The sequence below is a fragment of the Gossypium arboreum genome, chromosome 12 (assembly GCF_025698485.1).
Source record: "Gossypium arboreum isolate Shixiya-1 chromosome 12, ASM2569848v2, whole genome shotgun sequence".
NCBI classification, from domain to species: domain Eukaryota; kingdom Viridiplantae; phylum Streptophyta; class Magnoliopsida; order Malvales; family Malvaceae; genus Gossypium; species Gossypium arboreum.
Genome location: NC_069081.1, coordinates 89,530,026 through 89,602,114, shown reverse-complemented (window position 1 = coordinate 89,602,114; position 72,089 = coordinate 89,530,026). Strand labels below are relative to the sequence as shown.

Here is a 72,089-nt window from a genome sequence, read left to right as displayed (position 1 = left end):
ATCCTAAAAAGAAATAAAAGAAAAGTTAAAATGGCCTTATTACAACCCAAAAATAAATAATAGTTAAAGGAAATTAAATGGAAACCAACACTTTATTTAAAGCCCAAGACGATCACCGTGGCCACTCTGAATCCCTCCAGCCCAAGTCCCCACATCAAGGCTCACTGCAAGGTTAAGGAAAGGGGTGAGTTTGGAAACTCAGAGTGCAACAAGCCCTTTTAGAGCCCAAAACAATAATCACTGTTGGGTCTAAGCCCAAATCCAATCTCAAACATATCTTGGGCCATAGCCCTTTTCATATTTCATATTTCATAACACTGGGCAAGCCTTTTCAAGTTTCATATTCTTGGGCGAAACCTTTATCAGAAAGCGGTATGGCCCATAGGCCCATTTTATAACACATGTAATGTCAAATGAAAGAATGCAACCCATTTGGGAGACTACTCAACCCACCATCCGCTACTCTCCACCGTACCAACCAACACACCATGTGGGATTAACTCGACCCACCCCGCCATAACTCTCCTTTGGCGGCTTAGTTGCTTTATCATATAACCGAGGCCTAGCCTCTTTTAATAATTGGGGCAAAAGCCCTTTTTATAATCGGGCATAAGCCCTTTAATAATCAGGCGTAAGCCCTTTTGATAATGGGGCATAAGCCCTTTTGATAACTAGGGCATAAGCCCTTTAATAAGCAGGGCATAAGCCCTTTTGCACTTCCTCCATCCATATAAAACCCAACCCAATGCATTTATGAACATCTCATGTGCATATCATACATATCATGTGCATATCATACATGTCATGTACATATCATACATATCATGTTTATCAAAATCCCATGCATTAAGTTCATATATAAACCCTAGGGGTATAATGGTCACTTTTACCTAAGGGCAAAACGGTCATTTTCATGTTATAGGGGTAATCTCGTAATTTTACCAAAAATTAGGGTTTCCATGTCCATTAATGGTTACAAACAATTCATAGGTGCAAACAGTGATCTGGCCCATTTTAGCGAAATCGAGTTATTGGGCCAAAACCCTAATGGGCCCTACTTAGCCGATTCATCATCTAGGCCCATTTAGCCTTTATCCATAACAGATATAGGTTTAACATGCAATTTAATGATTTCCCATTTTCTACGAAATTTACCCAAATGGGCCCGAAAGCCTATTGGGCCCTATTTTAGCCTCTCGAGGCCCAACTTACCGTGAATGCCAAAAACACGTCCTTACCGTTTCCATTGTTCCCGATCATCATCTCATCGATTCTAACTAACTAGTGAGCGTTCGCTTGCTCACAAGTCCTCGAAATGCCTGAATTTACGCATTTGACTTTTCGCATTTATCACTTTAAGCTATGAAAAAGGGTTCGTTACACACCTGATTTGCGATATTCCTTGACGAGATCTCCTATGCGATTTCTCCTATAATCAACCACTTATAGATTAGACCATGTTATTATTAAACCAAATCGAAAACTACCTATTATCATCACTTACACATTCGGCCACCATCCACAATGACCCTTGGGTTCATACCTTTGCCGAAGTTGATGACTAGATTTAGTCACTCCGATGATCCAAGCTTTTCACACACTCCTCGATCGGTAGCCTTTAATCCTCACTAGTACCAACAAACCAAATAACACCAAAAACCCTTTTAGCCTTAGTCGACAGAGGGGTTTTCAGCTTTTCTTAAACCACAATATACAAATGGAAAGAAGGTTCGAATACTTACCAAGAGATCTACTCATTGAAGAACGTTCCAAATACCTTCCTACCCCATATCCGTTGTGAATCCAACTTAAACGTGCGTAGAAAATAGATCTAAATATTAATTCCCGAATCACTAAAATATGAACCTTTCGGCTTTTCAAAGAAATATTAATCTAAGCTATTTAGAGGTTAGTACACACTGTTATGGGTTGAAGTTGAAACGTTTCCAAAATCAATCGCCTCGATAACCACCACCATCACTCAAACTTAACTAATCCAATATCAATATATGTAAATCCTAAGCACATCGGTCATACGGAACATAAGGGCATATTAGTCATTTTACCATACAGGGGTATTTTGGTAGTTTTACAAATTGAGGGTATTGCGGTAATTTCACAAACCAAGGGTAGTTTAGTAATTTTGTAAATCGAGGGTAAAACAAGAATTACGTAAATCAAGGGTAAAATAGTAATTCTATAAATCGAGGGTAAAATGGTAATTCTATAAATCGAGGGTAAAAGCGGTAATTTCGTAAATCGAGGGTAAAAGCGATAATTATGTAAATCGGGGTAAAATGGTAATTATGTAAATTGGGGTAAAAGCAGTAATTCGTAAATCGAGGTAAAATAGTAATTACGTAACCGAGGGTAAAGCAGTAATTACAGAAATCAAGGGTAAAACGGTAATTTTACAAATCGAGGTAAAACAAGAATTCTATAACCCGAGGGTAAAGCAGTAATTCGTAAATCGGAGTACTTTGGTAATTTTATAAGTCGAGGGCATTTCAAGAATTGGTAAACTAAAGTATTCTAAACATGGATAACAATACGAATGGGCCTAAAGCCTATTCTCTACCAAATGTGCCCACACGCTCGTGGCCCTTTTAGCCCAAACCTAGCCACAGATATGCGATTCACCTAGCCTAGTCCAATATTTACTACACAATCAAACAACTTATCCAATTGGGCCCATTGGGCCCACATGGCCCCTTTTCGCCCATCGCGGCCAAGTAGCCATCCAACAACAAGAGTAGTGATAAATACACACGATAGGAGACTGGAGTTAATCCACGCTCCGAGCACTCTTAGCCGACGCCCAACCCAAACGAGCACGCCATACAAATGAAAGGGATCGACCAAGAAAGGTACATTTACTCTCTTCATGGTTCCTCTATTTAAAGCCGACTTCACAACCACTCTTATATTAGCTTCCGATGTGGGATCCTCCAACATTAGAGTTTAAATTCAACACCAACTCTTGCCCCTGTTAGCAAAATAAATGCTCCTTGCTTGCCATGGGATTCGAACCTATGCCTCCCCTTAAATGCTCCACACGCTACTTGCCACTAAGCCACAAGGCTTTTTGTGTCATATTTTATCCCCAATTAATTATAAGGTCTAAAGGCCAAAGTTCAGGTTCCCTTTAAAAAAAACAAAATAAATTGCAAGAGCCAAGGCTTGAATCCAGGCTCCCATACAACCTTAATGACACCACAACCACTAGACTACAAGCTTCCTTGTGTCATTTATTTAACACAATAATTTAAAAACCCTCATCCAAGCATCTAGGTTTTTTTTCACTTAATACCAAAATTTTTGCTAAAGCCCAAGTTTGAACGCAAGATTTCTCCAACACTTCTCAAAGCCATTAACCACTAATAGCAAACATTTAATTGTTTCATTTCATTGCACAATTAAATACCTATATACAACCTCCTTACGGACCCCCACTCAAGGCCCAATACTTCTAGGCCCAAATTCGGGGTGTTACAGTATTTTATTGGGCAAAGGCCCAAACCGAATCTGTATGGGCTCAGGCCCAGCTTATGTTTGACTGTAATCTGATGTGTTTTGTATGCATGTTTTCTGTGGGGATTACACACTGAGTTTGCAAAAACTCACACTTTTCTGTTTAATCTGTATAGGTAATCCCCAAACTTGACGGATCTGCGCAGTGAAGGACTTGACGGTGACCACACGTAAATTTTAGGCTATTCTCGTAAATTTTCAAATTTTATTACTTATTTGGGGTTTGATGTAAATTTTGGGACTTTGGACTATTCTGGATTTTTACTTTGGATTATTAACTACTTTACAGTTTTAGAACGGCTAAACAGTAAAAACTTGATTTCGCTAAAACAAAGGTTTCTTTCAACATGAACAGTTTCCCAAAAATAGACATTTCCAAAAGTTTCCGCTAAAAAGATATGATTTTAGATATAACGAAGAATATGAGTTTTACATTGAATTAAGATAAAGCTAATTAACTGGAACGATTTTAACTCGACAAACTCATTTACGACTTCGATTCCATGTGATATCGCTAGGTTCGTCCATAACGTTTAGGCTGGGTTTGGGGTGTTACAGATCCCACCTCTCGAAATCCCTTTTAACATAAGGGGTGTTTTCCGCAGTGAGAGGTGCAAGTTGTTCTTCCCTTAGTGCAATATCTATGTTCATACAACCAAACACTATAATTGCCTTTTCCATTCATTGAAATTAGTCCCATTAAGCATGGGTATAGAATTTATTAGCAGATATTGTGGCTGTAGAAGATGAATTAACTGAATATAGAACAAAAAATAAATATAAATAAGCTCACATCAATATTCATAAGTAAACAATAAATTTAGGATAATGACTAATCCCATCTCAAGATACAAAACACAACAATAATATCAAGTCTTTGGATAGTAATATTAACAGTCAGTGGTACTCTTGTTGTAGCAATCAAACATTGACAATAAATTATGTCAAACAATGAATTAATCTTTGGACTAACATATTGCTCACATAAAGTACCTTATAATTGTCATACATTTATCACCATAGATGTCGTTGAAATTCTGCCAAATATTAACTTACTTTTGGGTCAATTAATAAACGCATGGATCACAAAAACATATAATCATCTTGATAATTTAAATAAACTAATCTACGCAAAATAGGTCACTTTGGCGGCATTTTGTTTCAATTAATTAAAATCCAAAGCAAAAATTTGAATTTATTTGTTTCAAAGTATTTCTCTTAATTTCATCTTTCAATCAAATTAAAAGATAATAGTATATATATATTTATCCCAAAACAATATCCCAAAACAACATACAATGGTGTTAGCAAATATAATAATAGTTGAATAAATCATAAATCATAAACAACCTCACATAAGACTTCAAATTTAAAACAAAATAATTTGAATAAAGGTAAACATCATCTCAAGATATCGGACACTCCATTAATATTTTATCTTAGGACAAAATATTAACTTGTAAGTGATATATTGGTGTAATAATAAAAAATTGACAATAAGAATATGTTGAACCATAAATCTTCATTTGGACCAGTTTATTGCTCACATGTAAAACCGAATAATTGTCACATTTTTATTACCATAATTGCACATGTAATATTATTAACCTTCATTTGGGCCGATCAATATTAACATAACTTAAGTTACATGCACACAACCTTTTATATTTTAAAACAAAATAAATTATACAAAAAAATCACTTTGATGACTTATTGCTTCAATTAAGTTATTTTAAAAATATACAAATATACCAATATTCAAATTTAAAATTTACCCAATAGTCAAATGTAAAAACTATTTTTTATTGCTTTATAGACTCAAATAACCCAAAATAAGATTGTCTTAATAATACAATAAAAACCGAAAACTTTAATCTTTGACTTTTTTTGTTCCAAAATCATATATATCAAAACCAAACATAAATAATATAGTGGTTCAAAGTCAAATAATTAAAAAGAACATGTATTTATAATTTTGGCATGGACAAATACACTAAAGCAATTTACGCATATACATGAATCCATAGTCAAATAGAAAAACTTAAATTGACCATATAAATCCAAAGTTGTATTTATGATTAAACAGATATTCACATAAATACTTGAAAAATATTTTCAAGCCAATAAATCTCAAAAACAAAATCATAATAGCTGGCATATTCCATAATTCAAACAATAAACCATATCATCATAATTTAACTATTTGGAACAATAAGATGCCAAAACCTAAGATTATAGAAACAAACTTAAAACCAAACTATCTAATATGCATATCGTTGACATGAATTCCCATCAAAGCACCCATAAAATTGAATATATAACCATTGCAAAAAAATGAAAAAAATCAACGATATCCATCAAAACTTAATTTCACCAATTAAACTATAAAAGATATCTTATTGAATAATGATTATAAACACATATTCACACAACTATAATCATACATTAAACATCAAAATCATTGATATGCATATAATATATATACACAATTATAATAATAGAAAAATAATATTGGCTTACCTTACATATTTCGTGTAAACTCAAATTTATAATAATGACTAAAGACAATATTATAAAACTTTTTATACGCACAAATACTTAAAAAAACCATAACCATCAAAGAATTTCAAATTGTATAAAAGCCTTCATATGCGTAGCTACTTATGAGAATTCATAGCCAGACATATAACAATATAACAAAACCCAAATCTATTATTCCTAATACTCAAAACATATATTTCAAAGATATTACCATAGATAATCAAATTTAAAAATTGATTCTAATAGTTGAACACATATTATTGCAATTGAGGAATAATAGTCAAACCAATTTTCATGAAATCAAGAATGCACAGATTCTTAATTTTGGAAATTCTAGACTAATAAGTTCATTTAATTCCTCATTATCGATTAACAATGAAAGAATATTGAAGCATAATTGAATCTAGAGAATCAACAAATAATAACTGAAGCTGTATGAATACTCAAAATATACATGTTTGCGATTTCTTTAAAATATATAATAATTGAAAAAAAAAACAGCTTGCATTCAATGCACTTCAAAACCAAATATGATTCTCGTTTGTTTTATTACAAAGAATATATAACACAAGCAAAGCCTTTATATATATATATACACACACGCATATCGCATTAAAAAAAAACACTAAAGTAATACTGCTGAAAAATTAATAATATATTCATATTTTAAATTTAATTGTCAGGCTTCAATTTCATTAAAACTTACTTTGATTTCTTCGAGATTCAAAACATTTTTTTAACAGATTTTTCCTTTAAAACCAACACTTATATAGTTTAGGTTTTCTGACCGAAAGTGAAAAACTATGATAATTTCATATTAATCCAAAAATTCAACATTGAATGAAAATTAAATTAAAATAACCCTAAAAAATTGAATCATAATTAATCGAACCTAAAAAAATTATCTAGAATTTCAAAGATTCAACATTATATATAATTGAAATATCATATCTATAAAATTTGAATATCGAATCAATCCAAAATAATAGAAAATCAATTCATTCTCAATGATTCAACATGATGAGGATCTAATACCACTTATTAGATTTGTAAAATAAATCTGAAATAAAACTTAATAAACCAGAATCTATTATGTCAAATCATCAAGAATAAATTAAGAACAAAAGTAGATGCGGAAGCATACCTGAATCCATGAATTCCTTGAAGTTTTACTGGATCTTGGGGATTTGATCTTCTAAATTAGCACACAAGAAATTCATAGCATATCTGCTCTCTCTTTCCTAATGATGAGATATCTACACATATTTGTCCCATACTTTATTTAATAATTAAAGCCCAATAAAACTTTAACTAAATTAAATTATTTTTAATTTGGGCTAATCTATCATGATAGTAAATAATAACATGTAATTATGATTATTATATATGTAATGTCCATATTTTCCACCAATCATCACCCACATTTTTATATATGTCTGCAGTTGAATAAAGATGTAACGCCCCAATTTTCGGGAATTCTGTGAATGTTGGCATAGGTTTAATTATGTTAGTGGGCCTCTAGACGGCCCAAGCTTAAGATAGAACCCGGAAATTTTAGTTAATTTTTGTTTCATAAGAAAAAGGGGGTGAAATTATGAAATAGGACCTATGTGAGAATGTTTGAAAATGCTATAGGCTAAATTGAAGTGGCCAAATAAATAGGAGTGCAAAATAGGAGGATTTGCATGACAAACCTCCCATTTTACATGAAGTGGCCAGCCATCATGTTGTTGTAGACAAAATGTGCACTTGATATCCATAATTTATGGTACAAATTGATACAAATTGATAGTGGTTTAGGTAAATGTTCCATGATAATGGGTTAGGTAAATGTTTCATGATAATGGGTTAGGTAAATGTTCCATGATAATGGGTTAGGTAAATGTTCCATGATGGGAATTTCATGTCTTTTGTAATAAAGAATTAAATGGATGAAATATGAAATTTTATTAAAATAAAAAGGGGTGAAAAGAACAAAATTTTGTCCATCTTTGTTCATCATAGCTGAAAGTTAGAGAAGAGAAAGAAGAGGAGAAAGCTCTTGAATGTTCGGTCACTTGGGGAAGAAAATTGAAGGTAAGTTCATGGTAGTTTGCTTCTATCTTGATGTTCATGAGTTCTTCTTGATTCTACCTTAACTCTTGAAGCATATTTTGGTTTTTGGTTGTGTTGTGAGCATTTGGTCATGAATTAAAATGAAGGAAATGGTTGTTGTTTCATGTTCTTTTGATGAAAAATGGAAGATAGGTGAAGTTAAGCCAAACAAATGAGCATGCATGTGCCTTAGATGCTAAGGGGAAAAATCGGCTAACATGTTGTGCTTTAAAATGATGAAATGGAGACTATACTTAAGTAAACTCATAGATATGTGATGATTGATTGGTGATATACATGTTTAAATAACATGCCTGCAAGTTATGTGTGAAAGAGTGATTTGGTAATAAATCTATTTGGGACAGCAGCAGTAATGTGACTTTGGAAAATCACCATAAATTGTGAGAGATGAGTGAGAAGGTGAATAAATTATGTAATTAAAGCTTAATGAGTCTAGTTTCAAATGAAATAAACGAGAACATATTTTTGATTCTGTACAATGAGAAATTTGATTCGTAATGAAGAGTGGTCAGATTAGTCAAACAGTGAAACATGGGAAACTTTAAGAAAAATATGGTATTGATTGGCCAAACCAAAAATTCTGAAAATTTTATGGATAGAAGATATATGAGTCTATTTTCAGGGAAAATTAACGGCACTTGATTTGGAGTTTTGTAGCTCCAGATATAAATGATTTAGTGACTATTGCTCAGGAAGATAGCTTGCAGTGAAATTATGATTATGTGGTAAACATTGACAAAAATTTGTTAATGAGTTGCTTATTGATTTCTTATAAGCTTACTATGATCTGTAGTTGTGGTTGACAAAATATTGTAAGGGGTTAATACGTAGTTTGTATTTGAATAGTTAGATTAACGTGTTAGTAATCCAATTGTTGGCGGTTCGTGTGTGGATCTCGTCAGCATATCGTCGCAAACAGGTGTGTAACTAACACCCTCTTTCTTAGTCTGGATCGGCAAAAGTCGAAAAGCCGAAATGTCAAAAACCGGTATTTTGTAGATTTGTGAGTGTGCGAATGCTCGTGAGGTAAATCGATTAATGTTTTTGGTAAGCTGAAAAATTTGGACTGCAAAGTGCATGATTTCTATGTCCTCGATATTTTTGGGCTTAATGGGCCAAAATTGGAATGATGGGCCAACGGGCCCAATTCGGTAAGAACCCTCGGTACATGATTCTGTTAGTACGTGAAAAGTAGGAATATGCATGAAAAACCCTAAAATAGATAAATTCTTGAAATACCTTTAAAAAGTGGAAAATTTATAGTTTTACCCTAGTAGATAAATTACGAAATACCCCTAGGGTTAAATTGACCTAAATGCATGTTTGTTGTTGTTATTTCTTGCATGCCATGTTGTTATTATCGATGTATGGGATTGGGATATTGACGGAGGAAGTACTAAAAGTGGCTTGTCCACGTCTTGGAGGCTTTGCCTCAATTTATTGATAAGCGAGTAGCAAGGTGCAATTGTGGAGTGTTAAATTTGGGTGGGTTGAGCTATTCCCACATGGAGTGTAGGGCTGGTGCGGGTGGAGTGTAGTGGTTGGTGGGTTGAGTAGTCTCCCAAATGGGCTTGCATATGTTATTGATGTTGCATGTATTTTGAAATGGGCCTATGGGCCATCTTGTTATCTGAATAAGGGCTAAGGCCCGGTTTATTTATGTCTGAAAAGGGCTTTGGTCCAGTACCACTTATTACTGAATGGGCTTAGGCCCAATAGGCTTGAGCTGACTTGGGCTTTGAATGGGTTTTCCTTACACACTGAGTTTCCCCAAACTCACCCTTTTATTTTCATCCACAGAAATCCCCAACCATAGTGGGCTTGGAGCTGTGAGGGAATTCTGAGTGGCCACCCGTTCTGAAAGTTTGATTTTCTTCTAGTGAACTGGACATGTAACACCCCGTGCAGAGTCCGTTACGGAGTCGGACACAAGGTGCTACAGACTTAACTTAATTAATTTCACAGTCCATTTAAAATTTCGACACAAGTGGTTCTTGCATCACTATCGCCTTAAAAATCATATCTTGAGTTTCAAAACTTGAAAATTAGTTTCGTAATTTTCCCCTGAAACTAGACTCGTATGTCCATCTACATATTTTTTCTAGAACTTTTGATGGAGCCAATTAGTACAGTTTATTAGTTAAAGTCTCCCCTGCTCCAGGGTTCGGCTACACTGACCTTCATGCATTACGACTTGGGTATCTCCCTGTACAGGGCTTCAATACTGATGCCGTTTGTTTCTATAGAAACTAGACTCAAATAGGAATCTATACATATATGGCATGACTCCTAATTATCTCTGGTTAATTTATAATGAATTTCCAAAGTCGGAACAGGGAATCCAGAAACCGTTCTGGCCCTGTTTCACAAAAACCTAAATGTCTCTTAACATATAACTCATATGACCGTTTCGTTTTGAAATTAGATTCATCAAGGTTCATTTACATAATTTATTCACTATTTAATTCCATTCCTACTATTTTTAGTGATTTTCACATCCACATCATCTTCTTTGCCAAACATCTATTTTAGGGTAGACTTTCTCTAACACATAGTTTCTATGATTCAACTAACCCTTTTGCATATATAGTCCAAAATATAATCATGATGAACCATTCTAATGGCTGATCATTGCCAAACATTTCCATGCCTCTTAATGAGCATATACATACCGAATGATTATAACATTATGCTCAAAACATTTATAAGCCATTTTCGCATGGCTATTCAAAATTATACAAATCCAAAGGGTCCATGACCCACAACAAAAAGGGGTAGTCCTATACATTAACCAAAATATCCTCTCACTACTAGTCTATTCTATACATGCCATAAGATATTCCAAAACATAGCAATACCAAGCAGTGGATAGTGATAGTGTGACTAGTTGTTGACGATCCCCGAGAACTGTAGCTTCCAAATGAGATCTATAAAACAGAGAAAACAAAGTAAACGGAGTAAGCATTTCAATGCTTAGTAAGTTTTAAGCAGTGTCAACAGATAACAATCAAATTATAACATAGTTGTTCATATTTTTATTTCACTCTTCCTTCGGGCATACCGTCCCTTCTACCGAATATGCACATCTCATCATATACAATAGGCAGATAAACTTTCACATAAAAGTGAGCTCATGTGACATAGATATATTGTATGATTTCACATAACCTCTCACACTGATCCGATGTCACATACTCATAGGAATAGTCTCATGGATTGCTCTCGTATGCATCACATAACTACCTTATGATTTAGTTCAAATCAAGCTCGCATATAAACTTGGAGTACATACCTGTTTAACCTTTCGCATTGAATATATTTATAAGCAATTCTTATTACGAAGTCTTATAGCTTTAACCTCTACTCGGATTATCGGCGAGACCTTTAGCTCAGACGAAATCTCCACACGAAGTTATCGGGTCTCACCCGGACAAAATCTTCACACGTAGTCATCGGGTCTTACCCGGACATAATCTCCACACGTAGTCATCGGGTCTTACCCGGACATAATCTCCACACGTAGTCATCGGGTCTTACCCGGAATATATTTCCAAATTTCATGTACATTTAATCACATGTTACAACATTCACATTAGCCATTCGGCTTTACCACATCTTCATATCTCATACATATTTCACATTCTCCATTCAGCTTTACCACATATACATATCACACATATATTTCACATTAGCCATTCGGCTTTACCACATATACATATCACACATATATTTCATATTAGCCATTCGGCTTTACCACATATACATATCACACATATATTTCACATTAGCCATTCGGCTTTACCACATATACATATCACACATATATTTCACATTAGCCATTCGGCTTTACCACATATACATATTACACATATTTTTCATATTAGCCATTCGGCTTTACCACATATACATATTACACATATATTTCATATTAGCCATTCGGCTTTACCACGTATACATATCTCATACATATTTCACATTGGTCCTTCGGCTTTACCACATATACATATCACACATATATTTATTTATCTTGTACATCAATTTCAGCCATAGCTTATAAGCAACTCAATTAGTTTGATCAATGTTTGCAACAAATTCAAATATTCACCACAAGCTGTTTTCCTGAGAAATAGTCACTAAATTATTTATAACTGGAGCTACAAAACTCAAAATCAATTTCCGTTAATTTTCCCTGAATATAGACTCATATATCTTCCACCCATAAAATTTTCAGAATTTTAGGTTTGGCCAATCAATACCAGATTTTTCTTAAAGTTTCCCCTGTTTCACTGTTTGACTAATCTGACCACTCTTCACTACAAATCAAATTTTTCATTGTACAGAATTCATAATGTGTTCTATTTGATTCCATTTGAAACTAGACTCATTAAGGAGTCTAAGCATATAAATCTTATCTTATAACCATTTTTTACAAATTATAATGATTTTCCAAAAACAGAACAGGGATTTGAGTCATTCCGACACTGTCCCACACAACTTTAAATATCTCTTTATAGGAAATTTCTTTGCTTCCACGGTCTCTTTTATAAGAAACTAGACCAACTAAGCTTTTATTACATATTTTATTCAACATATAATTCCACACCAACAATTTATAGTGATTTTCTAAAATCATATTACTGCTGCTGTCCAAGCAAATTATTACAATTTACTCTTAAATTTCCAAGTCCAAACACTTATAAACTTACCATTTGGGTTTAAGACATATCATGACCACATCATATCTTATTAAATCAACTCATTATGTCCTATTATGATTGAATTTACTCAACGATTAATCGCTTAAAACTTACCTCGGATGTGGTCGAACGATTTCGGCGGCTATTCGATCACTTTTTCCTTCCCTTATCCAACTTTGGTCCTCTAAGCTCTTGAGCTAATTCAAACAAATTCAACTTATTAAAGTCTCATTATGCTAGCATATGGCCGAATATGACAAGGAATTTGATAGGTCATATGGCCACCTTTAGCTCAAATACAAAATGGTCATACGCATTTTTAATCACGTTGAGCAATTTAACACAATTAATCTAACATTTCCTCATGTACACCTTTATGACCCGATACACCTATCATTAACCTAATATCACTTAACTAAGCACTTTAACAAGTTTTCTTTATCTATACACACATTCGGCAATGACAAGGACAACTTAACAAACTTTAAATTCAACTTATAACGATTCATACTCAATATTCAAAGCATTTAACATCACTTCATCATATTCTTACATCATGGCCGGATGCTCCTTTTAAACCATTTACCCTCACAAAGCATAAATTTCATCCTCAAGCTTACAAGCTTATAATCCCATAATTTTAACCTCATAATATTCATCCAACTCTCACTCATTAGCTTCTAACATAAATCTCAAAATCTATAGTTTTTTTCTACCCATGGCCGAAACCTCCATCAACACCAAATAAATAAGAAAATATACTCCATGGATCTAAGGTAGAACTGAGAAAGGAACTCATAAATATCAAGGTGTAAGCAACTACTATTGTTCATCTAGATTTAGCATGAAACATAACCATCACCCTTATTAATCTCCATAGCCGAAAACCTTACTCAATCCAAAATCAAAATTTCAACATGGGTTACCAAAAATAACTTGATATCTCACTCAATATCCACTAAAATTTCAAGAACTAGCATAAACTTTCTTACCTTAATTTTTTTGCCTAAGATGACAAATTGCTTCATCTCCTTCTTCCTCTTTTCTATTCGGCCAAGGAGAACCGATTTCCTCTTGTTTTTTTCATCCCACTTTCATTCTTCTCTTTCTTTTATTATACTTAGTATTTCTTTTATTTTATTTCCTTTCTTTTGCATAAAATAATGGCCATTTCATGGAGATTTACCACATATTCTAATATATGCTCCATCATGGCCGCCACCATGTATAAAAGGAGTATTTGACATGCAAAACCATTGTTTTCACTACATGCTTTAATAGGTCCTTATAGATTAACTTTGTCACCTTTCAAAAGTGTCACACATAAGTCCTATTAACTAAATTCACATGCAATCGACTAAATCGACTCCTAAAACTTTCTCACATTCTTATTCACATACTTTAGACAATAAATATCATATTCAAATACTTCGGTGACTCGGTTTAGCGGTCCCGAAACCGCTTTCCGACTAGGGTCACTTTAGGGCTGTCACAACTCTCCCCCACTTAAGAAATTTTCGTCCCCGAAAATTTCTAGCGAAAATTTCTACCGATGCATAGTTTAGGATAACGTCCTCTTATTGAATTATATTCATATAAACATTAGCTCATCGATAGCAATTGTAATTCATTATTGATTTCACATCGATCTATAAAATAATTTTCTTATCTTAAAACAAATACATAAACATTTCTACAAGTATGCACATATGTCTCATTTCCTTGATTTCATAAGCAATAATCACTTAATTTAATTCACAATTGCATTTCAAACACATATCAAGCACATATTAATATGTATAATTCACATCATCAACCCACATATTTGTAACCCACATTTTCATCCATGTATAAGCTGTAACCTGACCGAAAGTACACATATACTCAAACATCCCATAGACTAAATCCTTAACACATTTATAACATGACTTCATTTCTTAACAACATATCCACCATCTTTTTACGTATTCACTTACTTAGTATACATAACATAATATAATATGAACTCACAAATTTTTACTTTCATTTGATTTTCACATACCTTCCGTACATACCCGTATCGCTTATTCTGATCTTACTTTATTTATCATCTTAAATACACCCGTTGAATCATTCGAAATCACTACGGATACTCATTAAGCACATATAGCTCTTACAATGCCATATCCTAGATATGGTCTTACATATTCTCACATATCGAGCCGATGCCATGTCCTAGACATGGTCTTACACACTATCTCAAATCAATGCCTTCGTCCCAGACGAGGTCTTACATGAATTCCACTTCGCACACTTAGTGCCCACTGACCGATCTTGCACTCATAGTGCTCAGTTAAAGGAATTCGCACACACACAGTGCCTCTAATCATTCACACACATAGTGCTCTTATTCATTCGTTATTACACATTGAAACGACTTAACCAAGTCTATAAACATCATGTATGTACACTTTTAAACATATCATCTCATTCAAGTTTGAATTCGTATAGTAATGAACACTTAAACTTTGCTCAAATTACCGGCACGAAGCCTACTAGGCACGAAGGCCCGAATACACGTCACCAGCATGATTGCTCTTCGGGACCTAGCCCGGATACATCACTAGCACGAATGCTCTTTGGAACTTAGCCCGGATACATCACTAGCACGAATGCTCTTGAACTTAGCCGGATATATCACTAGCACGAATGCTCTTGAACTTAGCCGGATACATCACTAGCACGAATGCTCTTGAACTTAGCCGGATATATCACTAGCACGAATGCTCTTGAACTTAGCCCGGATATATCACTCTCAATTCTCATGTACATATACACATATAGCAATACACATTAGTATATCATTTACATTACTTGAATACAAACACAACATGCTTATCGACCATTCAACTTCCAGTTCCATAGTCACATACAAAAATCACATTTATAGTCATAACACTCTTTCAAAATTGCATCACTTATACCCTTAATTCAATCCAAATCGAAATTCAAATACGAGTACATGATACGTACCTGATCAACTTAATAATTTAGGCATATCTAAGTGAAGTTATATCGCAAATTCTCATAGTCAGAAGCTTGCTACAGCTCGATCGGGATCAAGATTCATTACAATACAGCAACCACATTTTAATAGTCAAAAATCATCACACTATCATTTTATCACTTTATGGCATGTATAAATAGACTCACGCGTGCTACGTTAGTCCTAGAATCGACTAAACCGTAGCTCTGATACCAATAAAATTGTAACACCCCGTACCCGAGTCCGTTACCGGAGTCGGACACAAGGTGCACACAGACTTAACTTAATTAATTTCACAGTCCATTTAAAAATTTCCAGACAAGCTGGTTACTGCATCACTGTCGCCTTAAAAATCATATCTTGAGTTTCAAAACTCGAAAATCAGTTTCGTAATTTTTTCATGAAACTAGACTCATATGTCCATCTACAGATTTTTTTCTAGAATTTTTCGTCAAGCCAATTAGTACAGTTTATTAGTTAAAGTCTCCCCTGCTCCAGGGTTCAGCTACACTGACCTTCATGCATTACGACTTAAGTATCTCCCTGTACAGGGCTTCAATACTGATGTCGTTTGTTTCTATAGAAACTAGACTCAAAGAGGAATCTATACATATATGGCATGACTCCTAATTATCTCTGGTTAATTTATAATGAATTTCCAAAGTCGGAACAGGGAATCCAGAAACCGTTCTGGCCCTGTTTCACGAAAACCTAAATGTCTCTTAACATATAACTCATATGACCGTTTCGTTTCTTCCATGTGAAATTATATTCATCAAGGTTCATTTACATAATTTATTCACTATTTAATTCCATTCCTACTATTTTTAGTGATTTTTCACATCCACATCACTGCTGCTGTCAGCATCTATTTTTAGGGTAGACTTTCTCTAACACATAGTTTCTATGATTCAACTAACCCTTTTGCATATATAGTCCAAAATATAATCATGATGAACCATTCTAATGGCTGATCATTGCCAAACATTTCCATGCCTCTTAATGAGCATATACATACCGAATGATTATAACATTATGCTCAAAACATTTATAAGCCATTTTCGCATGGCTATTCAAAATTATACAAATCCAAAGGGTCCATGACCCACAACAAAAAGGGGTAGTCCTATACATTAACCAAAATATCCTCTCACTACTAGTCTATTCTATACATGCCATAAGATATTCCAAAACATAGCAATACCAAACAGTGGATAGTGATAGTGTGACTAGTTCTTGACGATCCCGAGCCTGTAGCTTCCAAATGAGATCTATAAAACAGAGAAAACAAAGTAAACGGAGTAAGCATTTCAATGCTTAGTAAGTTTTAAGCAGTGTCAACAGATAACAATCAAATTATAACATAGTTGTTCGTATTTTTATTTCACTCTTCCTTCGGGCATACCATCCCTTTTACCGAATATGCACATCTCATCATATACAATAGGCAAATAAACTTTCACATAAAAGTGAGCTCATGTGACATAGATATATTGTATGATTTCACATAACCTCTCACACTGATCCGATGTCACATACTCATAGGAATAGTCTCATGGATTGCTCTCGTATGCATCACATAACTACCTTATGATTTAGTTCAAATCAAGCTCGCATATAAACTTGGAGTACATACCTGTTTAACCTTTCGCATTGAATATATTTATAAGCAATTCTTATTACGAAGTCTTATAGCTTTAACCTCTACTCGGATTATCGGCGAGACCTTTAGCTCAGACGAAATCTCCACACGAAGTTATCGGGTCTCACCCGGACAAAATCTCCACACGTAGTCATCGGGTCTTACCCGGACATAATCTCCACACGTAGTCATCGGGTCTTACCCAGACATAATCTCCACACGTAGTCATCGGGTCTTACCCGGAATATATTTCCAAATTTCATGTACATTTAATCACATGTTACAACATTCACATTAGCCATTCGGCTTTACCACATCTTCATATCTCATACATATTTCACATTCTCCATTCGGCTTTACCACATATACATATCACACATATATTTCACATTAGCCATTCGGCTTTACCACATATACATATCACACATATATTTCATATTAGCCATTCGGCTTTACCACATATACATATCACACATATTTTTCATATTAGCCATTCGGCTTTACCACATATACATATTACACATATATTTCATATTAGCCATTCGGCTTTACCACGTATACATATCTCATACATATTTCACATTGGTCCTTCGGCTTTACCACATATACATATCACACATATATTTATTTATCTTGTACATCAATTTCAGCCATAGCTTATAAGCAACTCAATTAGTTTGATCAATGTTTGCAACAAATTCAAATATTCACCACAAGCTGTTTTCCTGAGAAATAGTCACTAAATTATTTATAACTGGAGCTACAAAACTCAAAATCAATTTCCGTTAATTTTCCCTGAATATAGACTCATATATCTTCCACCCATAAAATTTTCAGAATTTTAGGTTTGGCCAATCAATACCAGATTTTTCTTAAAGTTTCCCCTGTTTCACTGTTTGACTAATCTGACCACTCTTCACTACAAATCAAATTTTTCATTGTACAGAATTCATAATGTGTTCTATTTGATTCCATTTGAAACTAGACTCATTAAGGAGTCTAAGCATATAAATCTTATCTTATAACCATTTTTGTACAAATTATAATGATTTTCCAAAAACAGAACAGGGGATTTCAGAGTCATTCCGACACTGTCCCACACAACTTTAAATATCTCTTTATAGGAAATTTCTTTGCTTCCATGGTCTCTTTTATAAGAAACTAGACCAACTAAGCTTTTATTACATATTTTATTCAACCTATAATTCCATACCAACAATTTATAGTGATTTTCTAAAATCATATTACTGCTGCTGTCCAAGCAAATTATTACAATTTACTCTTAAATTTCCAAGTCCAAACACTTATAAACTTACCATTTGGGTTTAAGACATATCATGACCACATCATATCTTATTAAATCAACTCATTATGTCCTATTATGATTGAATTTACTCAACGATTAATCGCTTAAAACTTACCTTGGATGTGGTCGAATGATTTCGGCGGCTATTCGATCACTTTTTCCTTCCCTTATCCAACTTTGGTCCTCTAAGCTCTTGAGCTAATTCAAACAAATTCAACTTATTAAAGTCTCATTATGCTAGCTTATGGCCGAATATGACAAGGAATTTGATAGGTCATATGGCCACCTTTAGCTCAAATACAAAATGGTCATACGCATTTTTAATCACGTTGAGCAATTTAACACAATTAATCTAACATTTCCTCATGTACACCTTTATGACCCGATACACCTATCATTAACCTAATATCACTTAACTAAGCACTTTAACAAGTTTTCTTTATCTATACACACATTCGGCAATGACAAGGACAACTTAACAAACTTTAAATTCAACTTATAACGATTCATACTCAATATTCAAAGCATTTAACATCACTTCATCATATTCTTACATCATGGCCGGATGCTCCTTTTAAACCATTTACCCTCACAAAGCATAAATTTCATCCTCAAGCTTACAAGCTTATAATCCCATGAATTTTAACCTCATAATATTCATCCAACTCTCACTCATTAGCTTCTAACATAAATCTCAAAATCTATAGTTTTTTCTACCCATGGCGAAACCTCCATCAACACCAAATAAATAAGAAAATATACTCCATGGATCTAAGGTAGAACTGAGAAAGGAACTCATAAATATCAAGGTGTAAGCAACTACTATTGTTCATCTAGATTTAGCATGAAACATAACCATCACCCTTATTAATCTCCATAGCGAAAACCTTACTCAATCCAAAATCAAAATTTCAACATGGGTTACCAAAATAACTTGATATCTCACTCAATATCCACTAAAATTTCAAGAACTAGCATAAACTTTCTTACCTTAATTTTTTGCCTAAGATGACAAATTGCTTCATCTCCTTCTTCCTCTTTTCTATTCGGCCAAGGAGAACCGATTTCCTCTTGTTTTTTTCATCCCACTTTCATTCTTCTCTTTCTTTTATTATACTTAGTATTTCTTTTATTTTATTTCCTTTCTTTTGCATAAAATAATGGCCATTTCATGGAGATTTACCACATATTCTAATATATGCTCCATCATGGCCGGCCACCATGTATAAAAAGGAGTATTTGACATGCAAAACCATTGTTTTCACTACATGCTTTAATAGGTCCTTATAGATTAACCTGTCACCTTTCAAAAGTGTCACACATAAGTCCTATTAACTAAATTCACATGCAATCGACTAAATCGACGCCTAAAACTTTCTCACATTCTTATTCACATACTTTAGACAATAAATATCATATTCAAATACTTCGGTGACTCGGTTTAGCGGTCCTGAAACCGCTTTCCGACTAGGGTCACTTTAGGGCTGTCACAGGACATCCTATTATTTATGTTGAGGTTTGGGTTTTTAAATGTAATAAGGCCGCTTAATTAATTTTGATGGTTTTAATATGTATTACTAAGATATGTATTACTTATTTTAACTGTTGAAATTGGATAGCTTTAGGGCGCGTTTAAAAAAAAAAAATAACAACAATTGATTTCAAATTAACACGACAACAAGCAAAGCTTCCGCAATGAAAGTATTTTCGAAAATTAATCACTTTTCCTAAAAATGACTTAATCAAATCGGTTTCCTAGAAATATATATGAGATTAAGGTGTGGCAATGGCGGTGTGCATGTCTAGGATTGGATCCGAAGGGAGCTTGGTACTTAAGTAGTCCGGTAGACTCACCTCCTCTTTTCGATTTCCTACGGTGCCTGACTTCCATTCACTTTAACCTATAATGAAATTATCTTTTAAAACACTAAGTAGGTTTTTCTGGATCAACAATAAAATGTTTTGAACGCTTCGATGTGGCATGTCGAATCCGGCCATAACGTCTAGGTCGGGTTTGGGGTGCTACAAAAGATTTCTTATATGCTTTGGGTTAATGTTAAAATTAATAATGTAAAAGTGATACATGGTGTGTTTTCTAAAATGTAAAAGCAATAAAATTATGTCTTAAGGGTTATTGCACCAAATTTATTCATATTTTGATGTGTTGGTGCTACCAATTGCAACTCACTATGCAATTGGACTGAATGCCACTTACTAATTTTGTTGTGATTTCTTGGACTATTTTGTATGCATCTTTTAAAGGATCTTTAGCAGCAATTTTCAAGATCATAATTGATGAAAATATTAAGTCAAGCAAGGATATCCTAAAGCAGTCGTAGTATGTTTCTTTTGCCTTCTTTAGGGGTGTCCAAATCTATATAATATGCCCAAATCTTTATAATGTGTAAAAATTGATGGTTAAATTTGTTATTATATCCTTTTTTTAACTGTTACGCTACTTTCCCTAAGGGGAGCATTCGATCGAATCAAGTAAAAAAATTTCGATTAAATCAAGTTGATGAGTCTCATTTTATCATCCTAACTCGATTTGAATTTTTTTCAAATCGAGTTAAGTGAAATAAAATTCGAGTCGATTCAAATCTAGTGAATTTTTTTGAGTTAAATTAAGCAAAATTAAACATGTCAAATTAAAATCTTGTTCTTGTATAAATAATTACATGTTACATCACATTAATCTGAAACCATATATATTTGAAAACTCTTTGAGCAAAATAAAAGAAAAAATACTTTAATATGATAAAATTGAATTATTAATTTACTTATTTAGGTTCCAAAATTATTATTTTAGAAAATTTTAAAATTTTTCACCTTTTCATATATTCTTTAGAATTTTATTTTTATTTTAAAAATATAAAATTTAGAATTTTATAAATATTTTGAATTTTGTTTATTTTATTTGTAATTTTGTTGAGAGAGACCAATTTGTTGATTTTAAATTTAACAGGATTAAAAGCGGTATTTACACAAATTTGTTATTTGAGTTATTCAAGTTATTTGAGCTATTCGAATTATAAAATTTAACTTGACTCAAACTTGAAACTCGAATTACTTATTCGAGTTAACTTGAGAAAACCCAATAATTTTATTCAATTAATTCAAAATTCGAAATATTTTTATTTTTTTGAGTCGAACCGAATTTTGCTTATCCCTATCCCTTTCACCAAAGATTTAACAACACTTAATGGAAATGAAAAAAAAAAAAAGAAAAGAGGCAATCGTTTGGTGTCCAAATTAAAAAAAAATTGATAGTTGAGTGACAAAAAAAAAAGCAATACTTAAGTGACATGTGGTGTAGTTTACCCATTAAATTATAATATATATTTATATATTTCAACTAAATCCTTAAAAAATTCAAAATGATGTTTATTTATTTAATTAACAATCAAATTTAATATTTTAGATTAACCATGAAAAGAAAATTTTTTTTTAGTTATGCAAACGTTTATGTCGTATTATTTTATTTAAAATAATGTTTGGAAAATGAGTTTTGGAAAGTTTGTGAGATAACAGAAAATGTTTTATGTAAAATTATTTAAACATCATAAAATTTTGTAATTTTCAGAAAATCATACTATTTTGAAACAAATCCTCATATCTCTGTGTTTATTATTTTTCTAACCATATATAGCATAGTTTAAGTATAACTTTGAATAATTGAGTATAATTTAAGTATCACTTGTAATAAAAAAATATTTCCATATATATTTGCCACCAATATATTCAAGCAGACATAACAACTAAATTAGTAAATAAATTTAGTCCGAAAACACTAATGGTATCAATGACTAAACTACAATATTAAGTAAAAAATAAAATAAAATAGGGATAAATCTAAAAGTATAGATGAATTTTAGTTAAATGTGCAATGTTATTCATGAACTATGATTTTATGCATGACATTTTGATTTATTCAAATTTCACAAATTATTAAAAAATTATCAGTATAAAATCAATTAGGCTTACACATTGTATACACAAATAATTATATTTATCTAATATGAATATAAAGAGATGTATTTATCTATTTAAATGTGTATAGTTGAATCAGAATCAAAACTTTATGGATACATTCGAACAACAATTAAAATTTCATATATGTAATTGCACCAAATCGAAATTTATGTGTCAAATTATACATTAAATTAAAATTCATGTATAGCGTAACATTTAACTTTAAAAAGATTAATAAATCTCCAACTTTATCCAAGTATAAGAACTGGTTGACATTTTGATGTAAGATGCTTCCGGCTCTACAACCATTAACTAGAAGCTTACATGCTTTATTTCCCAACATATATTGCTTCGTCCAATGATGTTTTAACATTGTTATGATTCCAGCCACGTAAATTTGGCAAATTTTAACCTTTTGTGCCACATTGTTCACCTTCTTGCGATACTTTTTATAAAATTGTGAGGGCTGATTTCTATATAAACCCCCACATCTTCATGTTCTTTGGCACCAATCAACAAAGAGTTAACAAAAGAAATTCAATATGAATCTTATCAAGGGATTCTCCACTGTTTTTCTTTTCATTTGCTTTGTTTTAATTATTACGGATTGTTTCGTTGTTGAAGCAGATACGTGCAAACCCAGTGGCAAGCTTAAAGGGAAAAAGCCTCCACCGGGGAAATGCAACCAAGAAAATGACTCTGATTGTTGAATAGAAGGAAAGTTTTACACAACGTATAAATGTTCTCCGCCTGTGTCGAGCCATACAAAAGCAAAGTTGACAATTAACAGCTTTGAGCCTGGCGGGGATGGTGGTGGACGGTCGGAATGTGACAACCATTACCACTCAGATGATGACCCTGTGGTGGCACTTTCGACCGGGTGGTTTAACCACAAAAAGAGGTGTTTGAAGTATATCAACATCCATGGCAATGGAAAAAGCGTTAAGACTAAAGTTGTGGACGAATGTGATTCTACGATGGGATGTGATTCAGTGCATGATTACCAGCCTCCTTGTCCTAATAACATCATTGATGCCTCGAAAGCAGTTTGGAAAGCTCTTGGAGTTCCTAAAGATGATTGGGGAGAAATGGATATTGACTGGTCGGACACTGATTGACATCTTAAGTCACATTTTTAATATTTGTTTGCAGTTGAACAAAGATTTCTTATATGCTTTGAGTTAATGTTAAAATTACTAATAATATAAAAGTAATATGTCTGTGTGTTCTCTAAAATGTAAAAGCAATAAACTTATGTTTTATGCCAACAACTTCTTGACCTAATGATAAGAGCATTATGTTGTAGGAATGAGAGTTTGTGTTCGGTCCTAAGCAATTCTATTCCTCTCTCCCAATTATATATAAAAAGAAGTCTTAAGGGTTAATTACACCAAATGTTTCCAAATTATTCTTGAGATTCTAAGTTATCTTTAAAATTTAAAATGTTCTGATTGAGTCCATTCTGCTTTATTTCTTCATTTGTAATTCTGTGTTCATTTTGATTCTTAAGAATGGCTCACGCAATCACTCACAAGCATGGCATTGAACACGATCGAATAATCATTTTTACATATCTTTAACCGAGCAATGAATGTACCGAGCAATAGTGGCATACTTTGACCCGATTACTTTGACTATTTTTATGCATCTTTTAAAGGATTTTGAGCAGAAAATTTCGAGATCATGATTCATGAAGATATTCAATCATGGAAGGGTATTCCGAAGAAGTCTTAACACTTGCCTTGTTTAAAATTTTTTGCAATCAATAGAAGTTTAGTGGATAAAGTTTCTTTTTATTTTGTTTAATTGCTCAAAATTTTAATGATTTAATTCTATATTTAAAAATATATAAAAGCCAACCTAAACAAATTAGCCTAATATTAAACCTATTACAGACCCAATAAAAGCCAACCAAACCCGAAGCCCAACAATGTAGCCCAAATAAGAAAAAACAAAAAAATAACTAAACCCTAGGTGTGCTGCACCTAGGATCTTCTGATCAAGCCGCCACTAGCCACCGCACTCTGCCATTTTGACACTGCCACTGCAGCACTGTTGCACCGCCCGTTTACCTGCAACAAAAAGCAGAATAATCATTTTTAAAGCAAGTTGTAAATGGCTATAAAGCCATATGAACCCAATGTAATTTTTTCCTATTCAGACATTAGGGAATACAACAAAAAAAAAACAGATTCGAACATACAAAATAATCAGAAAAATAACAAAGCAGATCGAAAAACAAAGTTAGAAACATGTAAAGGTCCTTTTTATTTTTATTTTTTCCCTCTTTGAACTGTTTATACATACAAATATTTCTTTATTTCCCTTTCTTTTTTATTGTTTATATATAAACGTATATTAAAAAGTGCATAAAAAGAAAAACTTACCCTTTTTTTTATTCCACTGAAAAAGGTGACTTTTGGCCTTCAGGCCGTTGTGGACGACGGCGCCGTCGTCGGCGACCGGTGGCCGACACGGCGGGCGATGGCCAGATTCATGGCCTAAAATTAAGGGGGTTGAGAGGATTTAAGGGTGTTTTGTTTTTTTTTTCAAGGGAATAGCAGAATGTGTTTAAAAAAAAATCTTTGCTTTTATAAAACAAGCAAACGACATCATTTAAGGCATGTTTCAGTGGCCTCAAAACGGCGCCGTTTAGGGCCATCCGCGCGCAATCCGACCAGCTCTAGGGGGAATCCGCGTGTTTTTTATTAATAGATTATTTACCCCTCTGGCCCTTCCGTATTTTTTTTCTTAATCTAGTCCTTTCATTTACTTCTCTTTATTTTATAAATTTAACCACAGAATTTGTTTAGCTTTTCAAATCGGTCCCTGGCTCAATGATCCCTTAGGAAGGGACGCGTGTCCAGGGATTGGGTTTTTTTGCCCATTTGTTCCTCTGCCTTTTTGCACCTGTTTATTTTAGTCCTTATTTGCCTATTTTGTCATGGTTTTCACTTTTAATTTCATTTTTAATCTGATTTAATCCCTAATCAGCTTGATTTCAAATTTTTTATTTACTTTTTTGCAAATTTGTTATTTATTTTAAATCTCTTCACATACTATTTATTTTAAACTGTTTAGTTATTACTTATTTTAAGTTCTCTTTTATATATTATATTATTCATTATAAATTGTTTTTATATAGTATTTATTTTGAACTGTTATATTATATACTATTTTAAATTCTTTCATATATTATTATTTTAAGTTTCTATATATATTATTCATCTTTAAACTATTTTTTATATATTTTTATTTCAAATTGCTTTATATATTATTTATTTTGTTTTTCTTTGATTATTAATATCGGTATCAAAATGATGTATGTTGTGTGACTATTACCATTATGTGTACTATAATTAGTTTATTCAGTATGTTCATATTATTCATATTATGCATTTATTGTTCTTTTGTTAAGCATATCAAGCACCATAATTTATTTTTACATTGTACTACCAAATTGTGTTACATCTTACCCAACACATTAAAATTTGTTTTTTTTTAAATAATCGATACTCCGTGTTTTGAAGTTCAGAAAGTCGTTCCCTAACAATGGGATTTTGATTTTCTCAATAAATCTGGATAAACAGACCTTTTAAAATAAATGTGATCTTTTAAAATAATCTTGGGAATCACGAAAAGATCGTGTTCTAACTTATGGAATATGGTTTCTCTCTAAAATCGAGATAATTGAATGTCTTTTAAAATAAATTTTTCGGCATTTATTCTTGTTTCGGGAATTTAAGACATTGCGTCCTAACTTACGGGATGTAATTCTTTTTTCTCGATTAACGTGAAGTATGCCCTTTCTCGAAAAATTTTCAATACTTTAACAAGGGATCATATTTTAAATCTCTTCAAGATTTTCAATTCTCGACACTAAAGACACCAAGTAATCAACTAGGTACCAATTTTGGGCATATCGAGGGTGCTAATCCTTCCTCGTGCGTAACCGACTCCCGAACCTATTTTCTAGACTTCATAGACCAAAATCATCATTTTAGTAAATTTAAACTTTTATTAAAATGATTGAATTATAAGGTGATCTGATCACACCTAAATAAAAGGATTGGTGGCAACTCCCATGTTCATTTTCGTTTTCAAAGTCAAAGTCGATCCCTTTTTCAAAAAATGGTTTCGACAGCTTGGCGACTCTATTGGGGGACCCAAAATAAGTGAGTCAAGCCATGAGTTGATTACTTTTTGTCTATTTGTTAAAAATTGAAAACTTGGTTTAAATTTACGATCATTTCGTTGCATTTCATCTGTCTTTGTTGCGATCTTCATTATTTTGGTTTATAATTTCTTTACTAGATATATTTATGCATTGCATCGCATAATCGGTAGATTTTACCCTTTTAAGTGGGAGTGAGAAGCTATTCCTTCGTGAGGTCTTCACCTCCGTATAGGATAGCGGATCGCTTTCAGGATACATCCGTACCTATGTCTTCGTGAGATTTTCATCTTTGTATAGCCATAGGGAAATGTATTCCCCTGAGCTGAACTCAGTCCATATGAGCCTATAATGGGTGAGGATCGAGGAATCTTCTAGTTTAGGTACCCTTACTTTAGAATCGAACCACGCATAGTGAGCCCTAAGAGCCTACCCTAGGTAGAACCGCACCAAACCCTAGTGGTTACCCGAGTAGGTGTTTTACTTATTATTCTTCACTTGCTTTAAATTGTGTATGAAGTACTGACTTGTTTTGTTTAACTGTTATTGTAATTGCATGGAATTTTCATCATAAAAAAGGTGTTGATTCACATTCGGTTGCTAAATAGATAACTTGTCATGGAAAAAGGGTTTCTTGATAAAGTGGAGGATAATGCGGCTGTTCGAATATGGGCTGAGACAACGCAGCAAGAGAAATGTGATAATCTTACAGAGGGGTACATGTCAGAGTTGTGGGATTTTACTCGTATCAGCGTAACCCAATATAATCTTCAAGAGCTGAAAGAAATATGGGATCAATGAGATGACGAGATCAAGCAACTGTTCTACTATAATTATGGTGATTTACCCTATCTACTCGATATCAAAGTGGACAAGCATTTATTCCGAGCTCTCGCCCAATATTGGAACCCTGCTTATAGTTGTCTTACTTTTAGAAAGGCGGATTTGGTACCTACTGTGGAAGAGTACACAGCTTTGCTCCGTTACCCGAAGATTTAAATTGATAAGGGCTATTCCAGAGCTGCCAATGTCCCAATGTTCTTAAAAAAGTTGATGAACATCACGAGAATGAGCGAACAGTGGGTTGCAACCCGAATCAAGAAGAAAGGTGATAAGAAGTGCATTCTTTGGAGAAATTTGAGAGATTTAATCCTAGCACATCCTGATGTGAAGAAAAGGGTTGATGTCTTCGTGTTAAGTATTTACGGATTGGTTATCTTCCCTAAGGCTTTAGGCAATAGATGAGGCGGTCTCCGATTTATTTGATCTTTTTGATAAAAGGGTCATACCTATTCCCGCAATCTTGGCTGAAACTTTCAGATCCTTGAATGCATGCCGAAGAGCGGGCAAAAGGAGATTTATCGGATGCGCACAACTCTTACTAGCATGGTTCCACAGCCATTTTTGGAAAGTGGCAAAGGTCTCATATCGAATCTTTTCCGAAGACTATTCTCCGCTGAAAGAGTTAGTGGTTACGCCAAGACGAGATGATATAACGGAAGAGAAATGGATGATGATTCTCCAAAATTTGCAAGACAAAGACGTTGAACGGAGAGCCCCTTAAATGGTCCCTGACGAGATTCTATATCGGTGTGGTGATTTTGATTGGGTTCCCCTACTTGGAATATGGGGGGCTGTCGAATATGCCCCTCTGCTCTTGTTAAGGCAATACAGATCAAGACAGTTTATGCCAGCAACACAAGGGTTAGTTCAGTGCGAGTTTGTATACAAATGAGATAATTACAAAAAGAAAGTTTGTGAAATATTGAACGCTTGGAACTGAACTCGCAGAATGAAAAAGTTTGCAGCCAACCCGATGACTACCTTGAGTATGACCAGTGGTGGGGTCAGAGAATCAATGACAACATCCCTACGTTAGACCAAGAAAACACCCAATCAATGGAAGAATACTTGTAGGTGATCCCATCTGAGCTAGAGATTATCAAACAAGATTTTGAGAGAAAGAGTTTGGAGTTAGAAAAAAAGATAGAGCAATTGGAGGAGGAGAAAATACAGCTGGAGCTGGATGTTGACATCCAGAAACTAGAAGCCGAGAAACTGAGAAAAGGAAAGAGTAAGGCTGAACAGGATTTGGATAGTTTGAAAACAGACTACAAAAAGCTGCGGAGGTCAATGAAAACCGTTGGTCTGAAAAAATGTCAGAACAATGGCGGCAAGAAATTAAAGAGGAAAAGAGTAGAGCCAGTCAATGGGAAGGGAAATTCCGATATGCTCAAGCGCGAGAAGACGTTCTGCAAAAGAGTTTGGTAGAAAGTCAAAATGAGAAGGTGGGGTTAAAATACATCAGTATCGTAGTCGTAACTCTATAATCGAGTTGAAGGCTAGTCGGAGCAAAATTGAAGAGCTAAAAGGAAAGATAGAAGAACTCGAAACCGCGCTACAAAACTGTGAACTTCGAATTGAACTCTTGGAAGCAAATAATGAGCAGTGGCAAGAGCAGCTTCATTGATCTCAGTACCAAGTCAGGAACAGGGATTACGTTATGGGTGCAGCTTTGGCTCAAGTACGAGAGGTGGCCGATCATTTACAAACCTTAGTGATCCAAGCTGATATACTGAGTTCAAAATATGAGTTAGAGTCAGATCGAGGCCAAAAGTTAGCTTGGCTTCTTAGGAAGGTCAAGGCCTTAAGTATTAAGGCGAGGCCTTATATGTAATCTGTTTTATGTAAAGAAATTTGTTTTCTAGAAAAGTTACTCTAATGAAATTGAATCAGAATCAATGCCTTTTTTTTAATGCATTTTATACATTAGCATTACATTGCATCATGTGCATTAAATCTCACAAAGAGATCCTAAAATCATGGTAGTTACCCTAGAGTATCGTTACTGTACACGAGGAAAAACTAAAGTAATAGACCAAAGGTTGGAAAGATTAGAGCAAATACAAAAGGAAATGCAAGATCAGCTACAAATACAAATATAAGAAAAATTGTCTAAAATTCAACAAGACATGAGGGATCAAATGTTAGAATCCCAAAAGAATATGATGAGCCAATTAACCCAGTTGCTGATTAGAGGGCTAGAAAAAGGAAAAGGCCCTATGGTCAATTTCGGGGACTATAACGAAGACCCTACTTATCCTTCAAGCTTCACCCCAACAAACACCCAAGCACAACCAAACGCATATCTACAAAAGGTGTCCGTTAGCATTAGGTCCCAATATCAGATAGGTACCTCGGTACCAACAAGCTTCTCGATAGGTTCAGGCTCTAATCGAGGAGACCATCCAGTGAATCTCGTTGTCCCTGATCTTGATGATATAGCAGAAATAGAAAAAGGCGATAGTGGAGCTCTCAAAGCAACTAGAAGACCGGTGCAGATGGCTAGAAAAGAAATTTAAGGCATTGGAAAGCGCTAGTTACCGTTATGGAATTGATGCTAAAGACTTAAGCTTGGTTCCAGATCTAGTGCTCCCGCCCAAGTTTAAAACCCCAGAATTTGAGAAATATAATAGGACCAACTGCCCCGAAGCTCACATTACGATGTTCTGTAGGAGGATGATAGGATATGTTAATAATGATCAATTATTAATTAATTGTTTCCAAGATAGCCTAACCGGAGCTGCGGCCAAATGGTTTAATCAGTTAAGCCATGCCCAAATTAATTCATGGAAGGACCTGACACAGGCCTTCATGAAATAATATGGTCACGTAACAGATATGACACCCGATAGAATCACACTATAAAATATGGAGAAAAAGCCAAGCGAGAGCTTTAGGCAATATGCTCAAAGGTGGAGGGAAGTCGCCACGCAAGTCCAACCACCTCTGCTAGAAAAAGAAATGACAATGCTCTTTATTAATACCTTGAAGGCTCCATTCATTAATCACATACTGTAAAGTACAACTAAGAGTTTCTCAGACATAATACAACTAAGAGTTTCTCAGACATAATAATGTCGGGTGAGATGATAGAAAATGTAATAAGATGTAGAAAATAGAAGCCGGGGAAAACGCCAAGAGAACTACCCCGAGAAAGAAGGAAAATGAGATAAATAATACGAGTATGATGACAAGGGCTATTCAAAGCCGATTACTGTAAGTCAGCCAAGGACAGTGGCTACTAGCCGTCAAGGCCCCCAAAGCAAGAATCCAACACAAGGTAAAATATGGAGAAACTCCAATTTACGCCCATCCCAATGATGTATAGGGAGTTGTACTGAAATTTGTTTAATGCACATGTAGTATCCCATTTCTACCTAAAACTTATGCAACCTCTATTCCCCAAATGATACGACTCGAATGTCCAATATGAATACCATGCAGGAATCACGGGACACTCGACCGAGAACTGTACCGCTTTCAAAAAGTTAATCGAAAGACTCATCAAAATGGGCATTGTTAGATTCGATGATCCATCTAGTGCAGAGAATCCGTTACCCAACCATTCTAACAAAGGGTAAACGATATAATCAAGAATGTGGGGAAGTGAATCAAGATAAGTATAGCAAAAGTGAAAACCCCACTGAGAGGGGTTTAGAAGAAAATGGTAGAAAATGGATTAATCACACAAGATTTAAGGGGGAAATCCCAAAAAGCAAGGAACTACTGGAAGTTCCATAATGAAGAGGGTCACGAGATTCAAATATGCAGTGAATTCAGGGACAATAAGGAGCTAGAATTCTTTGAATATACCAAAGGCCCAAAAGGAGAAGATGTATGTGCCTCAGAAGAGAGGTCAACAAAGAAGATCTATAAAGTCAACCACCCAGTAGTTATCATTTCACGACCAAGAAGCAATGAAACCGAAGTACAAATTGCACCAGGAGTCATAATCCAGAAACCTGTAGCCTTTCCTTACAAGGATAGCAAGAGGGTTCCCTAGAATTATAACTGCAATGTGACGATCCCAGGAGAAGAGAACCCAATTAGTGCTTCAGAAAAAGGTCAAGATGTGGGTTTCTACATACGTAGTGGGAGGCGCTACGTCCCATCAAATGCAAAAGCTGAACCAACAAAAGGAAAAGCCTTGAAGGCTGAACAATAGAAAGAAAAGGCAGCCAAACTTGAATCGCTTGTTAACGAGCTGGCAACTAAAGAGGAGGCTAAAGAGTTTTTGAAATTCTTAAAGCATAGTGAGAATAGTGTTGTAGAGCAACTGCATAAACAACCAGCTCGCATATCAGTACTAGCTTTACTCTTAAGCTCAGAGGTATATCGTAGCGCGTTGATGAAAGTATTAAATGAAACTTATGTCGCTAATGATATCTCTGTCGACAAGCTAGACTATTTGGTTAGTAACATAAGCGTCGATAATTTCATCTTTTTTAATGATGATGAAATACCGCTTGGAGGTATAGGATCAACTAAGGCCTTGCACATCACTACCTGCTGTAATGGATATACACTATCGGGGGTGTTAATTGATAATAAATCCGCACTGAATGTCTTGCCCTTATCCACACTAAACAGATTACCAGTGGATAACTCTCATATGAAGACTTGTCAGAACATAGTGAGAGCATTCGATGGTACCGAAAAAAAGGTAATGGGAAGAATTGAGATACCTCTTTTGATTGGTGTAAACACGTATGAAGTAGATTTCCTGGTGATGGACATCAAGCTTCTTATAATTTCTTATTGGGGAGGCCTTGGATTCACTCGGCTCAGGCAATGACGTCATCACTGCACCAAAAGCTAAAGTTGATAACCGAGGGTTGACTGGTAACGATAAACATGGAAGATGACATTATTACATCCGTAACCAGTAACGCGCCATACATAGGGGTAAATGATGAAGCGATAGAATGTTCTTTTCGATCGCTGGAATTTGTAAATGCAACATTCATCATCGAAGGGAACAAGATCCTTATACCCAGGATATTCAAAACTACAAAGATGGGCCTACGGATGACAGTCGAAAAAGGAGCCATGCCAGGAAAAAGACTCGGGAAATATCTCCAAGTGAGAGTCGAGGTACCAATTCTATGGATAAGCGAGATCGCTTTGGCTTGGGATATAAGCCAGATGTGAAGCAAAGGAAGAATGAGTTAGAGAAGAAGAAAGAGAGGAGAAGAGCATGATTAAGCGGGAAAGAAGTCAAATGGGAACCGATGACTTTTCCCCATATATCTAGAACATTTGTATCAGGAGGAATTATTCACTCTGAACGGAAGATGCCAAGAGAAGAAACTGCTGAAGAAATGATGGGAAATCTAAACATCAATGCCATATCTGAAGAGGGAATCTGGAAGGAAATTTATCGAGCATTCGCCCTTATGCACCTGGAAGTGTTCTGAGCAATTGAACTGTGGAAGAGGTTCCTATAGTTTTTAGAGCTAATTCAGAGTAATTTTCAAAACACACTTGTTACTTTAAGCCTAGGGGCAAGAAGAATCCTTTTGTGAAATAGGCCTATGTTCAACATCTTTATTTCAATAAAATGCATTTTTCTATCTTATTCCGAACAAATATTCTTCTATTCTTTCATTTCATTCATAATCATACCATACAAATAATTATTCTTAGATTCTTTTATTCTTTTGATTTTTCTTTATCCCTATAATGGGTCTCCAGATATCAATAAAATGAGCGACGCTGCTACTAACTCAGAATCTCTATTTGAGCGAGATATGTGTTTAGAGGAACATTTGGAATTTGAAGATGACAGAGACTGTAACCTATCTCCTAATTTGTTAAAGATGGTAGTACAAGAGGAGAAACAGATTCTACCTCACAAAGAGTCAGTAGAGATTGTGGTATTAGAAGAAGGAAAATAAATGAAAATTGGAGCTTACCTTGTCGCAGAGACAAAGCGAGACCTCATTGAGTTGCTCCAAGAATTCAAAGATGTTTTTGCATTGTCGTATCAAGATATGCCTAGACTAAATACTGATATCATGGTACACCAGCTACCCATAAAGAAAGAGTGCAAGCAAGTTCAACAGAAGCTCCGAAAGATGATGCCCAATGTTTTGCTAAAAATAAAAGAAGAAGTCAAGAAGCAATTCAATGCTGGTTTCTTACAAGTGGTCAAATACTCAAAATGGGTACCCAATATCGTTATTATCCCTAAAAAATATGGGAAAGTATGAATGTGCGTAGATTACAGGGATTTGAACTAAGTCAGCCCGAAAGACAATTTCTAATTGCCCCATATCGACACCTCAGTGGATAACACGACAGGTTATTCATTTCTCTCCTTCATGGATAGCTTCTCAGGATACAACCAAATAAAGATGCAACCTTAAGACATGGATAAGACCACATTTGTAACTATGTGGGAAATATTTTGCTATAAAGTGATGCCATTTGGACTAAAAAACGCGGGAGCAACATATCAAAGAGCCATGGTAACCCTATTCCATGATATGATGCACAAGGAAATTGAAGTTTATGTCGACGATATGGTCACCAAATCCCTAACAGAAAAAGAGCCTGTGCAAGTCTTGAGGAAATTATTCTTGAGGTTGAGGAAATTCCAGCTAAAGCTCAATCTAGCAAAATGTACCTTCGGGGCCAGGTCAGGGAAACTGCTAGGATTCGTAGTCAGCGAAAAGGGGATTGAGATTGACCAGGATAAAGTTAAGGTTATACAGGAGTTGCCTCCGTCGTGCACTCAAAAAGAAGCTCGAGAATTCTTAGGAAGACTAAATTACATTGCCCTGTTCATTTCACAACTAACCGAGAAATGCGACCTAATATTCTGTCTTCTTGAGAAATACAATCCAGGTGTATGGGATAATGACTGCCAGAAGACTTTCGACAAAGTCAAACAATACCTGTCCAATGACCTAGTGCTGACGCCACTTAGTCGAGATAAGCAGCTGATACTATATTTAGCAGTATTTGAGAATTCTACGGGATGTGTGCTTGGCTAACACAATGAGTCAGGAAGGAAAGAAAGGACGATATACTACCTTAGTAAGAAGTTTACAGAGTGTGAAACGAGATACTCGCCAATTAAGAAATTGTGTTGCACCTTAATCTGGGCAACCTAAAGATTGAGACAGTACATGTTGCACCACACAACTTGACTCATCTCGAAACTAGATCCCCTAAAGTACATGATGGAGTCAACTTGTAACACCCTAAATTTGGGCCTAGAAGTTTTGGGCCTTGAGCATGGGAGCGGTTGAAGGGAACTTATAATATTCTGTTGTGAGTGAAAATTTCGTAGTTGAAGGCTTGTTTTAGTGGTTAAGTGTGCTGAGAAGTGTTGGAGAAGTCCTAGGTTCAAACCTAGACTCTAGCAAAAATTTTGGTTTAAGGTGAATCAAACCCTGGGTGTAGTAGGTAGGCCTTAAGAATATTGTTGGAGAAATTGTGACACAAAAAGCCTTGTGGCTTAGTGGCAAGTAGCGTGTGGAGCATTTAAGGGAGGCATGGGTTGAATCCCATGGCAAGCAAAAGCATTTATTTTACTAACAGGCGGCAAGAGTTGGTGTTGAATTTAAACTCTGATGATGGAGGGATCCCACATCGGGAAGCTAACATAAGAGTGGATACGAAGTTGGCTTTAAATAGAGAGAACCTTGAGGAGAGTAAGGTACCTTTCTTGGCTGATCCCTTTCGCTTTGTGACGTGCTCGTTTGGGTTGGGCGTCGGCTAAGAGTGCTCGGAGCGTGGATTAACTCCAGTCTCCAATCAGGTGTGTATTTCTTACTACTCTAGCTGTAGGATGGCTACTTCGGGTCGCGATGGGCCGAAAGGGGCCATGTGGGCCTAATGGGCCTACGGGCCCAATTGGATAAGTTATTTGATTGTGTAGTAAATATTGGGCTAGGCTAGGTGAATCTCATACTTGTGGCTAGATTTGGGCTAAAAGGGCCACACGAGCGTGTGGGCCCATTTGGGCCGAGAATAGGCTTTAGGCCCATTCGTATTGTTATCCCTGTTTAGAATACTTTAGTTTACGAAATTACCAAAATACCTCTAGTTTGTAAAATTACCAAAATACCCCTGGTTTGTAAAATTATCAAAATACCCTTAGTTTGTAAAATTACCAAAATACCCCTAATTTGTGAAATTACTGAAATACCCTCGACCTGTAAAATTATTGAAATACCCTCGACTTGTAAAATTACCAAAGTACCCCCGATTTATAAAATTACCTAAATATGCTCGATTTGTAAAATTACCGAAATACCCTCAGTTTGCAAAATTACTGAAATACCCTCGATTTGCAAAATTACTGAAATACTCTTGTAAGATAGAATTACCATTTTACCCTCAATTTATAGAATTACCGTTTTACCCTCAATTTATAGAATTAACATTTTACCCCCGATTTACAAAATTACTGAAATACCATTGGTTTACAAAATTACCAAAAATACCCTCGATCAATAAAATTACCAAAATACCCCTGGTTTGTAAAATTACCAAAATACCCCTGATTTGTGGAATTACCGAAATATAGGGTAGAATTACTAAAATACCCCTGTAGGGTAGAATTATCGCAATACCCCTGTAGGGTAGAATTATCGAAATACCCCTGTAGGGTAGAATTATCGAAATACCCCTGTAGGGTAGAATTACCAAAATACCCCTGTAGGGTAGAATTACCGAGATACCTTGTGGGGTAAAATTACCATTTTACCCCTAAGGTGTTAAATGACTGTTTTGCCTTGGTGGTAGAATTACCAAAATACCCCTGTAGGGTAGAATTACCGAGATACCTTGTGGGGTAAAATTACCATTTTGCCCCTAAGGTGTTAAATGATTATTTTGCCCTGGTGGCCAAGTGACTAACTTGGATTTGTGTGGTTGATTTAATTTGATTGTGAATATATGTTGGTATATGAATGACTTGTGTGATTGTTTGATTGAAATATGGGCATGACATTCTGCATACATAATATGTTGCATGGGTTGGGATTTTGTACGGAGGAAGATCTGATCTGTTAGGATCGCATGGTTGCTTGACGACGTGGATCCACCGAAGGCTTAAGAGCCGTATATTCGTATTGATTTGATAAGGTCGTACGGGTCGCCCAAGACGACTGTGGACTGATCAATGGATGAGTGTCGATCATATTTACCCGAGGCTATGTGCCGACTATATTACCGTCGCTGATGGCTATGTGCCTAACATGATACAGCTACCGATGGCTTAAAGCCTTCTGATTATGGCTTTGTGTCAACCTACATATGGTTACGTGCCAACTGATTATGGCTGTGTGCCAAACGTATTTGCCTAAGGCTATGTGCCAATATATGGTTATTAACGACTCTGTGTCGATCACATTTACCTAGGGCTGTGTGCCGGTTATGTTACTCTAGTTGACGGCTATGTGCCTAACATAATGCAGTTATAGATGGCTTTGTGCCACGTATTCTGTTAAGTGGCTTTGCCACATTATCTGTTTCTGGTGGCTATGCCACAAATATCTGTTCTGGTGGCTCTGCCACAATATCTGTATCTGGTGACTCTGTCACAATATTTGATAACTGAGCAGCAATGCTACAACTGTGGAGTGTAGGGTTGGGTGCGTTGAGCTATTCCCCACATGGAGTGTAGGGTTGGTACGGGTGGAGTGTAGCGGTTGGTTATAGGCTGGATTGGGTTGGGATTGCATTCACATTCGATTACATTACACGATATTGATTACGATTCGATTACATTACGACATCGATTACGATTCGATCCTGTCACCTGATTCTGATTCTGATTCTAATTCTAGTTCTGATAATGTTTCTTATTCTGTAATGGGTTAAAGCCCATCTCGTCTTGTCTGTTATAGTGGGCTAAGGCCCAATTGATCTGGAGCTGTAAGTAAAGGTCAGGGCGGACTTTTAATTCTTTTATATGGTGATTGTTCCTTTTATAGTAAGGGATTTCTGCGAGTTTTAAGTAAACTCACCCCGTTTATTAACCTTTCAGGTAATTTCCAGCCTTAGACAGATCGGAGCTGCGAGGGGCTCGGAGGAAGCCATACAAACTGTTTATTTTATAGTTTTGATTATTACTTTTAAATGTTTTATGTGGGTTGTAGTAAAGCCGTTACAATTTTCTGGATTTCAAATTTGGAATTTTATTTATTGTTCTTATAATTACTAGTATTAGAACACGGTTTTCCAAAGCAACTACTGTTGTTCAAAACATCACGTAACTGCAATTGTTTTTAAATTAAGCTTCCGTAACTACCAGGATTTTCACAAAGTTATTAAGAATGTTATTCAGCTGAGGTTTTCTAACAAGGTTTAAAAAGGGTATAAGTTTTTAATTATTAAGAAGGGTTTTTAATTGAAACATGGTTTTCGAAAAACATTTCAATGTGACACGCCAGATTTGAGGCAAACTTCCAGGCCGGGTTTGGGGTGTTACATTTAGTGGTATCAGAGCCAGGTTGCAAAAACTCGACTGTGGATTGGGTTTTCAAAGGTTGAATTTCAGAAAATTATTTTCAACCACGTGGCCTGTTTGATGTATTTCTCCTAAAAAGTGTGGCACACCGAGTCTCCGGTATAGAATCCGTAAGTCTTGAATACTTTTGTGCATTTAGAAATTGAAATCTGTGGATTCCTTAGATATTGGTGCGAATTTAAATTTGGTTTTTATTTTATGTGGATGTGATGTTTGGATATAGAAATTGTATATATGTGTGATAAATATGTGGCTACTTCTGTGAATAAGTGTTGCATGCATGAGATGTTTCAAGTTCTAGTTGAAGTGTGATAGTGATAGTAGGATCGAGTGTGCAGTGATGGAAGATGGGGTAGATGTTACGACTACCTATTAGACGGAAATTTCGGGGACGGAATTTCTTTAAGGGAGGTAGAGTTGTAACACCCTGAATTTGGGCCTAGAAGTTTTGGGCCTTGAGCATGGGAGCGGTTGAAGGGAACTTATAATATTCTGTTGTGCATGAAAATTTCGTAGTTGAAGGCTTGTTTTAGTGGTTAAGTGTGTTGAGAAGTGTTGGAGAAGTCCTGGGTTCAAACCTGGACTCTAGCAAAAATTTTGGTTTAAGGTGAATCAAACCTTGGGTGTAGTAGGTAGGCCTTAAGAATATTGTTGGAGAAATTGTGACACAAAAAGCCTTGTGGCTTAGTGGCAAGTAGCGTGTGGAGCATTTAAAGGGAGGCATGGGTTGAATCCCATGGCAAGCAAAACATTTATTTTACTAACGGGGCAAGAGTTGGTGTTGAATTTAAACTCGATGATGGAGGATCCCACATCGGAAGCTAACATAAGAGTGGATCTGGTGGCTTTAAATAGAGAGAACATTGAGGAAAGTAAGGTACCTTTCTTGGTGATCCTTTCGCTTTGTGGCGTGCTCGTTTGGGTTGGGCGTCATTAAGAGTGCTCGGAGCATGGATTAACTCGGTCTCCAATCGGTGTGTATTTCTTACTACTCTAGCTGTAGGATGGCTACTTCGGGTTGCGATGGGCCGAAATGGGCCATGTGGGCCTAATGGGCCTACGGGCCCAATTGGATAAGTTGTTTGATTGTGTAGTAAATATTGGGCTAGGCTAGGTGAATCTCATATTTGTGGCTAGATTTGGGCTAAAAGGGCCACACGAGCATGTGGGCCCATTTGGGCCTAGAATAGGCTTTAGGCCCATTAGTATTGTTATTCCTGTTTAGAATACTTTAGTTTACGAAATTACCAAAATACCTCTAGTTTGTAAAATTACCAAAATACCCCTAGTTTGTAAAATTATCAAAATACCCCTAGTTTGTAAAATTACCAAAAAACCCCTAATTTGTGAAATTATTGAAATACCCTCGACCTGTAAAATTATTGAAATACCCTCGACTTGTAAAATTACCAAAGTACCCCCGATTTATAAAATTACCTAAATATCCTCGATTTGTAAAATTATCGAAATACCCTCAGTTTGCAAAATTACTGAAATACCCTCGATTTGCAAAATTACTGAAATACTCCTATAAGATAGAATTACCATTTTACTCTCAATTTATAGAATTACCGTTTTACCCTCAATTTATAGAATTACCATTTTACCCTCGATTTACAAAATTACTGAAATACCATTGGTTTACAAAATTACCAAAATACCCTCGATCAATAAAATTACCAAAATACCCCTGGTTTGTAAAATTACCAAAATACCCCTGATTTGTGGAATTACCGAAATATAGGGTAGAATTACTGAAATACCCCTATAGGGTAAAATTATCGCAATACCTCTGTAGGGTAGAATTACCGAAATACCCCTGTAGGGTAGAATTATTGAAATACCCCTGTAGGGTAGAATTACCAAAATACCCCTGTAGGGTAGAATTACCGAGATACCTTGTGGGGTAAAATTACCATTTTGCCCCTAAGGTGTTAAATGACTGTTTTGCCCTGGTGGTAGAACTACCAAAATACCCCTGTAGGGTAGAATTACCGAGATACCTTGTGGGGTAAAATTACCATTTTGCCCCTAAGGTGTTAAATGATTATTTTGCCCTGGTGGCCAAGTGACTAACTTGGATTTGTGTTGTTTTAATTTGATTGTGAATATATGTTGGTATATGAATGACTTGACTGTGATTGTTTGATTGAAATATGGGCATGACATTCTGCATACATAACATGTTGCATGGGTTGGGATTTTGTACGGAGGAAGATCGATCTGTTAGGATCGCATGGTTGCTTGACGATTGTGGATCCACAAGAAGGCTTTAGAGCCGTATATTCGTCTTGATTTGATAAGGTCGTGCGGTCGCCCAAGACGACGTGGGTGATCAATGGTGAGTGTCGATCATATTTACCCAAAGGCGTGTCTTGACTATATTACCGTCGTGATGGCTATGTGCCTAACATGATCTGACTACCGATGGCTTAAAGCCTTCGATTATGGCTTTGTGTCAACCTATTTATGGCTCTGTGCCAACTCGATTATGGTCGTGTGCCAAACGTATTTGCCTAAGGCTATGTGCCAATATATGGTTATTGACGACTCGTGTCGATCACATTTACCTAGAGTACGTGTGCGGTTATGTTACTCTAGTTGACGGCTATGTGCCTAACATAATGCGATTATCGATGGCTTTGTGCCACGTATTCTGTTAAGTGGCTTTGCCACATTATCTGTTTCTGGTGGCTATGCCACAAATATCTGTTTTGGTGGCTCTGCCACAATATCTGTATCTAGTGACTCTGTCACAATATCGATAACCGAGCGACAATCTTTGCAAGCGTGGAGTGTAGGGTTGGGTGCGTTGAGCTATTCCCCACATGGAGTGTAGGGTTTGTACGGGTGGAGTGTAGCGGTTGGTTATAGGCTGGATTGGGTTGGGATTGCATTCACATTACGATTACATTACGATATTGATTCGATTCGATTACATTCGACATCGATTACGATTCGATTCGATTACATCACCGATTCGATTCGATTCTAATTCTAGTTCGATAATGTTTCTTATTCGTAATGGGTTAAAGCCCATCCGATGCTTGTCTGTTATAGTGGGCTAAGGCCCAATTGATTCTCGAGCTGTAAGCAAGGTGAGGCCGACTTTTAATTCTTTTATATGACTGATTGTTCCTTTTATAGTAGGGATTTCACTGAGTTTTAAGTAAATTCACCCGTTTATTAACCTTTCAGGTAATTTCCAGCCTTAGACAGATCGGAGCTGCGAGGGGCTCGGAGGAAGCCACACAAACTGTTTATTTTATAGTTTTGATTATTACTTTTAAATGTTTTATGTGGGTTGTAGTAAAGCCGTTACAATTTTCTGGATTTCAAATTTGGAATTTTATTTATTCTTCTTATAATTACTAGTATTAGAACACGATTTTCCAAAGCAACTACTGTTGTTCAAAACATCACGTAACCGCAATTGTTTTTAAATTAAGCTTCCGTAACTGCCAGGATTTTTACAAAGTTATTAAGAATGTTATTCAGCTGAGGTTTTCTAACAAGGTTTAAAAAGGGTATAAGTTTTTAATTATTAAGAAGGGTTTTTAATGGAAACATGGTTTTCGAAAAACACTTCAATGTGACACGCCAGATTTGAGCCAAACTTCCAGGCCGAGTTTGGGGTGTTACACAACTGCTTTGAGTGGAAGGATGGCCCGATAGCAAATTCTGCTTTCCAAATTTGATATAGTCTATGTGAACCAGAAAGCTGTAAAATGGAGTGTAATAGCATATTTTCTAGCCAGTAGAGCTTTAGAGGATTATGAGCCTCTGAACTTTTATTTCTTGAATGAAAATCTAATGTACGTGGCAACCACTGAAGAAGACTCTCAAGAAGGTCATCCTTGGAAGTTAAACTTCGACGGAGCATCAAACACTGTGGGTAACGGAATCGGGGCAGTGCTGGTATCCCCAAATGGAGATTATTATCCCTTTACTAGTAAATTGAATTTTGATTGCACAAATAATATGGTAGAATGCAAAGCATGCATCATGGGTTTCTGTGCAGCAATAGAACACAAAATCAAAGTGCTAGAGGTATATAGGGATTTTGTGCTAGTGATCTATCAACTCAAAGGTGAATGGGAAACGAAAGCTCCCAAGTTGATTGATTATCGAAGGTTGGTCCTTAAATTAATTAAAGAGTTTGATTATATCACCTTTTGCTACCTCTCACGAGAAGGAAATCAGATGGCTGATGCCTTGGCCACTTTGGCTTCCATGGTCAAGGTGAACAAACAAGAGGATGTGAAAGTATCCAGATAAGTATTTATGAGGCTCTGGCTCATTGTTACAACATCGAAGAAGAAGAAGAAAAAGATGATCATCCTTTGTACCATGATATATTGCGATACGTGAAGAATTGTGAATACCCTGACCAAGCTACTGAGAATGATAAAAGGACGTTGAGAAGACTAGCCAGTGACTATGTCTTGGATGGGGAGATCCTATATAAAAGAAGAAAGGATCAAGTGCTACTAAGATGTGTAGACGCTGTCGAGGCCAAGAAAATCTTGGAAGAAGTCCACAAGGGTGTCGCGAAGAGATGCTATATCTTGGGGCACCAACAGAGTACTCTAGATCCCTTAATCACATAATTGAGCTCAAAATAGTCTTCAAGAAGTTTTGTGCAGAGAAGCTCATGTTGCAATATCCGGGGCATCGACTTTCGTCTTACCCATTTTTTATTTTTAGCAAAATTTTCTATTTTCATTAATCCCATTCATTTCAAGCTTTGCTTCTGATAAATTTTAGTCTTGTCCATTGTTACAATCTTTTTCAAGCATTTCTTATTGAAATAATGACTAATGGACTAATAATACTTTCGTAAAAGGAGTTTTTCATATTGCTCTGAAAAGCTTCTAAATAGTACAGGGACCTGAAATAGGACCACTAGTTAGAACTAACCAAACCTAAGAATTGGAAACATTTGAGAGAGAATAGTCTAAATTGTGACTATTTCTTTGGACCAGCTGAACAAGAATGCTTGGTAACATATCGTGACAGAACCTCGATGAGCAATAAGCGATGAAAACCTAAGCATTAAAAAGGGGATCATTCTCGTAAAATGACATGCTGCATTCATGCAAATATCATTCATGCACATCTAGTTAAGAGCATTTGATTCATTCTGATCATGACATCCTAATCATTTGGCATACACATAGGCCCATGAAATCGATTCTACAGGTCATGTTCCCCAGAGGATGGTGTAATAGGATCGGTGAATCCACAAGTCCTGTACCCCTGAAGTTGCAGTGGGACGGATTAAAGTCATTGTGGCAAGTTTTATCTCCCTGAAGTTACAGTCGAGCAAATTGAAGTTACAGATCTTATCTCTCTGAAGCTGCAGTGGAGTAGATCTAAGATAGCAAATCTTATCTCTCTAAAGTTGCAGTAGAGCAGATTAAAGCTATAAACCTTATCTATCTGAACTTGCAGTAGAGCAGGTTGAAATTATGAGTCTTATCTCCCTGAAATTGCAGTGGAGCAGACTAAAGATAGCGAATCTTATTTCCCTGAAGTGCGGAACAAATTAAAGCTAAAAATAAACAAATTTTATCTCCCTAAAGTTGCAGTGGAGAAGATTGATGACAGGCTACAAATCTTATCTCTTTGAAGTTGCAGTGGAGTAGATTAAAGCCACAAATCTTATCTCCCTAAAGTTGTAATGGAGTAGACCAAAGATAGTAAATCTTATCTCTTTGAAGTTGCAGTGGAGCAGACTGAAGATAATAAACCTTATCTCCTTGAAGTTGTAGTGGAGCAGATTGAAGCTACAAGATAGCAAATCTTATCTCCCTGAAGTTACAGTAGAGCAGATTGAAGCTACTAATCTTATCTTCCTGAAATTGCAGTGGAGCAGATTAAAGTGAACTAATCCAGTACCTCTGAAGTTGCAGTAGGTCGGATTACATCCACTATAACAGGTCTTATCTCCATGAAGTTGCAGCAGAGCAGACTAAAACCACAAATCTTATATCTTTGAAGTTATAGCGGAGTAGATTGAAGTGCAAGTCCTATCTCTCTAAAGTCGCGGTAGAGTGTGTAACAACCTTAACCTGTATCTGACGCCGGAATAGGGTTATGAGGAATTACCGGACAATACATCTCATTCATATACATTTATACAATCACAAATAAAATTCATTCACAATGTCCTTTACGAGGCCCTACAAGACCTTAAAACATGCTTAAGAGTGGTTCAGGACTAAACTGGTTGCATATAAAAATTTCCAAACACTTAGAAAAAATTTCATGAAATCATAGGTCACATTCCTGTGTGAACAAGCCGTGTGCCTCACACGGCCACCCGATATGCCCATAGCACAGGCCGTGTGAAAATAGGACATACATACTGACTTGTATCACACGGCCGAAGACATGCCTGTGTGCCTTGGCCATGGGCGAAACTGACTTGGGTCACACGGCTAATCACATGCCCGTATGTCATAGGGCAACCCCAGGGGACACATGACCGTGTAACATAGCCGTGTGTCGCACACGGCTGAGAAACGCGCCCGTGTCTCTACCCGTGTGGACAAAAATAAGCCATTTGGAAAGCCAATTTGCCACCCTACCATCATGCATACAAATCAACTTATTTGGTACCATTTCAAGTCATATATAAGCAACCAAAACCCATCAAAACATACACATAACATATCATATAACTCAACCATTTTTAACTAATCAATTTCATATTCAAATTATACCAAATCATTATGCCAAAATCATCACATTTCATATCACAAAGCTTATCATATCATCATCTCAAACCAAACCAATTCATAAAACATTATATACATCACATATAACACTTACCAAACACATAATTCCAGCCAAATTAAATGGTTATACATACCACATTTACAAGCCAAATCTCATGGCTATTATCAAGACTCAAAACATACTAAAATATCACTAGCCTATACAAGCCATATACCATATATACAAGCTTCAAAAGTACCAACAAGATGATCCATAGTGTGATGACGTTTCCTAACGATCCCTGAATCCAAGCTAGCTTCGATGATCTAAAAAACATAGACAAATAACACACAGTAAGCTTCATAGCTTAGTAAGTTCGTACCAAAAAAAAAAATACTCAACAGCTCATATTATCTAAATCATCAACTAATAGACACTTAGTAGTTCTCATATCATCATTTAGTTCTAACTCATAAGCATTTATCATGTATATACCATTTCATCAAGCTTCATACACATAGTATCAACCACAACATAGGTATCATACGTACCTGTACTTTCCCGTATTTATTTATTTCATTATCACCTATTTGTTTAACGCATTGATTCATTCGGAAATCTTTCAATACTCCAAGAACTTGCACACTTAGTGTATCAGTGATTAGCTGAAGCTATAACAATTTCACACACTTAGTGCCTCATATAGTCAAAGCTATTCCAGTTCGCACACTAAGTGCTATTTATAGCCGAAGCTATTTTGAAACGCACACTAAGTGCCAAATATACTCGATTTGTCGTCGTACACATTCGTAGTCATATATATATATATATATATATATATATATATCTTATGCATTATCAAAGTATTAAAAACATAATTATAACAAAGTTTATCACGTGCGAACTTACCTCGTACTCGGAATTGACGGATCGGATCAATTACTCAATAACCTTCGATTTTCCCCGATCTAAATTCGATTCATTTCTTTCTTAATCTATTTGAATTCAAAATTAACTCATTTAATCACACATTTATTCATTTCAATCCACAAACACATAATTAGGCATTTTACACTTTAGCCCCTGAAATTTCACATTTTGACGTTTTTAGTCCTTAAGACACAAAACACCTAATGTACAAAATTTCATCAAAACCATGCCTTAGCTGAATCTTCCTAAGGTCCCTAGCAACTCAAAATTTTCATTTATTTACACATTTAACCCCACATTTTCACATTTTCATAAATTAATCCCTAATATGCATTTTTACTCAAAATCACTTTACAAAACATATATATCAAGCACCAAGCTTTCATTATTCGTCACCAAACATTCAAAAACTGAAGCATTCATCAATGGAAAATCATCAACAAATTTAGAAATTAGGGTACGGGCTAGCTAGTACTCAAAGCAACGATCACAAAAACATAGAAATCATCAAAAATCGAACAAAATTCATACCTTAATTGAGCAAAATGAGTTCCGAACCCTAGTTTAGTCTTTTTCTTTCTTTTTCTTTTGTATTTCGGTTAAGAAGAAATAAAATGAGCTAAATTTTAGCTTTTGTTTTAATTATAATAACATAATTATCAATTACCAATTTTACCCTTTATTATAACATTAATAATCCACTAACTCATGTCTAACTTTGTCCATGCATTAATCCAAGGGTCCATTTACAACATAAGGACCTCACATTTAATAAGCCATAACAAATAGGCACATTTAACATATATCATGCCACTTTTCATTTTATGCGATTAAGTCTTTTTTTTTCAAATTAGACACTCAAACGATAAAATTAATTCACGGAATTTTCACACATATCAATTCACATTCTATAAGCATGGAAAATAATATTAGAATATTTTTCTTACTCGAATTTATGGTCCCGCAATCACTATTTTGATTTAGCTAAAACTCGGTTGTTACAGAATAGATCGTAGCAACAAAATGCAGAGGACTGGAATGAGGCTACTTAAAGAAGAAGAGCACCAAAGAAATCGAGACTCGACAAGACCAGGCAAAATTGGTCTTTCTTAAAAGTCTTTGCTCCATTCCCGTTACACAATAATAAGCAAAGAGGGACAACTGTACAAGCCCAATTTGGCCTGGGGCCCATAAGCTAAACCCAAACCAGACCCAAACTAAGTAAATCAGCCTAATATTAAACCTATTACAGACCCAATAAAAGCCAACCAAACCCGAAGCCCAACAATGTAGCCAAATTAGAAAAAACAAAAAAAAAATAACTAAACCCTAGGTGCGCCGCACCTAGGGGTCTTCTGATCAAGCCGCCACTAGCCATCGCATCTGTCATTCTGACACCGCTATAAGACCCAATTTGTGCCCGGGCTTACACAAAAACTAAAAAACAAATCAAAATATATAAAAATAATAATAATCCAATGTCCATTTCTTACATAGCCCAGCAACCAAAATAACAGGCTCAAATTATTGAACTTAACCCAACTAGCCTAAATAACCCAAAATACCCCAGGCCCATAACACCTATGGAATTTTCGGCAGAAACCCTAGAAGCTTCAGCCACCGTAGCCTCTAGCCGATTCTTCCACTCGTGCCATGCTCCACGAATAACTCCTCCACGCCATGCAGACCTGCAACAAACGAAAACCACAACAGCAAATGAAAGCAAATAATAACAGATTACAACAATGATTTTTTTTATATTTTTATTTATTTTATTTACTTATTTTTCGGCTATAAAACCGAATGAAAACAATGTAAAAGGGGATCTCTTCTCAAAAAGATACACACATATTGAATAAAAATCGAAAAGGTGATTCTCAGTCTAATAGTTTTTTTTCCTTTTCTGCGTTTTTCTTCTTGAGGTTTACAGGAAATTTTAAAATAAAAGAAAAAGGGATTTACCTTAGTAGTCGAGACCCGTCTTCTTCGTCGCAATCGAAGTAGGGACGGTGTTTCGAAATTGAAGCAGAGTTCTCGAGGTTTGATCCTCCATGGCTCCCCTGCACCACTGCTCAAATTGAAGCAAGAACATGCGAATAATGGGCTATGGAGATTGGCCGAATGGAGAAGGAAAAATTAGAATGCTTCTATCTTTTCTCCTTTGTTAGTAATTTAGGTTTTTTTTTTCTTTTATTTATAAACAAGATGAAACGGTACCGTGTGAAGCCAATTCCAATGGATCCCTTGTTGATGGGATATTTGCGCACATAGCCCTCCCCTCCTGCACTGATCTCTAATTAGGTCTCAATTAGGTTTTATTTATTTTTACATTTTTCCTGAGATTTGTGCGTTATTGCAATTTAATCTGCGCCTAAACACAACGTTTTGATATTTGGTGTATTTTCTATTTTGGTCCTCAATCATTTGTGCGCATACTATTTCAATCCTTAGCTTATCTTTAATGATTTGTCTATTTAAAATTATCCTTCCAATTTTTTTTTTTCAATCAGGTTTATTCTATGTGATTGTATTCTTTTGGATTTATTTGTTTAGTTATTTATATAATTATTATTATTATTTTTATTTTAAAAAACCTATTGTTTTAACATATTATTTTGAATTTTTTAAAATTCCATTTTAGTTTTAGTTTGTTGTTAATTTTCATTTATATATTGTTAAATTTTTTACTATATAAGTTATTATTTTAAATTTTCTTTATGTAAATTTATATTTAAAAGATGTATATAATATTAATTCTCATACATTGATATTTATATATACATATATACATTTTATATCAAATTACTTACTTGAATTTTTTTATTTTTTTTGAACACGTTCATATAATTTTTCTTTAAAATTTTACCTATATATATATACTATTTGTTTCTTTTAAATCCATTTTGGGTATTATATATATATATATATATATATATATATTTGTTGGTTTCAAATATTTTCCTATGTTATTATCCTCTTATATATGCATTGTTTGTACTAGGTTTTTATTCCATGAATATTGTTAATTTTATATTATTTTATACATACAATTTCTTTTAAACCTATTCCTATATTTTATTATATATTTTTTAGTTTGTTATTCACATACTTGGTGTATATTTGATCATGTTATTTTAAATATATAGTTTTTTTTAAAAGAGATCTATTTATATAGTTATGTTGTTAAAATATATTACATATATAGCTTATGATAAAGTTAATTTAATCTTATAATTTATATTTTAATTCCATGATATTTTATATAATTTCTACTTGTATTTCCTTTTAAATTTATTATATACATAATTTATTCTTAAAAAAACATATATTATTATTTCTTTGTTAGTTAAGATTCTTTCAAGTACATATAGTTTTATTGTATATTGGTTTGTTCATCTTTCATGTATATTGTCTATCCTTTGTTATGGTATTATATCTTCATTATATATTGTTTTATTGATTTTTATTATTGTATGTATATTAACACCTTAAAGTATATAGGTTTTGTTTTTAAAATATTCTTGCATGTTATTAGCTCCAAATTACTACTTTTACAATATTTATTTTCATATTCATTCACATATTCTTAGTTTTATTTTATATATGTGCATCCTTTCAAACCCAATCATGCGTTGATTCATTTTGTAAGTTTTCATATATTCAATAGTTTTCAAATTATTTCCAAATTATTTTGTGTACTATGTGTCGCTTTAGTTTTCATGTTATTTCATGTATTATTGTTTTATATTGATTATTAGCCTTTTGTGCTATTATTTAAATTATGTTAATTTGTTCTTTCGTTTACTTTTATAATATTTCATATGGTAATCCATGTTTATAACTTTGATTTTTTTTCCTATATTGTTGCATCGTGATTCAAATTTCAATATTTTGGTTGATATTAGTAGTTTCGTTGTTATTTCATGAAAAATAAAAGCGTTTTAAGCAAATTCTCAATTTTCTTTAGTATTCAACAATTCTGAAATAAGGCAATATCCAATATTTGGGAATTCGAGAAATCGTGCTCAATCGTGCTGGGTATGATTTTTTCGGTGAACTAAATATTTGGATAACCTTTTATAATGTTAGTGTACGAGTTTTTTGAAAGTCAAAAATTGATTGTATTCTTGAAGGTATAAAGGATCGTATCCAATCGTGCTGGGTATGATGTTGCATATCTTTGAAACGAGAGAATTTTGACAGTTAACTTGAACTATTCACACCTTTTAAAGAATCATGCTTTGAAAGATCTTTTCCTTAAAGTCTTTGATATAAGGATAGCATCGAATCAATTTGGTACCAATTTTTGGGCGTAATGAGGGTGCTCACCCTTCCTCATACGTAACCGGCTCCCGAACCCCTTTTTAAATTTTTGTGGACCAGAATTGTTTTAAAATGTTTTATTAGGTGATCCAATCACACCTAAACAAAAGGTTGGTGGCGACTCCACATTCGGTTTTAAAAAGTCGATTCCCATTTTTTTTTCAAACGAAAAAATGGTTTCGACAGCCGCCACTGCAGCACCGTCAACATCGCCTGTTTACCTACAAAAAAGGCAGAATAATTATTTTTAAAGCAAGTTGTAAATGGCTATAAAGTCATATGAACCCAATGTATTTTTTTTCTATTCAGACATTAGGGAATACTACCAAAAAAAAAAGATTTTAGCATACAAAATAATTAGAAAAATAACAAAGCAAATTGAAAAACAAAGTTAGAAACGTACAAAGGTCCTTTTTATTTTTATTTTTTTTCCTCTTTGAACTGTTTATACATACAAATATTTCTTTATTTCCCTTTCTTTTTTACTGTTTATATACAAACGTATATTAAAAAGTGCATAAAAAGAAAAACTTACCATTTTGTTTATTCCACCGAAAAAAGGTGACTTTTGGCCTTCCGGCCACCTTAGACGGTGGCGCTGTCACCGGCGACCAGTGGCCGACGAGGCGGGCAATGGCCAGATTCGTGGCCTGGAATCGGAGGGGTTGAAAAGATTTAAGGGTGTTTTGTTTTTTTTAAGGGAATAGCAGAATGTGTTTTAAAAAAAAAATCTTAGCTTTTATAAAACAAGCAAACGACGTCGCTTCGGGCCTGTTTCAGTGGCCTCAAAACGGCACCATTTATGGCCATCCGCGCGCGATTTGACCCGCTCCAAGGGGAATCTGCGTGTTTTTGATCAATGGGTTATTTACCCCTCTGGCCCTTCCGCATTCTTGTTTTTTTAGTCTAGTCCTTTCGTTTACTTCTCTTTATTTTATAAACTTACCATAGAATTTGTTTAGCTTTTCAAATCTGTCCTTGGCTCACTGATCTCTTAGGAAGGGAAGCATGTCCAGGGATTGGGTTTTTTGCCCATTTGGTCCTCTGTCTTTTCGCACCTTTTTATTTTAGTCCTTATTTGCCTACTTTGTCATGGTTTTCACTTTTAATTTCATTTTTATTCTGATTTAATCCCTAATCGGCTTGATTTCAAATTATTTATTTATTTTTTGCAACTTTGTTATTTATTTTAAATCTCTTCACATACTATTTATTTTAAACTGTTTAGTTATTACTTATTTTAAGTTCTCTTTTATATATTATATTATTCATTTTAAATTGTTTTTATATAGTATTTATTTTGAACTGTTTTATTATATACTATTTTAAATTGTTTCATATATTATTATTTTAAGTTGTTATATATATTATTCATCTTTAAATATATATATATATATTATTTATTTCAAATTGTTTTATATGTTATTTATTTCGTTTTTCTTTGATTATTAATATCGGTATCAAAATGATGTATGTTGTGTGACCACTACAACAAAATAGTCCTAAGACGACACTTTTGTGGCGACACTTTCCTAAGTGTTGGGATAGACTGGCCAATATACGCTTTAGCCAACTATTTGTATAAGGGTTGGGATATGCATGCCTAAGGCAACGCTTAAATAAGAGTTGGCTTTGTCTAGTCCTAAGGCGACACTTTTGGGGTGACACTTTCGTAAGTGTTGGGATAGACTTGCCAACATACGCTTTCGCCAACTCTTTAAATAAGGGTTGGGATATGTATGCCTAAGGCAACGCTTGAATAAGAGTTGGCTTTTGTGTAGTCCTAAGACGACACTTTTGGGGCGACACTTTCCTAAGTGTTGGGATAGACTTGCCAACATATGCTTTGGCCAACTCTTTGCATAAGGGTTGCGATATGTATGCCTAAGACAATGCTTAAATAAGAGTTGGCTTTGTCCAGTCCTAAGACGACATTTTCCTAAGTGTTGGGATAGACTTGTCGACATACTTTTTGGTCAACTTTTTGTAAAAGGGTTGGGATATGCATGCTTAAGGCAACGCTTAAATAAGAGTCGGCTTTGTCGAACACTATGCCTACACATTTGGGTCAACACTTTCCTAAGTGTTGGAATAGACTTGCCAACATACACTTTGGCCAACTCTTTGTATAAGGGTTGGGATATGCATGCCTAAGGCAACTTTTAAATAAGAGTCGGTTTTGTCCAAGACTATGCCAACACTTTCCTAAGTGTTGGGATAGACTTGTCAACATATGCTTTGGCCAACTCTTTGTATAAGATATGGTATATGCATGCCTAAGGCAACACTTAAATAAGAGTTAGCTTTGTCCAATAGTATGTCTAAGGCAACATTTAAATTGGCAAATTAATTTATGTAACAAATATATTCATAAATGATTGACACTAAAAAAATGTTTTGATTGAAATATTTAAATTAAAATATTAAAGATTATAGATATTAAGTTCGCGAATCTTATTATAATTTGTTAATAAGCTACAAAGAATTTGTTATTTTGTAAAATAATCGTGTTGATAGATGTTAGCCATCTAATGTATAGTATTTGTAACGCCCCAATTTTTGGGAATTCTGTGAATGTTGGCATAAGTTTAATTATGTTAGTGGGCCTCTAGAAAGCCCAAACTTAAGATAGAACCTGACAATTTTAGTTAATTTTTGTTCCATAAGAAAAATGGGGTGAAATTATGAAATAGAACCTATGTGAAAATGTTTGAAAATGCTATAGGCTAAATTGAAGTGGCCAAATAAATAGGAGTGCAAAATAGGAGGATTTGCATGACAAACCTCCCATTTTACATGAAGTGGCCAACCATCATGTTGTTGTAGACAAAATGTACACTTGATATCCATAATTTATGGTACAAATTGATACAAATTGATAATAGGTTAGGTAAATGTTCCATGATAATGGGTTAGGTAAATGTTTCATGATAATAGGTTAGGTAAATGTTCCATGATAATGGGTTAGGTAAATGTTTCATGATAATGGGTTAGGTAAATGTTTCATGATAAGAATATCATGTCTTTTGTATTAAAGAATTAAATGGATGAAATATGAAGTTTTATTAAAAGAAAAGGGTGAAAAGAACAAAGTTTTGTCCATCTTTGTTCATCATAGCTGAAAGTTAGAGAAGAGAAAGGAGAGGAGAAAGCTCTTGAGTATTCGGTCATTAGGAGGAGGAAAATTGAAGGTAAGTTCTTGGTACCTTGCTTCTATTTTGAGGTTCATGAGTTCTTCTTGATTCTACCTTAACTCTTGAAGTATATTTTGATTTTTAGTTGTGTTATGAGCATTTGGTCATGAATTAAAATGAAGGAAATGGTTGTTGTTTCATGTTCTTTTGATGAAAAATGGAAGATATGTGAAGTTGAGCCAAACAAATGAGCATGCATGTGCCTTAGATGCTAAAGGAAAAATCGGCTAACATGTTGTGCTTTGAAATGATGAAATGGAGATTATGCTTAAGTAAAATCATAGATATGTGATGATTGATTGGTGATATACATGTTTAAATAACATGCATGCAAGATAGGTGTATGAAAGAGTGATTTGGTAATAAATCTGCTTGGGACAGCAGCAGTAACGTGACTTTGGAAAATCACCATAAATTGTGGGAGATGAATTAGAAGCTGAATAAATTATGTAATTAAAGCTTAATGAGTCTAGTTTCAAATGGAATAAACGAGAACATATTTTGAATTCTGTACAATGAGAAATTTGATTCGTAATGAAGAGTGGTCAGATTAGTCAAACAGTGAAACATGGGAAATTTTAAGAAAAATCTGGTACTGATTGGCTAAACCAAAAATTCTGAAAATTTTATGGATAGAAGATATATGAGTCTATTTTCATGGAAATTTAACGGCACTTGATTTGGAGTTTCTTAGCTCCAGTTATAAATGATTTAGTGAATGTTGCTTAGGAAGACAGCTTGCAGTGAAATTATGATTATGTGGTAAACATTGACAAAAATTTGTTAATGAGTTGCTTATTAATTTCTTATAAGCTCACTATGATCTGTAGGTGTGGTTGGCCGAATATTGAAAGGGATTAATATGTAGTTTGTATTTGAATAGTTAGATTAACGTGTTAGTAATCCAATTGTAGGCGGTTCGTGTGTGGATCTCGTCAACATATCGTCGCAAACAGGTGTGTAACTAACACCCTCTTTCTTAGTCTAGATCGGCAAAAGTCGAAAAGCCGAAATGCCGAAAACCGGTATTTTGTAGATTTGCGAGTGTGCGAATGCTCGTGAGGTAAATCGATTAATGTTTTTGGTAAGCTGCAATGTTTGGACGCAAAGTGCATGATTTACGTGCCCTCGATATTTTTGGGCTTAATGGGCCAAAATTGGAATGATGGGCCAGCAGGCCCAATTCGGTAAAAACCCTCGATGCGTGATTCATTAGTACGTGAAAAGTAAGAATATGCATGAAAAACCCTAAAATAGATAAATTAATGAAATACCTTTAAAAGTGAAAAATTTACGTTTACCCTAGTAGATAAATGCAGAAATACCCCTAGGTTAAATTGACCTAAATGCATGTTTGATTGTTGTTATTTCTTGCATGCCATGTTGTTATTATCGATGCATGGGATTGGGATATTGACGGAGGAAGTACTGAAAGTGGCTTGTCCACGTCTTGGAGGCTCTGCCTCAATTTATCGTTAATCGAGCAGACAAGGTGCAAGAATGTGGAGTGTTGAAATTTGGGTGGGTTGAGCTATTCCCCACATGGAGTGTATGGCTGGTACGGTGGAGTGTAGTGGTTGGTGGGTTGAGTAGTCTCCCAAATGGGCTTGCATATGTTTCTTGATGTTGCATGTATTTTGAAATGGGCCTATGAGCCATACTGTTATCTGAATAAGGAGCTAGGGCCCAGTTTATTGTAATCTGAAAAGGGCTCTGGCCCAGTACCACTGTTACCTGAATGGGCTTAGGCCCAATGGGCTTGAGCTGACTTGGACTTTGAATGGGTTTTCCTTACACATCGAGTTTCCCAAACTCACCCCTTTTATTTTCATCCACGCAGAAATCCCCAACCATAGTGGGTTTGGAGTCGTGAGGGAATTCGAGTGGCCACTAGTTCGAAAGTTTGATTTTCTTCCGTGAACTGGACATCCTTTTATTTACATTTGAAGTTTTGGGTTTTAAATGTAATAAGGCCGCTTATTTATTTTGATAGTTTTTAATATGTATTACTAAGATAGGTAATACTTATTTTAACTGTGAAATTAGATAGCTTTAGGCGCGTTTTCAAAAACAACAGTTGATTTCAAAATAACACGACAACAAGCAAAGCTTCCATAATGAAAGTATTTTCCAAAATTAATCACTTTTCCTAAAATGACTTAATCAAATCGGTTTCCTAGAAATATCCATGACGTTAAGGTGTGGCAATGGCGGTATGCATGTCTAGGATTGGATCCGAAGGAGCTTGGTACTTAGCGATCCGATGGACTCACCACCTCTTTTCCGGTTTTCTACCGGTGCATGACTTCCTTTCACTTTAACCCTTAATGAATTAATCTTTTGAACATCAAGTACGATTTTACGGACTTAGAATGGAAATTTTTTTACGTTTTGATGTGGCATGCGGATCAACCATAACTTCTGGGCCGGGTTTGGGGTGCTACAGTATTTATTTTGAGAAAATATATATTATTGTCATTATTCTATTTCTTTGGTTTTAGGGTTTAAGATTTGAGGTTTAAGGTTTAGGGTTTGTGGTTTAGAGTCATGGTTTATGGTTTAAGGTTTAGGGTTTAGGTTTTTGTAAAAAGGATCAAATTGTTAGATAAATTCTAAGCTTTTGATAAATGCTTTCTCTTTGAAGCAACAATGCCAAGCTTGACACATTGCATTTTCTCAAAACATTGGATATGAAAAACATGCCCAAAATACTTGGGGATATTCATTTTTATAATTATAGAGATAAATACATAAACCAAATATGCTCTATAAGGGTTATATTCTTTGTACATTTGTAATTTAGTACTTTACTTTTATTTTAAGAAATTGAAATTTGTCGATTGAGTATTTGCTTAATCGGTATAAGTATTGTTGTCAATGTGAGAGGACGTGGGTTCAAATGCGCTGAAGCTCATTATCCTCGTATTTATAGGCTGGGGAGGGATTATAGATAGTTCTAACAAAAAAGTCATAATATTTATGGAATCCTTGTATTTCTGTGTATTTACTTCAAGATTAAGAGTTAAATATTAAAGTCATAATGAAAATTTTAGTTCTTAATGTTTAATTTTTTTATCAAATTGGCTTTTATTTATTTATTTTAATTAAATCTAATTCTTAATCTTTTAAAAAGAGTGAAATTTAATTATTATCCTCTTAAAAAGTTAAATCAATATTATTTTAATGAAAAACTAATTAAAATGTGGAAAATTTAAACATGCAATATGCATGGTAATCCATGTTATTAATATTTTTATTTTTTAAGAACTATTTGTATAATTTTTGAATTTTAATTTTTATTGTATGAATAAAATTTTAAATTATTTACTAATATGATATATATAATAAATGGTACCATGTCAAGATAAAGTGCGTGTAGATTAGCGGGTTATCACCCTAATATTATTAACAATTTATTGTTTTAGTTAACATTTTCGGTTAAAAAATAAATTTACTCTTTTTAAAAATTGAGAATCAAATTTAACTAAAAAATAAAAGCTAAATTATTAAAATTTCCAACGTTAGAATACTAAATTATTATTATGATAATATTAAATAATAAAGAGTTTAATTAAAGAAAGTAAAATATTTTTGAATAATAATAATTAGTAAAAAACTGAAATAATGGTGACATGGCATGGGATTAGTGGCCAACTGGTAAACTTGATTCTTACCCACAAAAAACCACTTATTCTCTCTCACTCCAAACTTTGTTGGCCAAAGAAAACCAATTGCATCTGCCCTATTCCAGCCACTGGTGCATCTGCCGTCGACCACCTGCTCCAGCCACTGGTGCATCTGCCGTCCACCACCTGCTCCAGCCACTGGTATGTCACGGTACCTTCACGATACCTTCTTTGTCTTCTGTTCACTAGCTGGGTTTTTTTTTGTATTGCTGTCTTTTTGTTTATCATGAGTAAAAATTCATCTAAAGATAATTACTTTTCATGAATTTGGGTTCATCTAAAGCTTTGTTTCAAATGAGAACAACCATAGCATTAAAAGGCATTGGGGGCTTTTCTTTTCTCTTTTTTTTTTTTGTATTTTTCTTGGGAAAAATCAAAGGAAAAACTGGAATTGATTTTCTTCTATCTTCGTGTCTGCCATTGTTCATAATTTTTACTGGTTATATAACAATAGCATGCTTGATACTAATGCATGATCATGATCATGCAATTTAGTTCTATTGTGGCATGTTTGTGTTGATGATTGATTGAAAATTATAAACAGTAATAATCTGATTGAAATTACCTTTGTTCTGTCTGATTTCAGCATGATATATAGTTTCCATACATTTGCATCCCCTTATATGCAAGCATAGCATATTTAAGTTAGCTGAATCATTCACACCATTGATTCTCCACCATTCTTTTCTTTAACTAATCTCTTTTATCTGGCCTGACCGCATTATTGAGCCCTATCTATGTTTTGTTGAAAAATGGGTGATTTAATAGTTTTATTTGTGAAATTCTCATTTAGGGGCTGTAGTAGAACCAAAACTTTAGCGAACCCCTGTTGCTCAATCTTTGTTCAAGGCAAGATGTTGAAAGACCACCAGTTTGGCTTATGAGTCAAGCAGTAGTTTAAGAAAAGATCTTCATTGCTTTTCTGAATAAAAAAAGAAAAAAACAATAATATTATACATATGCATGCATAGTTTAAGAAATCAGGTAATCCTTGGTTAATTGAGTTAAATTTGTTATACAAGCACTAGTTTCAAAAGAAGATTTTGAACAGTGGCAAATAAAAAATGTCCTTTCCTTTGGTAGGGTTAGCTTACCATTGGTCACTAGGGTGTCATGTCTTGAAATGCCCACATGATCATTTCTCAATGGATATATGTATTATTCATTATTTATTTCTTTTAAATCCTTTAATAACCCAGAAATTTGATAGCTCGAGTTCGAGTGTAGCAATGGATGCATAGCTGTATATGATGTAAAGTTGATTTTATGATAAAAATGACTTGAACTCCTTTGTTTTTGCTTTTAGGTTTTTTGTATTATATTAGAAGTTAAATAGAAGATTTGAGGGTATGTTTTAGATTTCATCATGTTAGATTTAGATTCATGCAAAGCCTTTAAATTTAAGTTTCTCATGATTGAATATTATCCAAGATGAAATACTAGAAAACTATGTATATTTGAGTACGAATATTAATTGCTTTATGTACACAATTCAGCATCATGAGTGATGAATTTCTTCACACTTTTTGCTTTTCCTTTCAGCATGCTCAAAACACTTGATAGATACCAGAAATGCAGTCATGGTGCAGTGGAAGTTAGCAAGCCAGCCAAGGAGCTTGAGGTGTTATTTTGGCTATAAATTTTGTTGTATTAGCTGGCTGGATTTCATTGTTTGCTATGTTCATAAACTGTTTGATAGATTGTGTCTTAAAAATTTTGCTTAAAAATTTAAAACATATGGTACACTGCAAGGTGTTTTAAATCAATGTGGTTTCAAAAGCAATTTTTTAATGTTCGCATTTACTTTGGAGATTGGATACCTTAAACTGTAATACGCCCCGCTTCATGTTTTTGCTATCCTACCCTTTTTGAAGAAAAGAAAAAGAAAGATTCATTTTCTCAAGGGAAAAAATGTCAATTTTTTAAAATAATTGGTCTTTTAAAAATGTCTATTTTCCTTCTTAATTGGTATTGAGCTTGCCTCATATGAAGCTTTTTGAGCTCGTTGTTGATGGTATCATTTTTGTGAACTTTTCAGGCTAAATTAAAGATCCCAAGCATGAATAATGGCATATACCTTTTACTATAATTGAGATATATGTTATATTGGCTTTATCAGTTTGATATAACCAGAAGGTTAGTTAACCTTTTCTTTTCCTTTTATTTTTCGTTTTTTAAATTTAGGTTTAAATTTTTCTATCTTTGTAGTTTGGACTATTTTATTTAGGAATTTAGATATTATTTATCATAAATTTTAATATTATTTAATTGTCATAATGATAAATTTGATTTATTTTAATATTTAAATTTGTTATTTTATTTCGGATTAGGTAGTTTTGGTTGCTGTTAGTTCACCAGAAAGCTCATCTCTTTTCACACATGAACCTTAGGATTAGGCATTAATAGATACTCTATTTTAATATTAATTACTTTAACAGATGGTTGATAAAAGTTGGATGTATGCTCCAAGATTTAGCACCAATCACCTAGCTGGAATAGAAAGATTTCTATCATTTGCAACTGGAAAATCACTTTTTAACGAAAAAATATATTGTCCGTGCCATCGTTGTAATAATAGGATATTGCATGAACCATATATTGTGGGTCAGCATCTTCGTCTTCATGGTATAATAAAAGAATACAAGCATTGGATTTTTCATGGAGAATCCATTGAAAGAACATCGGTGCAAACCGACCAAACGGTGAGAACTGCTTCGTCAATTTGTACGTTGTCACAAGAAAATGAAGTTGATTTAAGAGATCTCATAACGGATGCTCTAGGTATCAACATCCCAACTCTTAATGAGAGTTTTGATGGAGTTTCAAGCGAGTTTCAGAATAATGGTCAGGAGTATGATGTTAATGAGGCCCAAAGGACTACGGAGAGAGCAGCTACTTTTCAAGATGATTGTGATATTTCGCTCTATCCCGGTTGTGTCAAGTTCTCATGTGTCTCATTCCTACTTCGGCTTTACCACTTCAAAGCACTTTTTGGATGGTCAGCAAAATCTTTGGCATGCTTATTAGAGTTTTTAAATGAGGCATTTCCAGATGGAAACACAATCCCGACTACATACTATGAAGCGAAGAAAAAGATTTCTGCACTAAATCTTGGGTATGTGAAGATTGATGCATGCCCGAATGATTGTATGTTATATTGGGGCGATGCTAGTAAAAAGATCAGTTGTGATGTCTGTAAAAGCTCAAGGTGGCAATCTTCTCGTGAGTTGGATGCAGATGAACAAGTTGATGGTAGTTGTCGCCGTCCTAAGCCTGCCAAGGTATTACGGTACTTTCCTTTGATTCCTAGACTAAAAAGATTATTTCAATCCTCCAAGACATCACAATCCATGAGATGGCATAAAGAAGGACGAATCAAAGATGGTATCTTGAGACATCCAGCCGATGGTTCTGCCTGGGATGCATTTGATAAAAGGTTTCCTAATTTTGCATCTGATCCTCGCAATGTTAGGCTAGGTTTGGCTAGCGATGGATTCAATCCATTCCGAACAATGATTACAAGTCACAGTACATGGCCCGTACTTCTTATTCCTTATAATTTGGAACCTTGGGCATGCATGAAACAATTATCAATGATACTCTCAATGGTTATCCCTGGTGAAAAAGGACCTGGCAATGACATTGATGTCTACATGCAGCCTTTAATTAAAGAGTTGAAGCAATTGTGGACAGGAGTTGATGCTTTTGATTCATCGACACGAATCTTTCACTTTACGGGCTTGTCTTCTTTGGACAATCAATGATTTCCCACTTACGCTAATCTTTCGTGGTGGAGTACAAAAGGTCGGGTTGCTTGCCCAAGATGTCTGAAAAACTAAATCTCTATGGCTACGATATGGTAGGAATTTACATTATATGGGTCATCGTCGATGGTTATCATTGAACACCCATTTCAAAAAGCAGTCGTGAATTTGATGGCACTATAGAATATGGTGTAGCTCCTATACCACGGTCCGGGAAGATATCTTAAGAGAAGTTGAAGGTGTCAATTTCATTTATGGAAAAGCCCGAAAGAGGGATAGAGAAGAACTAGATGAAGGGTCGGTAGAACTTGATGTAGACGAGGGGTGTGATTTGTTTAACAACTTTGAAGAATTGGTGGCAGAGGGAGATGAAGCAAATCTCATAAATCAAGACGAGACTTTATGGAAGAAGAGGAGCATATTTTTCGACTTGCCTTATTGGCTTTACAATCTACTTCGACATAACTTGGATGTCATGCACATCGAGAAGAATGTATGTGACAATGTCATTGGCACCCTTCTTAATCTCTCACGCGGTGGTAAAGATAATATCAAGGCACGCAAGGATCTACAAGATATGGGCATCCGAAGTTACCTTCATCCAAAAATGAGAAACGGGAAAGAGTACCTACCGCAAGCATGTTACACTCTTGCATCAAGGGAAAGAGATATTTTTCTTTCCATTGTGAAGAACTTGAAGGTACCCGATGGTTATGCATCAAACATATCTCGATGCGTAAATTTGAAAGAGCATAAGTTGAGCAACCTTAAAAGTCATGATTGTCACATTCTTGTACAAGATTTGCTTCCTATATGCTTAAGAGGAGTTGTAGAAAAGAAGGTGCTAAGTGTTATTACAAATCTATCAGATTTCTTCAAAAGATTATGTGCAAAAAGTCTTGATCCACAAGAAGTTGATCAACTTCAAATACAAGTCATGTTAACACTTTGTGAAATGGAGAAAATATTTCCTCCAAGTTTCTTCACAATCATGATTCATTTGATTATTCATTTGCCGATGGAGGCTAATCTTGGTGGACCTGTTCAATACAGGTGGATGTACCCGATCGAAAGGTATATGAAATATATCAATAATATTTCACAATATTTTATTTTTATTGTGTTAATTTAGAATATAATAAGTATGTAAAAATAAATGTATGTGATGTAGGTATCTTATGGGATTGAAAGCTTCGGTGCGAAATAGAGCTTATCCCGAAGGTTCCATTGCTGAAGGGTACATAGTTTCAGAATGTCTTACATTTTGCTCCCGTTATTTTTCTGATGTGGAGACTATATTTTCCCGTCCTCCGAGGAATGATGGGAATATTCAAAAATGGTACATTTTCTCTTCTGGAGGACGTCCAATTGGCACCATTAACACGAAGATATTGGACATGCAATCTCTTGCACAAGCAAACCGCTATGTTTTATTGCATAGCGATAAGTTATCACCATACCGTCAGTGAGTTTCTTGATGAAAATCTTTTCATTCGATTCTTTTTCTTAACCAATAGACAAATAAAGTAATATTTCTTAATTTGTATACATTTTGACAACATTTTACGTAAAATACTGAATATATTATAGGGAATTTTTAGAGTCTGAGCGAGCTGTTTATGGTGGCATTCAAATTAGTAAACACACAGAGGACAAATGGTTGGTTGAAAAGTTCCCAAGATGGCTTGCAAAACAGGTAAATTGTCACTATTAAAATAATTTATCATATTATTTATGTAATGAGGGAACATTGTAGTAATTTGTTCATAGAATAAGAGCTAATTGATTTCCTACTATATGGTTAGATTCCAAAGATGAAAGTTGAACAAGTTGATGCTGATGTAATTGCTCTTGTTCGAGGACCGCATAAGGTGGTTTCCATATATGATGGGCTTATAATTAATGGTTTTAGGGTCCATAATAAAAAACTTGAGCAACATCGTAAAACTCAAAATAGTGGTGTGATGGTTTTTGCTGACGGGAGAAACTATTATGGCAATTGCATTGAAATTATCGAGCTAAACTATTATGAAAGGTTTTGGGTTATCATGCTTAGATGTGATTGGGTGAATATTAAATCTCCTAGGAGTATGAAGAATGATGCAAATGGTTTTATTATGGTGAAATTTTCTGAGCTTATCCATACAGGGAATCGTGATTCAGACGATCCATACATACTGGCTTCTCAAGAGAAACAAGTATTTTATGTCGAGGATGGCAAGAGTAAAGGATGGCTCCATGTTATCGGAATAAAGCCAAGAGATTTGTTCAATCTAAGCGTTGAAACCCCTGTAGAAGATGATGAATATCCGCAGTGTGATCATCATATTGTAGCTTAATAATTTTAGTTTTAATTTCAACAAGAATAATGTTTTAAAGTGCAAATATTTATTGTAATTGACATTTTTAATGAAGTATAGCAGAATGAATTGCCCAAAAGAAATAGAGCACTTAGATGAATATGACATTCATATTATATTAATATCTAAGTTAATTCATTTTTATATTTGAAGACATTTTGGGTTATAGAAATTATGAAATTATATACTGTTGGAAGCTAAGAATATAGTCTTATTCAAGTTATTGGCTTCATTCCAATTATTCCAATTATTGGTACCACTTATCCCAGTGCGTTTGAGTGAATGATGTTTTAATTTTTTCACAGGCTTGTACCTTTATTTCAATTATTGATACCACTTATCCCAGTGCGCATCACTGTACTGTGATTTACTTATGGTAATGATTTAATTTTCTAGGCAAGGTAAATGATGCAAGTAAGGTTCAAACACTTCTTTTTAGTGCCACCTTGCCAGACTGGGTAAAGGGTGTATGTTTCTTAACTGTTCATGTGTTGTAGTATTTTATTATCTGAAATAAAAATGTTATCTTGGATTTCTTCCTCTTCATTTTTTATCATGAATTTTATTCTTTTTCATTGCCAGATTGCAGCAAGATTTCTTAGAACAAGTAAGAAGACTGTTGATCTTGTTGATAAAGAGAAGATGAAGTGTTATGTAGAATATATCATTTTTCATGCTTTCCTTAAAGCAAAATGAATTCTGTTGTTTTACCAATCTCAATTATATATGCTTGCAGGTCACCTTAAATGGGTTTCGGTCAGGCAAGTTCATGACATTAGTGGCTACCAATGTGGCGGCAACGGGATTAGATATCAATGATGTGTAGTTAATTATCCAGGTATATTTGGAATCACATGTTTTACAAAAGCTCGTAATATATTATTTTTTTAAGTTTGATGTGTTATTTGTTAATTTTAATTAATTTATAAAAATCAATTTTTTAGGTTATTATTTTGAAAATTGAATATAATATAAATTTATGCAAATATTCAAATATTTGCTTCCCCTTTGTCGTTTTGCTGGATATTTGCTTATGCTGTTTGTTTTTTTTTTTTTGGGCTTGATTTGGTCTTTTTGTTTATTTTGCTTGTTTTTTGGTTTATTGGGTTTGTTTTGGCCCTGCTTTTAATAAAATCCAGTGATTATTTTCAAAAATACATAAAAGCCAATGGACTAAAATAAAAGGTAAGTAAATAAAAAGCAAACTTTGCTCCAATTTTACAGTCGGTTTCAAGTTTCCCGCAACAAGGTTTAAAATTCATATTTTTCCCGGTTTTTCCTCCTCCTCAAAACCCATGACTTTTTCGGTGCTCTACTGGGTGCTTCATCGTTAACCATTACTACTTTATTTTCTAGGAAAATGATTGGGAGAATGCGAACATTAAAAGGTGTACGATTCTCTTCGAGGGGTTCTTCAACAGGTTCGAACACCTTGGAAAGTGCTGCTACAGATAGTCAAAGCACAGGAGATGAAACTCCAACTCAATCAGCAGAAGAAGTACCTGCAACTCTGGCTGGTACCTCTATTTCCTTCCCACTTATTAGTTTTTAGCGAAAATTGCAATAGAAAATTGTATACTCTCCAATCAAAGAAGCTGAAAAATCTATGAAAATACTCAAGAAAGATTTAATGAAACTTAGGCTTTCTCCTCTTGTCCATGCTATTTTGGGAAAAAAAAACTTCAACTTCTAAATGAAATAGGACTCCCAAACTTTTCTACTAGCTGGAAAGATAATTACTGCCTTGATGAAGCTCTAGACCAAGAAACCCGGAAACCCATTTTTGATTTGTAACCTTATTGCCCACTTTATTACCAAAGTCATGTCTCCATCTTTCCATCACTTTCATCTCAGTTGTGAATTTCAGATCGTAAGCTCTTTTGATCTTCTTCTCGAATTTAATATTTTTTTTCTCTCGTGATTGTAAACTTGTCGTGAGAGCTGATACTGGAAGGAGGAATTTTAGATTATATAGCTTCCTGCCCGCTTAGTTGTGTTTTTTTTCTAGACAATGCTCATAAGATGTTTGACAAAATGCTTCTAAGGAATATTGCAGCCTATTTTGGGGATTTTTTCACTGTAGAATAATGTTGGTTAAAGGGTATCGATGGGGGCTATATCTCAACATATTGGACCCTGGATTTTAGGTAACTAGTTTTAAATAGGCTGCTCCTAAGTCAAAATCAAATGGAAATATTTGGTTGGAATCTAAAATTCATCATGTAATTGGAAATATGTAGTTTATGCCAAATTATTATCGAGTATTGTTATGCATAATTGTTATACGTGGATTTAGTCTAATAGATGGAATTTGTTCAAGTTATTTTGGTTTTTCGTTCGTTTCTGCATTGTAATGGTTTAATTCTACTTTGCAGGTGTTTAAGCATGTTTTGCATTTCTTTGCAATGAAAAAATATAATGCAAATATTGTAATGGAAAGATTTATTAGTTTTTAACTCCGGCTGGACTATTTCTTTGCTTTGTTAAATATGATGGGTTTTTATTTCATCTCAGTTGGAATAGGGTTGGTTTTGATTGTCTGGTGTTTGACTGTTTAACAATTGATTGACTTGAGAGAAATAAAAGAGATTTTATCTCAAATAGTTGATAACTTGAGAAGTTTGTTTTAAAAAAATAAAAGATTTTATCTCAAATAGTTGATAAATTGAGAGAAATCAAAACAGAGTATGCTTTAAACATTTCTCAAATATAAAAAAAATTGCATTAAACATAGAGTTTGGGTGTGTTTTCTCTATCCTCTTTAAAGTGGTAACCGATTGAGCTTGTAGAAGTTTAATTACAGATTTTCCAATTTTTTTATATGGCATCCTCAAAGGTTACCTTTTATTGCCTTTTAGTTTTTTATCAAACGGCCAAAGATAGAGTTCGCATTATAAAAGTTAACTCTTTTATTAAATCAAACAATAAATCTTAAAATTAAAATTTAACTCAATTTTTATTAATTAGAGTTCACTTTTATTTAGCTATGAAAATTTTATTATTTGAACAAGCAGAAAGAATTTTTGTTATTGTTTAAAAAAATTCAGTTTTCGATTAAAAATTTCAGCAAGATTTCAAAATTAAGTTGCCTTAAAAAGAATCTTGTTATTTCAACTATTGAAATATAATTGTTACTTTTGACAGAGGCTACTAAAGGTACTAAGAGAAAGCGAGGGCCTACAAACATGAAAGATATATGGAATCTTCAACGGAACTCAGATAGTAGTAGATGCCAACCAATACGGCCAGCCTATTGGGAAGGAAGCGTCCAAATTGGCTGAATTTCTCGGTACAATTGCAAGGACTGGTTCTATCTGTCCTTTGAATACAAAACATTGGAAACATCTTTCTAAATATGTGTTGGAAAACATATTGAGAATCGTTCATGTATGTAGTACATAATCGTTTTCTAATTTAATGTATTGCGATAATTATTCATTGTTTGAAATTGTATGTAATGAGTACTTGTTACATTATTTTGTTATATGTGTAGGAAAAGTTTGATCTCCAAGGTAAGGTGGAGGACTCTGACATCCTCTCACATGTTGGAAAACTCCGGAAGGAGTTTAAATCGACTTTGAAAACTAGATACTACAAAGAGATGGTCCAAGAAGGTCGACCGATTGAAGAAATATACGAAAACAATCATCTTGGTGTGCATGATGATCAATAGAAGTGGCTAGTGGAGCGATGGGGAACACCGCAAGCTGCGGTATGCACTTTTATTAGACTAAATGTCTCATTTTTCCTGCTTCCACTTACGGTATGATCAAAGTAGGGGGTGCATAAATGCGTGATTTTTGAATGAGGCATAATAAACTTAGCTTTCCTATTACTCTCATATTTTTTTCTCATTAGTTAAAACAATAGGCACAATCAGAAAAGGCGAAAGAATACCGAGCAAAGGTGCGTTACACACATACTGCTGGTAATATAGGATATGCGACCCTCAATGCACAATTTGTAAGTATTACGTACATATTAATCAATACGTAACTTATATTAATTATTCTACACTCATTGGTGAATATTGTTAACAACTATTGTTTTGTTCTATAATAGGCTGAGAAGGAAGGCCGTGAACCCTCGCGTTTGGAGCAGTTTAGATTTCAACATTTGCGGAAAGATGGAAGTGACAAATTGAACAGTGAGGCAGCAGAACAAGTTTATGTAAGAAACAAATGGGTATTATTTATTTATTTATATTTATTTTGACATCTATTTTACTTTTTTTTTTAAATAGATTTTTCTAATTGAAGAGAACTGTAGGATGAAGCATGCAAGATGGTTAAAGACTCTATGCCAACACCTGAGAGTTCTTTCGCTACCAAGATAATATTGTATTAGAAAACGAGATCTATACACAAGTGTTTGGCCCCGCAAGGATGGAAAATGTTGGGATATGGACGGGATGACCAAATCCAGTTGTTTGGCTATGGGTCATCACGAGGAAGCCAATCTACATCGGCTATCAAGAAATTGATTGAAGAGATGAGTGCTAAACATGTCGAGCAAATACAGACAATTCAAGCCGAACAAAGGCCGAGAGAAAACTCTACTCGAGGAAGCGAATCTCGATTTCAGACGGAGGTCATGAGCGAGAAACTCATTTGATAGTCAAGGTAAGAAAGATTTATGAAATTAACTGAAATTCGAGAGGCAAAGTTCATGGAAATGATGGATGCTCGTGAGAAAAAGTATAAGGCTCTCATAAATAAGTGTATGGCAAAGGGAATGTCAAGTAAGTACAAGATTTTTCATAGTAAGCATAGTAAGGTGACTATTTTATAACTAGATTGTCAATCGGTTTGTTAATGGTTTAATAGACATTGATTGTTTTAACTGAATGCTACGTTTTTATTTGATGTCTTCATTGCTAGGTCAACTAATAATTAGTGGATATACTGATGAAAATTCTTTATTTAACTTCAATTTATGGTTCTTTGGTTAATATTAAAATATTCTTCCCATGTGTTCATGTTGTTTCTCATCTAACTTGTATAAATAGAAAATGTACATTGCTATTTTTGCAGTTGAATTTCAGAGTAGCGGACTTGATGATAAAGCCTTCAGTTCAGATGATGATGAATAAGGCTTACTGCATATTATGTATTATATATTTATGTTATAGTGGTTGATGAATGCAGTTGTCCCATAATTTTTTGGTGTCATGGAAAGCGCTTCTATTAGGATTTTGTATAATTTTTGATATCATGGGAATCAAGTTGACGACAACATGTTGATTTGCTTCTATTAGGATTTTGTATAATTTTTGATGTCATGTGAAATAGGTTGACAACATGTTCGCAACTTGTTGACTACTTCTATTAGGATTTTGTATATAAATTACTAACTGTATTATTCAATGATAATTTTGTATTTATATGATCATTTTATGTTAATTAATTGTACAATTAATATTGTCTCAAACTTTTCCAAACCCAATACATACGAATTTGCTCATATTAGGGTCTTAAAAATAGGGGAAAATGTCATAAAAAAAATTGGACATGAGACAAATATCTATCCCGACCTTTTTAAGTTTGCCTTAGACGGGTTTATCCTAACTTTTTTAAGGTTGCCTTAAACGGGTTTATCCCAACTTTTTTTAAGTTGCCTTGGAAAAGGTCTATCTCAACTTTTTTAAGGTTGTTGTAAATGGGTCTATCCCAACATTTTTAACGTTGTCTTAGATAGGTCAATCTCAACCTTTTCTAAAAGTTGCTTTAGACAAGATCTATTCCAACCTTTTGGAGGTTACCTTAGACGAATCTATCCCAACCTTTTTAAGGTTGCTTTAGACAAGTCTATCGTAACCTTTTTTTAAGGTTGCCTTAAACAAGTCTATCTCAACCCTTTTTTAAGGATGCCTTAAACAAGATCTATCCCAACCTTTTTTAAATGTTGCCTTAGACAAGGTCTATCCCAACATTTTTAAAAGGTTGCCTTAGATAAGGTCTATCCCAACCTTTTTTAAAGGTTGCCCTAGACAAGGTCTACACCAACCTATTTAAGGTTGCTTTAGACGATTCTATCCCAATCTTTTTTAAAGGTTGCCTTAGACAAGGTTTATCGCAACTTTTTTTAAATGTTGCCTTAGATATGGTCTATCCCAACTTTTTTTAAAGGTTATCTTAGACTGGTCTATCCCAACATTTTTAAGGTTGCCTTAAACAGGTCTATCACAACCTTTTTCAAAGGTTGGCCTTGACTAGGTCTATCGCAACCTTTTTTAAAGGTCGGCATTGACTAAGCCTTTCGCAACCCTTTAATAAAGGTCGGCTTATGTTGACTTATGGCAACGCTTTTTCAAAAGCGTCGCCGAGCCTATGCCAACCTTTTTTGCGTCGTCTTAGGTTAAAAAAGTGTCGCGGTAGGGTTGTTTTGTTGTAGTGGACTATTACCATTATGTGTACTATAATTCGTTTATTTGTATGTTCATATTATTCATATTACGCATTTATTGTTATTCTGTTAAGCATATCAAGCACCGAAATTTATTTTTACATTTTACTACCAAATTGTGCTACATCTTAGCCGACACATTAAATTTTATTTTTAAAATAATCGATACTCAGCATTTTGAAATTCGAAAGTCGTTCCCTAACTTACGGGGTTTCGATTTTTGTGATAAATCTGGATAAACGGACTTTTTTTAAAAAATGTGATCTTTTAAAATAATCTCGGGAATCACAAAAGGATCGTGTTCTAACTTACAGAATATGGTTTCTCTCTAAAACCGAGATAATCGAATGTCTTTTAAAATAAATTTTTTGACATTTATTATCGTTTCGGGAATTTAAGACATTGCGTCCTAACTTAAGGGACATAATCTTCTTTCTCGATTAACATGAAGTATGCCGTTTCTCGAAAAATTTTCAATATTTTATCAAATGTTCATTTTTTAAATCTCTTCAAGATTTTCAATTCTCGACACTAAAGACACCAAGTAATCAACTAGGTACCAATTTTAGGCGTATCGAGGGTGGTAATCCTTCCTCATGCGTAACTGACTCCCGAACCCGATTTTTGGACTTCGTAGACCAAAATCATCGTTTTAGTAAATTTAAACTTCTATTAAAATGATTGAATTACGAGGTGATCCGATCACACCTAAATAAAAGGATTTGGTGGCGACTCCCATGTTCGTTTTTGTTTTCGTTTTCAAAGTCAAAGTCGACCTCTTTTTCAAAAAATGGTTTCGACAGTTATCAATATATGAGAATGTGGATTTGAGTATGCTGAAGCACATTATCCTCCTATTTATGGGTTGGGGAGGAGATATGGGTAATTCTAAACATTGTGTTAAAAAAAATAGATATGATCAGAACCTATAATAAAATTATTCAAAAAAAATAATCTTTCTTAAAAGTCAAAAGTGCCACAAATTTGTCCTAATTCCATGTTCCCAAGCTATTGATATCTTGAATCACTTAAAGGTATAATCTCTATCTATTGCTTTTTTCCCCGTTGTAGTTTTTCACATCCCAAACATTAAGCCCAAATTGGATTTAAAAGGAAAAAATAATGAAGAAACAAAGTTGGTTCAAGTGTTTTTTTAATTCTCCTTTGTGTTATTTATATTTTTGCAAGTGGTGAAGCTCAATCGTGCAAAACCTAGGGGGAAGATAAGAGGGAAAAATCCTTTGCTAGGTCAATGTAATCTCGAAAATGACTCGAATTGTTGTAAGGATGGAAAGTTTTACATGACGTACAAGTGTTCACCACCTATGCTGAGTAGTACAAAAGCAATGTTGGCACTTAACAATTTCGAGGATGGTAGGGATGGCAGTGGACCGTCGGAATATAACAACCAATACCACTCAAATGATGACCTTGTAGTGGCACTTTCGTTAAGGTAGTTTAACTACGGAAAAAGGTGCTTGAAGTATATCAACATCTATAGTAATGGAAAAAGTGTGAGGGCTAAGGTTGTGGACGAATTTGATTCAAACTATGAATATCGGCTTCCTTGTTTTAATGTTGATACCTCGAAAGCAGTTTAGAAGGCTCTTGGAGGATGTGAAAGTGATTGAGGTGAAATGAATATTTATTGGTCAGATACCGATTCATCTTTTTAACTATATATTTTAATGTATGTTTGTATTAGAATAAATATTTCTAATTCCTTGTATGCTTTAAGATAAAGTCAATATTAATGTAAAAGTCATACATGGTATGTTTTGTATAATGGTTTTTTTTAATGGATGTTTTGTATAATGTTAAAGCATTAAAATTATGTTTTAAATAAGAACTAATTATATGAAACATTCCCAAATTAATTTTCAAATTTTAAGTTGGTCTTAAAACTTTATTATATTTTAATTGAGTATTTTAATTGAGTCCTTAAAATATTTGTATTGTCTCAATCATGTCCTTCCATAAGCTTAGTTGTCACTATTGGTGTTAAATACCAATTCCGATCTAACACGCAAGGGCAAATCCAGAAATTTTTTAGGGAGCCAAAATTGAAAGATAAATTTTTGAGATGTCAAATATATATTTTTATCATGTATTAAATATTAATTTATGATTTTATAATTTTTAAGAGGACTAAATAGAATTTATTTCATTTTTTGGGATGCCAAAATATAATTTCCCCCATATTAATTTATAATTTGATCATCTATAGGGGGCAATAATTATAATTTTCTAACGGGGGGGTCCGCCCTTGGGTACACATGTACTTACCTTATAAAAAACTTATATTCGACATGTTAAAACAATTGATAGTATCATTAAAATTTAAGAGTTATTTCTTCTTCTTTTTTAATTCA

General features: G+C 34.4%; 1 protein-coding gene, 1 long non-coding RNA gene and 1 pseudogene across 2 annotated transcripts; 2 read left to right on the top strand and 1 right to left on the bottom strand.

Moving 5' to 3' along the window:
• The first annotated feature begins 23,371 nt into the window (after positions 1–23,371).
• On the top strand, positions 23,372–71,348 carry LOC108477564 (putative ripening-related protein 5; annotated as a pseudogene).
• On the bottom strand, positions 24,646–25,387 carry LOC128285632 (uncharacterized). Its single transcript, XR_008276146.1, has 2 exons — positions 25,217–25,387; positions 24,646–24,901 (listed from the first exon to the last, which is right to left on the bottom strand). It is a non-coding gene; the product is annotated as an uncharacterized LOC128285632 (long non-coding RNA).
• LOC128285631 (uncharacterized) lies at positions 59,227–63,466 on the top strand. The gene is made up of 5 exons (XM_053023486.1): positions 59,227–59,324; positions 59,627–62,026; positions 62,124–62,417; positions 62,543–62,648; positions 62,758–63,466. The coding sequence occupies exons 2-5, from the start codon at positions 61,428–61,430 to the stop codon at positions 63,289–63,291; spliced, it is 1,533 nt and encodes a 510-aa protein (XP_052879446.1). The 5' UTR covers positions 59,227–59,324; positions 59,627–61,427; the 3' UTR covers positions 63,292–63,466.
• Positions 71,349–72,089: the final 741 nt, after the last annotated feature.

Excerpts from the sequence above, each read along its gene's own strand:
- LOC128285631 (XM_053023486.1), top strand. The coding sequence starts at position 61,428 with ATGCACATCGAGAAGAATGTATGTGACAATGTCATTGGCACCCTTCTT. Across the intron at positions 62,027-62,123 it reads TGGATGTACCCGATCGAAAG|GTATCTTATGGGATTGAAAG; the intron begins GTATATGAAATA and ends TATGTGATGTAG. Across the intron at positions 62,649-62,757 it reads CAAGATGGCTTGCAAAACAG|ATTCCAAAGATGAAAGTTGA; the intron begins GTAAATTGTCAC and ends CTATATGGTTAG.